The sequence below is a fragment of the Cygnus atratus genome, chromosome 1 (genome assembly GCF_013377495.2).
Source record: "Cygnus atratus isolate AKBS03 ecotype Queensland, Australia chromosome 1, CAtr_DNAZoo_HiC_assembly, whole genome shotgun sequence".
Classification (NCBI taxonomy): domain Eukaryota; kingdom Metazoa; phylum Chordata; class Aves; order Anseriformes; family Anatidae; genus Cygnus; species Cygnus atratus.
Window position 1 is genome coordinate 153,539,271 of NC_066362.1, and position 72,089 is coordinate 153,611,359.

The window sequence follows — 72,089 nt, forward strand, 5'->3', positions numbered from 1 at the left end:
AAAAAAAAAAATCCAAAAAAACAAACCCAACCAGGCACGGCAAAGCCAATACAAAAAAAAATTAAAAAAAAATCAGCCAGCAGGGGCTCGGTGGGTGAAGCTCCCAGGCAAAGACCCCCCCCCGGGCTGGTGGCACCTGGAGCCCACCAGCATTGGGGCCGCTGCTCCTTGGGGAGGTGGAGGGAGCAGCGCCTGCGTGGCCTTGCTCCCGTGGTTATTATTTATAGCCCTTCTCCAGCACAATAAGGAATCTACGGACAAGGAAAAAAATATAAAATAATAGGAAAGGTGCACCAATTCAGATTTTTAGTAATAATTTTCCAAAGATGTTTTTCCAGTGCTCCAGGCCCCCCTAGCACTTCATTAATAATGCAGTAAAATCCCAGCAACATTACATTAATCACGCTGGCGGGAACCCAGCCAGGCAGGCACCTCTTTTTCAGCCCTCCGTCCTCAGCCTTCTCTAAGCACTGTCTCAAACAGACGTCTTTCACTGCATGCTTGGAAAGTTGCCCAATTTGTGCTATTTTGGACTAACAAAGGGACAATTTCATCCAAAGACACAGAACCCCCACAGAGCTGCTGCCCTCCCCCTCTCCAGTGTAATGGGGGCTGGGTGTTTCTGCTGACCATAGCCTAGGCTGTAAAAAAAAAAAAAAAGAAAACATGAAAGGAGAGACTAAACTGGCCTACCCTTCCCTTTTAAGCCTACCTAGAGAGGGATGGGGAGCGAACACAGGTCTGTAAGTACCAGGAGCTGTAAACTCTTTGTAGAGTATCAAGTCCAGCAACCAAGCTGCTAGGTTCTGTCATGGGGTTTGCTTTTGTTTCTTCAACACAGAAAAATGCATTTGCTATTGGAAATGGCTGATCAAGCAAAAATCAAAATAGGCATGGGGAACTTGTCAGTGATGTCAAATGTCAGTGTTGACAAGTAGAAACTGGGCTGGAAGGCCGATCTGGGTGACAGAGTTTTATTCCAGCCAAGCAACCCCACCAGTGGCCCTGGTGAAGATGCTCCCTGAGCTGCCCCTGTGCAGTGGCCGGCCACCATGGCCAGTCCTGCCCTGATGCCCACCTGCTCCTTCGCACGGGCAGCCAGCTCCCTGTCCACATCCTCACTGCCTCTCCTGGCTGGACCAGTGGTTTTAGGGCTTATGATGTTACAGGATTTTGCGTTGGGTTTACCAAGGCCATTGTCTCCCCGGTAGATAATGCTGACTAAATTGATACTTTACAAAGACACAAAGGAGTCAGCTTGTGACTGATACACAATGCTGGTTAACAAGGCACACACAATGGTGGTATTAGTGGGAGGAAAGAAAAGCTCAACTTTCTGTCAGTCATAGGTTCATTAGAAAGTAAAGAGTTGCTAGCAGGCAGAAAAGGCCTTTAGATGCATAAAAAATGGTACCAGTTCTTAAAAAAAAAAAAAAAAAAAAGTAAAAATTAATCTTGCTTTAATGCTGATGGAATTAACTCCAACTGTCTTCCCTCAAGTAGCTTTTTTAATAGAATTCTGAAATACTTACATTAAAAAATGACATCTATGAAAATCCCCTTTTTCTTCATTAATAATGCCCTCAAAACATCTTACATACACTTTGGCCAGAGATTGATACTGTCAACCTGAAGCTTCCTGAGGAATTTCACACATTACTGTATAACACTAATGACCAATAAAAGCTTTTAGAATTATAAACAAGAAATAATGTGAAGGGTACATTATCTTTTCCTTTTGTCTCTTCCAATGCTTTTCTAGAGTTCAAGGAGGTCTTACAGTCATAGGATGTGAGAAGGGATATATACCCAGTCACACACACAGAAAACATACAGACGTGCCTTAACATATATGTAAATCCAACAAATAAAATGAAGGTGATTCAAAAGTAGTGGATAAGTATTCCAGATTGAGCCCAAGTATGAAAAGGTTTCAAATGAAAGAAATTGTGGCTAATTTTTGCAGACAGTCTGAAAATTTTTCTTCCAAAGAAGTTCAGTGATTCTTGGATTTAAAAGTCTGAGAGATGTGGTGGTGTGGCCAGCATGCCTAAATAGTGAGGTGTTTATTTAGTCCTTTTTTTTTTTTTCTTTTTTCATTCAGACAGCTTTGTGCTCATCTGATGAGCTGACAAAGCTTCCAGCACAGACTGGGAGGCTTGTTCCTTTATTGCTGTGTAGCATTTTTAGCTGAGAAGTTGTACAAACCTTCCTGCAGTTCTGTTTGTCTTGAAGTAGAATGGCAGAATGCAACCCATCTCCCTCACATGATCCTACAACTCAAATAGCCAAAGATTTTCACAGTCCTGTCCATGGAATAAAGTACTGCGCTCCACCTAGGATGTAAGAACTGTGGTATCACTAGAAACATGGAGATTTGCTCCTCTCTACACGCTCACTCACTCTTCCTCTTTAAAAAAAATCCCAAAGATATGGAAGTCTCAGTATTAAAAACATCTGTGTAAGACATATGAATGTTTTGAAATCATAGACACTATCATTTACTGGGCTGTTGGCTGCCAGTGACACCAGTAAACTACCAGGATTACTTTTGCCTTGATTTGGATGCCATATATTGCAGCAAGCAATGTATGTGTTGGTGAGGACAGGAAAATGAATTTAATTATCATGAAATGGCAACTCTGGGGAAGAAGGTAGTGATAAGGTCTAATTTTAACATAATTCTTACCATGTGTTTTCTGTAACAGTGTTCTGCATTACACATTCCCCTAGAGGAGAAAGGAAAAAAATATTGAAAAAAGAAACATGATACATGCAATTAAACATTGTCATAATAGATGTAACAGCAAGCTAAAATTGCTCAGGACACCTGTCTTCTGGCCCTTAATAAATTCTGAGTATTTCACCTTGAAAGCTTAATGGTCATTACCAGAAGTTTCTTGCACTTAGTAAAGCCTACTGATTTTACATGCAGGATATTATTATGGTTATCATCACTGGGAAAGCCTGCAAAGACAAATGTGTTGCCCTAGTACCATCTAGTGGAGGGAATGCATGAGTGAGATTAAATGAAGACGCTTGCCTGCAGGTGATGGAGTCCTGCACCCCCAGAGCACCCACACTGCTCCTTGGGCTTTCCCCGCCTTCCTCTGTGCCCACTTCACCAATGCCCTCTCTGTTGCTGCAGTCACATCCATTTCTGGGCACTCACCCTATAAACGAATGGAGGAGTTGCAGAAAGAAGAAATTACAGGAGGTGGGAGCCAAGCCCAGAAGGTCAGTGTCAGGTGCTTGGGGAAAGATCATGCAAGTCAGAAAAATAGTTGTCTTCAAGTTGCACACAGACTTCTTTAAGGCTTTCTCTCCCTGAGTCCCACAGAGATTAGTAAACTACCTACGATGAAGTGACTTTTAATAATACAGACCATCCAGCTTAAGAACATTTTGCAATTTTGCCTTGTTTTCTGAAGAAATTTATAGGCAAACCACACGTCAGTGCTGCCACCTGTTTCTTGTTTGACAGCAACCATCTGGACAGCAAATACTCTAAAGCCAAGAAAGTCGTTGCAGTCTGCAAGGCAAGACAGAGAGCTGTAATTTAGATGCCCAAATGTCAGCCACAATATGAAGAATTATGTGCAGCCCAAGGGAGGGATGCATAAAATGGAAAGCATGCCTATGGCAATAAGCCTTGCATTAGAGGAAATGGTGATTAAATATGCAATGTATGGGCTTGAATGACCTCCTATGCACCCTGTTTCTGTTTGGAGTGGTCTCTAGACAACAGAGAAATCCTTTCCAGAGATTCAACTGACTTCTTTCACAGCCCCCAGACAGCAGTGAAGTAAATAGTCCATGTACACAGCTTGACTTCAGCTGTATTCTGGCCCCTGTCTGCTAATCCTACTCTCTCCTTTCCCTAATCTTCCTCCTCAATGTCCCATTAGTCTTGCTTTTATCTTCTCCTCCTTATTCCCTTCTACCCACCTCTTAGTTTATTTGGTTCCCATTTTATTTTAGTACGAATGAAAAAAAAAAAAAAAGAAAAGAAACAACAAAACAAAACAGAAAGAGCACTAGGAGAATTAAGGCCTATATCTCATTGGAACAGTGCAATGATCTGTACAACTAAGAATAAAATTCAATAGACAGTACAGGGCAGTAAGGCAAGAATAGGGAAAACACTGGAAATTGAAGCATATAATTTGCTTTTGGAAGGTGGATCACTGAGACAGGCAGAATAAATAAGAAATGATTTTTAGTGCTGCTTGACTAGCTGGCAATCCTCCCATCTTCAGCCTGAGTGCTAATTTTTAAACTATGCAAAGTGTCTCCTGGGGCCACAGAGCTTATCTGGAAATGCGACCCAGGGGAGGGAGGACAGGCTTTAATGATGGGCAATAAGCACAAGAGAAGTGCCTCAAGGTAGCAGTGAGGCAAACAAACAAGCAACCCCTTATTAGCATTTCGTAAGTTCCTTATAATAGTAATGACCACATGGCTGCGATCAAGAGGACAATTACCGGTGACAAAAAGAGGAGAGAATTGCTATCAGACAACAAGGTAACTGTTCGCTATAGCCTTGGCCCATAGCCATAGCACACACAAATTATGATTAGGAAGACAGATCCAAGATATTTTGGAACCAAACTTGTGTATCTGGTTTCATCAAAATGGAGTAGAAGGTCTTATTTAATTCTCCCAATGGCCACTCCGCCTCATCCCTGCTCCAAGGCTGTCTGACACAGCCCCACATATCATGAAGGGCCCGAGAGGAACCCCACGACAGACAGCTGTGGACTAATAAAAGTTGAGAGAGGAGATCATCACAAACCAGCAATTTTAAGTACTGTTGTCCTTCTGCTGGGGTACATGGTAGTTCCAGGTAGAGAAGTTAACCTAGAGACTCTGCCCTGCAGATCTGAAGTAACTCTTACTCCCACCTGCCTCAGCTGAAGTGATCATGCCTGCGATGATGAAGTAGCAGGCCTTCCTCAGGGTCCTTCAGGTCCTATTCTCCTGTACCTCCAGGCTTGTTTTCTCCCTAGCTTCAGCCCCAGGAGTCTGTTCTCTGTCTCTGCTCAGCTAATTACCTTTGAACTGTCTCCACTGAGTTGGCTTACTTCACCTCAGGTTCTCCAAACTGAACCAAATCATGCTCTCTTTAGAGGAGGACAGGGTGTGGGGAGCCCCAGGCACAGCATAAATCATCAGGAACAGTCATAACAGAAGTTCCTTTGCTTTTTCGCTTTTTGTTGGCTACTGCTTTGTGCATTTTAGTAGACGTTAGTATCGTGAGAGTATTCTCTCCATAGCTGCGGCCTATACTCCATCCTGCTGAGACAGGCAGTCCTACCTGATAATTGGAATCCCTCAGAGGACTTTAATTGGGCCTCCACCTCCTTCAGCAACAATGGGCAGTATGCCTTCAGCAGCCACCCATGTGGTGGAGGACCTTCAGGGACGAGCCCAATGCCAGTGTCCCCTGTAATGTCTTGGTAGTCTGTGGAAACATTCAAAAACTGGTGTGGTTATCTAGACCCTCAAGCTGAGCCTGCAGGAGAAGGGGAGGAGGGCATTCAAGTAAGCACAGGCAAAGGGAGGAGGCATAGAGCAGGAAGAGCCCATCTGTCTCTGCCATGTGATGAGTCCAATGTCACTTCCCTGCTGTGTCGGTAGGCTGCACTGCCAAGTGAGTGGAGAGCCTTATGCTATTTCCAGTGCCTTGCTGGGAAAAGCAGAGGACATTTGAGATCAATAATAGAGCTTTGGCTTGGTTTGCTGAATGACTGCTGGTATGTGCCATGCTGCTCATTGGCAAGATCTGGGAATGCTACCAAATGAGCTCTGCTCACTAGGAGTCGCCTTTACTGGTCTGGAGCTGGCTGTACTGTCCTGCACAAGACGTTTGCTTTCATCTCCTAACATGGGTGACTGAATGCAGCAGGTGGAAAATGTAACGTTCCTGCAGGAGCCTCAAGTCAGGGAGCCCTGCACAGGTTTAGAATAAAGGTTTCTCCCCAGCCTTGGTATTTTCCCTGCCTCTGTCCATCTGTCCTGAGAGGGGCACAGTGCCTTTCTTGTCCCAGACTGCATGCAAGAGTCTCCTCAGTCAAACCAGTTTCCTTAGGATCCTGTCCTGCAAGCACCACATCTGACCAGAAAGGCTCCCTCTGTTTGCAAGTGCCGTGTTTGAAAGTGAAAGACTACATGTCATGCAATGTCATCCCCTTGCCCTATAGAGACTGCAGGGTATTTAGGCTTGCCCACATAGTTAGTGCTCTCAGCTAATTGTTCCCCAGTATTTGAAACACAGAGCTTCTGGGCTGGTTCCTCACTATGGTATTCCAGAAAAAAAAAGCAGTGGTAGAAATGGGGGAATGTTTTGCCCCTTCTTAAGCTCCTTGAACACCGAAATACAGACTAAGTCTGTAATAACATAATCCTACTATTCTTCATATAGCTCAAGCTTAGGAAATCATTGTCAAACTCAGCCATCTTTCACAGGCACACTTTCACACTCCCAGAAGAATAAGGTTCAGCATTTCTGAAGAATAACTTCATGTTGGTTTAGATCCATGACCTGCATCAATAAATATATTCAAGGCCAAGGAACACATGTATAGAGGTGCGGTTCTTATATCTTCAATTTTCTTTTATATTTGAGGAGACCTTAGGGTGGTTTTTTTTGTTTGTTTTCTATCTAGAAAAGTTATAATGTGGTGTGCATATAGCTATGATATAGATGGAGTATTAGGAATTACCAGATAGATCAAATTTACTAGGCATTTCAAGAGCTCTTAAAATGAAATAATAAATCGAACATCATGGTTCTCTGTATACCGTGAGAGCCAAAGTGAATACATGAAATTAATTCATAAGAGTAGATCCAGAGGAATTTGGCCAAACACCTATTTACCTTAAGGAAGAGTTAAAAAAATCAGTGGTGCTAAAGGAAGATATCAGATTGATCTCATGAAATGCTCATAGCCAATAGTAAAAATCTACTCAGTTAAATGGATGACATCTGTGTATTTTGCCATTTGGCAGCATCAGCAGTTTTTGATATATTTGGAGTCAGAAACAACATTTAAAAGTGCAAAGCTTCCAGAAATCACAAAAGGGAATAAAAGATAGTATGAGTTCACATGTTTCAGCAACTCATATTTCATACTTGCAACTCAAACTTGCTCTGACTTTATGACAGAAACAAGAAGAGTGACTACAGTTATGATGGATTTTTTTAATGACAGATTTTAAAATAGATTATTTATTTATTTATTTATTTACTTTGTCATTGACAAGGATTAGGGAAAGAAATAGGAGAAAATGGATGCAAGAGGTGCAGTGCCAGAATATAGCCCAACAGAGCATTGTGGTGTGCATCTGGCCTGCCACAGGTTTGCCTGAGTCTGGGTTATCTCTATTACAACTGTACAGCAGCATTGTAACATACAAAAAAAAAAATAAAAATCTTTCATCATAGTTGTTTGCTTTTGGAATGTGAACTTTTAGCAACTTGATTCACTCATGAATCTAATATGAGTTGGTCTGATCTATGTTATGGAACACTTGTCTAACTTACATGCCCACTTAAATGTGCTTTACCTTCCTTGAGGCAGGTTTAATTGACTTTCCTTAAGTCTTTTAAAATTCCTTTTGCTAAATGGAAACAAAGAAAAACTCTATTTTGAGGCAGATTTATTTGGAAAAAAATAATGAGCCAGTGGTATGGGGTATCATTTCTGTAACGAAGATCATATTGGAAGATGGTACTATTTACAGCCTTAACTAATGCAAAATGCTATTCCAAATACTGCTGAAGTGCAGTGGGTTTTCACAGAAAGTCTGGTAACTATTTATACAAAACTAGCAACAATATGTAATCGTTTTATACTTGTCAGAGAGCCAAGGGAATCCCACCAGTGTTTGAAACTGCAGGAGGAATATGCCTATTCCCTATCTCAACTGAATTTGATCCAGAACACTGAAGTCAATGCAGCTACTCCGGGAGGGAAAACCTAGGCTTTGAGATAAAGAGAAGTCAGGAATTTGAATTTTCTTGCTCTCCAGCTGATTGCTCTCCAAGAGCACTGTACCCTTTCTAAAATCCACATGTGGGACCCAAAAAGTGACAGTGCCTAAAACCTGCCTACATCTCGGTGCTGTCTGAGTTGCTAGATGCTTCTTTCCTGTGGGCTGGTAGTGGTTTTGTTGGCAATGCACAGCAGCAGGCCCAGCCGTGATCAAACGGGAGGTGCAGAGCACTGGAGATCGGGTTGCATTAAGTGATGAAAGCAGAGGCATGCTACATCAGCAGATACTAATGGAGAAGGGGCAAAGCCTTCTCACATCCCCCCATCCCCCTAACCTCCTGGGAACGTCAGTTGCTGGCCATGAGTTACTAATCATTTTCTAACCAACATTCAGTTTATGAAACAATTTCATACTGTTGCCAATACTGGCCTCTACGACATGTATCAGAAATTTTGGGGTTTTATTTTCAATGGTAGACAAAAAATATATATATATATATATATGTATATATATAACCACTAGGTATCTTTTTAGATAATTAAGAATTGCAAAAAGGGGTAATCTTCTGATAATGCTCAGCTAGCCCTTTCCAGACCATGAGTACAGTTTCAAAATGGTCTTGCTGGCTTTGGGGCTTGCTATTTGTCTTGGCTGTCAGCTGCATCCTGGTACCCGGGGTCCATTGGAAAGTGCTGCTTGCCCTAAGTGCTGGTCCCTGTCATTGTCTGCAATCCCAAGAAGTGGGCTGGCAAGCTGTGCATCTCTCATTTGGAGAGGAATTTGGCATGTCTGAACGAGGCTGACCCATCTGAACGCCTACCACTCTTCATGCAGCCAAAACGATTATTTTACATCCATCTCCTTTTCACTTAAAGCACAAGGTCAGCAGATCCCTATTTGTTTTAGAGGCAAGAGAGCTGGTGCAAGCAGCTGATCTTCCTGTATGGCTGGAAGCTGCCAGCTAGCTCCCTTTACCAGCTTTTTGCAAGGTATGCAATGAAGCCAAACAGCACAGACATCGTGTCTCTTCAAGTGTCCTTTTGCTACCCAGGTCCATCAAAGGGCTTTCAGCTGCAGACTTAGGTATCATCTTTAGATGATTTAAGTATTACGTTGGAATCCACAAGTGAGGAAAAATTGAATATGGCTTTCATAAGCAAAAACATAGGGACAATGGTTTTTGGCATGCAGATCTCTGTACTATCTCATTCTGGACTGTTTTACAAAGAATGACCACTGAAAAAAGCTACGTTGGCTAAAACTTTGCCAGTGAACACTCCTGTTGAATTTCTCCTACTACCCTTCACTGTTCATACTTAGCAAGGAGCAACCAAGTAACGTACAAGTACAAAGTGTCAGTTTTCAAGGTCCTAAAATGATTTGACCTGAAACGTAACAACTGAACTGGCAATTAACAATTGGATGAATAATGTCCATATGGCAACTAGCGATTTCTGTTCAACAGGAACCAAATTGCTACCCTGGTACCCACTAACAGTCCTGATACACGGGAACACCAAATGTCTTAAATCTTTCTGTCTGAGTTGGGAAAGTACCTCACTTTTTTTTTTTTTTTTCCTCCTGATTTCAAAGATTAATAGTTTTGACAACTTTGATTTTTCAAGGCCAGCATAGTATACTTTATTTCTCTTTTTGTGCAGCTTTTAAACTTAAAGAGAACATTTAAATAAGTGGATGGCTGACAATTGCACCCAGTCAGGGTTGCCTTAGAGGGATAAGACACATAGAGGAATCCAGGCAACGTCTGGTACCCATTTATTCCTTAATCCCACAATACAAGTCTGTCTCAGATAGGTACCTGGATGAACACAGATGCTTGTTGACAGCCACAAGCTGGTTGACAGTATTCAAAGCACCACAGAAAACTTTAAGAAAAATACAATACCGATTTTCAGTATTTTTTGAGGAAAAGACTGGATCTGCAGATGAAATTAGGCACTAGAGTGTTCTGTGTTCCTCTGAATACCTAACATAAAATGTTTTAATGTTCATTGCAGATGAAGTGGTATCCAGGCTGCTATTATACTATATAATCACCAAGGAAGCGACTGGCTTCATTTTACAAGGACTGTGTGTAAATTGTAACATCACAAATGACGCATCAAAAGAGCCTGCAATGAAAGCCTGATTAATGGCAACTCTTCGTTAATGGCAAAAAAATATCTTTCTGCTTTGCATTGGACAGTCATGCATGGACAATCTTTCCAAAAGTCTGCAGAGATTAGATATTTTAGGAAGCAAATTATAAAAAAGATTTTACAAACTACCATGTGAAAATATTGACTGCCATAAATCTCTTCCAACACCCAGTGTTGTATACCTGCAATGAATAAATTGCATAGTCATTCATGGGCTTGGAGCCGATGTTGTAAAAATGAGTAATGACATAGTAGCTGTGCTATACTTTATATACAATAATGAAACATTAATCTTGGGGAAAACAATCCTTCAAATCTGTAAGCTTTGAAGAAACCCTGCATGCATTGCATTTTTTTTTAATATTGAATTTACTAAAAAGTCCGTTGGACACTGCAATGGCACGGGGACAGACAAAACAATTTCCCTTCTGCCAGCTGAAAGGGTTTTATGGGGACATTGCATATATGAACTGCTTTGTTGAACTGTTAGCACTAATGCCAGTTTTAGGTGCACAGAGAGAGGGTGGCTGTTCTTTTTCATGATGTCTGGATAACTTTCATGAAAGAGACACTCCATAAATAACTATCACACACAGCATTTAGGATGTAAAATGCTATTTCAGCAGTTAATTTAAATGTGATGTGGTGTCCTACAAATTCAAATGGTTGATTCTGGTTTCCACAAAGGATCTTTGTCAGAATATAAATTATAATGTATCGTACAATATATTTTAATACAATAGTTGATATTCATTGTTCTTCTAAAAACTATCATGCCCCACCAACGTTGTCGCAGAAGCTGCATTACCTTTGAGGTTTGTCAGCCTTTTAAGGTCACCTCTCTTTAAATCTGAAAATGGTTGCTCACATTCAAGTCTTCCTGTCAGGAGGACTCCATTCATTAACTTGCACTTATATGGATGGCTATTTTACTGTTTCTTTAACTGAACTTTTATGTTGGCTGCCTGCTGCGTACTGAGTGCTGTGAGCGTTTCAGAAAGTAGATGCATGCTGTGAAGGCATCCCTCCCTGTAAATAATGTTCCAATTAATACGATAATTATACAGCACTGCAGTATTTTGTTGGTGTGCTCTGTTACTGCAGTGTTGGTCATAGCACAGTAGTTAAGATAGCATCAACGTTTGCTTATAAGCCATCGTCTCCATCTCCAGAAGCTCAGAAATTCATACCACTCTGAAAACTTGACATAGCAAAGAAGCAGAAAGGTTTTTTTTGTTGTTGTTTTTGTTTTTTTTTTTTTACAGTGCTCTTATAGAAAACGGTTTATAGATTATTTGAGTAAAATTAAAATGAGAAGAGGGGATTTGTTTTAGAGTCTTTTTATATGAAATGCTTTCTACTTTATGAGTAGTGAGAGTAAAACCAGAATGGGAATATATCTTCAGTTACATTTTAAAAGTTTACTATAACTCTCCAAAGGCGTTTTAAACTGAAATTTCAGAGGTCATTAGTCTGTTATATAAAAGGGGTCCTGGAACCACTGTAGAAGGAAGTGTGTAAGGTCCAGACACAACCCATAAAGACCTGGGCAGGATTTAGCTGCCTGACACAGAAGATCCTGCACACCCCCTGCTGCACTGTTATGTACCCCTGAGGTATAGGCACTTTAATTTTCTAGTTTAAAATTCCCCAAGAGCCTAGGTTTGTGCTTCTGGGCCCAGATATTGTTTCTGCCTCAACAACTTGGTACCTACCTCGTGTCTTATCCCAAAAGAGCTGCAGGAAGTGATGGGTCCTTTGCCCTCTGGGCCCTGACACTGTAAGGAAAGCTCAGACTGTGTTCTCCCATGTGATAGTGCACAAAGGGCTAACAAAATCTGCTTTGTTTTACAATATACGAGAAGAAGACAATGTCTGTTTCCAATAAGACAGCTTTCTACTAAAATCATTAGAAAGCTAATGGAAGAGGGAGGATATCCAGGGTGAGGCCAAGAAATAAATGGAAAAAGAAAGCAGAAAGGACAGACCTTACAACCCAGTGGCAAAACTTCTGTCACACGGAGGTGACAGTCCTGGGTCTCTGCATAAAATGCAGAGATGGTTTTCCATCCTATTTCTCTGTAAGTAAGCTAATACATGCATGTATATAGTTAATTAAAATGTTGTGAGAAGCCTACAATGTATATTTTAGATGTAATCAACATTAACATTACTATTTTAAATAGTATCAGCATCAGTTTTCCATGCTTCTGCTGCAATTTAACCATTCATTATGAATAGTTTCATTCTGTAGGACGCAGAATGTCTCTTTGCTGTATTTGCACAAATTCCAGAGCGATGGAGGTTTAATACTTGGTAGGGATCCTTCAGCTCTGTGACAATATTTAATAAGTATCAGTTTCGCTTGTCTTGTGCACATATGTGGTTATGCATTTTTCAGATTATCAGTTTCAAAATCCTGCTCCTTTGTGCTCTTATCAGCTCTCACAGAGTTATTGCAGGTTATTTACCATGGCTTAGTTTTTACAGTATGAAGTACAGAATACAAACTTCAGGGGCTTTTCTAATCTACTTGATGTAAAATCCACTGGAGAAAAAAAAACTGTCCTCAGCTGCATTTACCCGATAAGGTGAAGCTGTTTTTAAGCTGACCATCAGCTGAAGGACATGAATTTGTGCTACTGTTGCCAAAGGATGGGAAAGAAAAAAAAAAAAAATGTTCTTGTGCCTGCATTCATTTTTTAGGAGCACTCCAAGGGCAGTTACTAAAAACAAGCTACGACCTTCACTACAAATTCAATTGGCCTTACTTCACTTGTGTGAGCTTGGGGGTCCACACCCAAGCTGGGTATCCAGTCTCCCATTATAGCCCAAACTGGCCCAGTTAGTGGTGTTTTAAGCTCAAAATGAAATACTTACCTTAGGATGAGGTGACTGCATACTATATACCACTGACTGCATTGACCAGCTTTCCATTTCCCATAAGAACAACCTAGATTATCTGTTTAGCTGTACTGAGATGAAGTCAATCCTGACTTCAGCATTCTTGCTGATTCAGAGCAAGGGCAGAGTGGAAAGTCATCTTGTGATAGGTGTGTGTTTATGCATTATTTCTTTTTTAAATGGGATCACTATGATAAAATCCTAAGGGAAAAAAAAAAAAGCTCTACATTTATTGCAGATACAAAAAACAAACAAACGACCAAAACCAAACCAAAACAAACAAAAACAAAAACAGGGAAGTGGAAGTGTTTGGACAGCGCTCTCAGACATATTGCCTGATTTTGTGTGGTCCTGTGCAAACCCAGGAGTTGGACTCGATGATTCTTGTGGGTCCCTTCCCTTCTGGGATACTCTATTACTCTATGGACTAGCAAATGCAAAAAAAAAAAAATCCAGCTACAAACTCCTACTGGACTGTATGGCAAGGCAAGTCCAGAATAGTGAAAAACACCAACCATGCCTTCCCTGGTTCTTCATATCAGCCAGAGTGAATATCACTTGAGTTAGTCACCTTTCAGTATCTGGATGCCCAGCTCAGGATATCTGTGCTGCAGCACAGGCAGGCTGTGCTATACATACCTGCAGGTTCATAGCAGTACTTTGGTCTGAATAAGGAGTTTACATCACTCATCTTCCAGAGATGCCAGCACATGGTCCTGGCACAGCACAAATAAGAGTATAAGCAGAAACAGAAACCGTTTTCATTGTCTGTGCAGAACAGCAATGCTAAGCACACCACAGCTAATCTGCATGCAGGGTATTTCATGTGCTGCCTTTTGTCCCTCTGTTTTCACAGGGCTGTTGTCAGAGCAGCACAGAGCCCTCAGCTAGCAGTTATGTCCTTTCTCACTTTAATCTGGTTGACTCAACTGCAGAATAATGTCACATGCATGACGACAAATTCTGTCAGTTAAAACATTAATTTGCGGGGCTACATATGAAGATCTGTCAATGGAGAGTGGGAAACGCTAGCATGAGACTAAGAGAAATTAGGGACCATTTACAAATTGCTGATGATGAGTTTGGTGTACCAATGCATGCAAAATATAAACAAAGATTTTCGTTAGGCTTTTTCTGGGGGGGGGGGGGGGTGCAGATGTTCCCTCTGCTGGGCACCCAATGTAGTGCACTGGTCTCAGTGGTTTCACTAGGGCATGGACCAGAGGAAAGGCAATTGTGGGGTTAAGAAACAGAGGAAACATAATGCAGCAGGAGAAAAATAGACCTCAATGACACGATCTTCCTCCAGTGGAAACATTTCTCACCCTATTACATTGCCTCTTCTAATAACACTGCTGTTGGTGGTTCTGGCAGAAGCCGGGTTTCCCTTGATCACGGTTGTGAGAAGGTGTGGAGGAAAGGGAGTGGGAGCATTTCCACATGTGCATGGCCATGGGGAAGAGGGCAGTGGGGATGGAGCCAGGAGCCAGGGTGTCCTGCAGGCTGTTAGGAGAGACATATGTCCTTCCTCTGGCATTCAGGTGAAAAAATATTGCAACAGAGAAAATAGGGATGAATGAGCCAAGCTTCCAGCACCAACCAGGAGTCTGTGGAGAGCAAAGACTGCTCTGTCCTTGTCACACCAAAAACCCGGCTGTCCTGCAGTCAGGGCACTAATGACTAATAAGGTTTATCCCTGGCAGCCGGGACTCAAACACTATTTTGAGTGCCAACCAACCATCACATCATGAAACAATTTTACGGAGGGGTGTCACGCACAGATCCCAATGCCTGTTATGGAGATTGATGTGGCTGGGAGCATTGAGCAGAACGGCTATTTTTGTGCTGTTCCTCTTACACAGACGAACAGCTGGCTCTGCACTCTGACAACCACTGAGGAATTTCCCGCATGGTTTAAGAGCGAGGCATCATTTGCACAAGAGAAATGCTGCGTGGGTTATTGTGATGCCCTGATCAGGTTGTCAAGATCCATAAATTTATTTTGGTAGTGGAGAAGCAACAGCACCAGGAGAAACAGTAAGAGAACCAAGAGTTGTATATCTACTTTATAAATACATAGATATTAAATGTCATATTGTTAGGTTTCACCAAGCACCTTGCTTTGTCTGTTGCATTATTTTTCCATTTCAGTGTTACAACATTATTCTGGAAGCACTTACTACGAAATCTATATGCTCACAGTAAAGTTTTTAAGGAAATCCCAGTCTTCTGATGAGCTCTGTGAAGAGAAACTCTTCTGTTAGGTCATATATGGTTATTCTCCAGTGCTTTCCTTTGCACAGACTTTTCTGTGAGCAAAAGGCTTTCCCAAGAAAGTGGGCATAAATGAGAGTGAAGAGTGATCACCATAACGCTATTCATAATGACCATAAAATCAAGTCTTGTCAAGTGACAGCATGACCTCACAGTAAGACAAATTCTTTGTTCGGAAAAAAATAATTTGTGTATAAAAAATTGAGACTAACAACCGAAGCACAATGGCTGATAGGAAAGAGATGACTTGCTTTACAAGGTTTAGAGCATTTATCGCAGCTCTGAAAGCTCAGTAGGACCGTTTGTGTGCCTAACCAGTGGCCCAAAACATAAGATGTTTGCAAACCTCATAATGTTTTTAGCAGTTCCATTTCAGGCTGTTGAAAACCATTAGTAATGCACCACTATAACTAGTTAAAAGAAAAACATGCTGTTCAAACAAATCTCCATTAAACTGTCATCTTTATTTTTATACTTCTTTTATTGCTGTTATGGGGATTTGTGTGTGTTGTTTTTTTTTATTTTTTTTTCTCCATTTTCTCCATTAGCAAGAGGTAGAAAGTGACTGCACAAGTGGACTTTTTTCATGATCTGAATTGTGTACAAGTTGAGCACTGTGCACAGAACATGGAAATAATGCATAGCAGTGCCTTTTTTGTTTGCAATTAAGCAACACAGAGTTGTAAAGCAGTTTGGCTCCAGCTCATGCAACTATCAAAATGACAGCTTATGTCTGCTTCTTGCTTATAGGCAAGTAACCTTCACCTGGGCCAAATAAAGTACAGCGATTAAAGCCCATGCATTAACAGCAAATAAATGTCAAGGTGAAAGACTATGAAGTTTATTAGATTGAGATAATGAATGGCATCATAATGAAGCTTTTCATATTTAAACCATAAATGCAAACAAAACAACACAAAAATGCTGAGCAGGCTGCCAGAGCAGTAACTTTTTAAAAGTGGGGAAAGGAGACTTTACTTTCCTCCCCTGTGGTGATAACTTCCCTGGGGTCCCCAGACACCTCCTCTCCACAGGACAGGGGACGAGGTGTATGGGCTTCCCCACCGTAAAAAAAACAAGCAGGACGCACAGAAGGGATGACTGTGGGGTGAGGATGGCTTGGACTGTACTGCCCGGAGGGAAGGCAGTTTGGCAGGAGAGCGAGGGAGGAAATCCAACCCTTCTCCCAGATGCCCAGCAAAGGACAAGAAGTGACACAGCCACCAGTGGCTGTAAGGAAAAAAATCTTCTCCATAAAGGTGGCTAAGCATTGAAACCGCCTAGGGATGTGGTGGATCCCTGGAAATTTCCAAAATTAGATTTGGACTACAGTGGTGTACAGTATTCCAGTTTTCTCTACAAAGTAAGGGACACCAGCAGCACCTCGGCCTTTTGTGCTATGCTTGCATCTGGCAGTGCTAGTATGAAAAAGACGATGATTAAAAATACTGTGCCCCACAGCGACGTGACACTTGCAAATATTTCTGGTGCTGAGCTGGCCTCAGCTACCCAGTCCTCCACGGTGCCTACTGACAAGCTGGAGTATGAAGGTCAGAATATCCCATAATATCCCATGCACCACGCAGTATACACCCTGCATTTCAGCTTCTGCCAAGTCACTTGCTCGTGACTGCAGGGGGAAGCAAATGAGTGCCCTTGGCAGCTATTTGGCTTTTGCTGTGATGCAGTTCTTAATCACATGCTAGACATATCATCTGATACAACAAGCTTTTCTTAAGCCATTCTATTTTTTTTTTTTTTTTGGGGGGGGGTAGATTTCTATTTTGTGGTTCTCCCAGTCTTAACAGTCATTTCAGTGCTTATCTCACTTCAGGGAATCTTTAGCACAGCGTTAGCTCTACCTTTTGAATTTTTGCCTTAATACGATTGACTAAGTTTTTAACAGATAAATTATTTGTATAACAGTAACAGCTCGCAGTTACTTTTTTTAGTATGTCCTTTTCACAGGAGCAAAAACGTCTAGGACAGTTTTTCATCAGAAGCACCCTCCTGAAAAAGTTTCATGTGTAAGTCAGAGTTTGGCAAACAAGGCTAGTGATTAAAACCAATATTTTTGGATATAATCTGAAGATATCTTTTTGGTAAACACTGTTTTTACCTTGAAAATATTAAAGTTTAAGAAATCCACTGACAATTATTGTTAAGACATGATACTTAAAGCTCACACAGTATAAGAAAGAAATTAAACCCTTATGTCAGGAACATCAACTGCCATTGAAATGTATAAAGCTGGTCAACAATTTCATCAGTGATTTGAAAGCACTGTTTAAAAATAATCAATTTCAGCATTAAAAGATCATCTACTCCTTAAAAGAAAGCAAATAAACAAAGTACTTTCCATCTGTAATTGTGCAGGGGGAATACAGGACAAAATACCTTTCTGTCATAAATATATACTTACACATATATATGTACATACACACCTGGTTGACTTTTCTAAACTACCATTTAGGTAAAGTGATTGGGGAAAGATACAGAAATTTGGCCAGTCTATAGCCAAAGAGAGGTCCTTTTGGCATGCTGATGCATACTCTTTTACTTCATAGTTATGATCCTTTAAAAATTGTGTTATTTTCACTACAATACATAAATACGTATTGCTTTGTACAGTCTAGCCATGCATTGACCGTGAGGGGCTGAAGTGCACAGGCATGTAGCTAACAGTATAGTTTACTTCTCCCTCAGCTGTCACTCTCCCAGCAAGGTACAGAGCAGACTTGTGTAGATGACAGCAGGTAGGGCAAGACTGATGACAAACATAAGGGTAAGCATCCACATTCATATCTGTAGGAGCACAGGCAGCTGCAAAGAGAGGGGGGAAAAGACTCTTTTCAGCAGTGACTTTAATGCCCACATTTACAGTTTGGGAAGCTTTCTCTTTGAGGTTCTTGCAAGGAATGAAGATATGATGTGAATTATTATTTCTAGATTTGGGTAATATTTTCTGAGAAAACAGTTAACAAAAATAGTGGGTTTGTTATTCCAAAACCCAAACCAATTTTGCCCTGTTCTTCTGTCTGCAGTCAGAACCAGGGGTGGAACTGGGGGCTGTGTTCATAAAACCTGTGGATAATTTTTCGCCAGCCCCTGTCTTGGTGGCTCTCCCTTGGGAAGTGGGGAAGCTGGGTTTAACTTCTGGGTTTTAAACCTGAATATCCTGCACCTCGGGAGCATACTTTGCCAACCTTGTAATTAGGTACAGAGAACTGAGCAAGGGAAATGCTCTCAAACCCTTTGCTGATGGTCCTTGACCTCGAGTAATTGGGCATCCAGTGGAGCAAGGAAAAGACTCGATTACCCCTGTTCCCAGGTGAGCAGCCAGACCTCCCAAGCGAGCAGCTGCAATCATTCTTGTTTGGTTTCCCAAAGACTTTTTAACAACATGGAGCTGTGCCATGGGAGAGGCTGACAAACAGCCAACCTTAGAAAATCCCACGTTCTGCAGATTAGCGTCTGCCCTGAGCAGTGTGGTTTCAAATATTGTTCAGATAGCTGGGGGAAATGAATATAACTCTTCCTTGGGATGTGCAACTCTGCTGCATCAGCCATTGGGTAAAAGCTAGCAAGAGCAGGACAGCTTTTGGTGGGGGCTTTTGGTGCTATAACATTTACTTTTTTTCTGTTCAAGGGACTGATCTTGTTAGAAAGTTTTTAAAATATGTTTTATTAATGTATCTTATGTATTAATTAATTATACTATATATTAATTTTAACCACATCATTATTTTATATAATAATTCATTACATTATATATCATCTATTTTATTTGTATGTTAATATATTTTTATTAATGGTGAATTTTTTGTTTGGCTGTTTTTTTGTTGTTGTTTGGGTTTTGATGATGTTTAATCTGTTTTCTGTGTTCAGTGCTGAAGGCAAAGCGAAGACAAGAAGTGCCTGTTCTGGGATGGAGCTGGTGATACTAGAACCAGGTCTTCAGCAGGTTAATGGTAGGAGCTTTTCCAGGGGTGATGGAAGGGCCTGCAGTGTCCCATCTCCTCTCAGGAAAAGTCATGATCTTTACCTTAGTACCTCAGCCATTCAGCAGCTGAGGATGAGCTTCACTGGAGCATCCTGAAAGTAAGGACAGATGTTCTTACTGTGAACTGCTGTGGAGTGGAAAGTCATTGTAAATGGGAGATGGCAGGGCCAAGGAATTTGCAATAGTCTGAGGAGCTCCTTTATGCTCTATATTAACATCCTAAAAGGGAGCATGCATTTGTCAGGAATATTACCCTCTGGCATGATAAATATTACTGGATGGTGTTTATAGAGGCATTACACAGTGTAATGTAAAATACTTCACAAAATAAGAAATATAAAGGAAAAGCCTGGGATGATGTTTTATAATCAGATGTTTGATCCAAAGCATGCCTACAAAGACCAACCGTTAACCTAACAATGCCAAGCCCACCATTAAACCATGTCACTAAGCACTACATCTACACATTTTTTGAAGACCTCCAGGGATGGTGACTCAACTACTTCCCCAGGCAGCCTGTTCCAATACCTCACAACACAGTGAAGAAAGTTTTCCTAATATCCAACCTAAACCTCCCCAGCACAACTTGAGGCCATTTCCTCTTGTGCTATCACTTTTTGCTCGGGAGAAGAGACCGAGCAACCAACCTGACTTTGTGCTGGCCGTCCTGGGCCATCAATGACCTCCCTGCTAGGAAGGGATGGTGAGACCTTGTGACCATAGCACCCGGGGCAGCAAAGAAGTGGGTGCCTCAGATAATCACATAGGGCTAACCTGTCATCTTGCTGGTTCTTAAATAAACCTCTATAGTGCACTGTAGGCTGTTGTTTACTGTGTGTCACCTGTGACAGCTTCTTATTTTCACATAATAGTTTTCAGCCAAATAAAATTCCCAAATAACATAAGTGGATGGATCCATGAGGTTTCCCTTTGTGTTACTCGAGCCTCTTGGTTTAATTAGACTTGTACACTTGCCAACAATTTATTTTCTCCTGATGCACTACTGTCTTCTTGCAGAACCTCTGGGGTGGATGCGACTTGCTGTTATGAAAGAAGCTGTGCATTGAATTCCTCTGGAGAAATTACAGAACTGCCAAACTGACATACATCCTTACATCCTCTTCACTATGATTATTAATAATGCTGCCAATGTGATTAATCTTATATTTTCAAAGATCCTTTTAAAAACAAGCATTTAACGCTTGACTGAAATCAACAGAGACCTCAGAGTGGGTACAGGGTGGGATTCAGTATGTGCCAGATGTGCAATAGTGAAATGTCTTGCCTTCAGTATTTCCCTCAAGTGATGTCCCAGTTGTGTAACTCCCCCGTTCTGCCTCATTCTTGAAATTGTATATCCTCAGCAGACATTAATAATAATAATAATAAAAATGGTTTCTCTTTCTGTAAACACCTTCTGGTCCTGTACAGTTCAACTGAGCTTCTAGGGACCCAGACACAACTGGAAGAATGTACATAGCTGGTATATCAAAACATTTTTTGTCCTTTTTTTTTTTTTTCCCTGGGAAAATCCCTTATGCTATGTGAAAAGTCTTTAAAAATGGTCACTATTTAGGAGAGCATGATTTTTGTAAGAGACCACCAGCCCAAACTCCAACAGATGTCAGCTGTTACTGTGATTTCCACACATCTCTAAAAAGTGTTATTTTCTGTGAGGTACACCAAGAGCTGTGTCCCCTGTGAGAGCATCTGACATTTTTGTTCAAGGAACACAGCTTGTACTCACTTAGGAAAAAAAGAAAAAAAGACAAATAGCACACGTGCTCACATAGTTTACAACTTTACAGGCATTTTACTCCTGTCTGGGCACAGGTTTAGTCTCCCAGTACACTAAAGGGGACTCTGAACAAGTTATTCAAAAATAAGTCAGGCATAGCAACACACACGACTGTAGTATGAATTCCTCTGTAGCTTTTAAAAAGCTACAGACCTTGGTGCTTGGGAGATAAGTGCAATAAGTAGTTGCACAGCTGCCAGGTGAGTCTTGAGAGCTCCTGAGCAGAGAGGAGTGTGGAATTTGCCCTCACAGCCCAGGCTGGCAACCTTTCATTGCAAGACAATACACTGTCAAAGATAGCAGGGCAGTTTTGACTTGCTCTTCGTATGTAACAGGGATGGCAAAGAATTTCTCCTCCAGCCTTGCAGTACCCAAATTTATCAAGTTCTCACTGGCTTCTGCATCAAGACGGCAAGAAGAATAATTGTGGTTCTGCACAACTCAACAGTCCCCAAACACACATTTCAAAGATTGTGCTCAAGGAAAATAATAAATAAAAAAGTGTAACAACAACAAAAGACCCACATGAATATACCTTTCTTTAGAGATTCAGAACAAAGTGTGAGTACAACAGAAAACCATAGGGTTTTCTATGTAGATATCTTCTTACCTGAAAATAAAGCTTTCAGGCGCAGCTAAAGGTTTCAGCTTTATGAGCAGCAGGCACTTTTTCTTTTTTCCCTCCCCATACACACTTTCATAAAGGATTCTTTCTTCCAGCGGAGAAACAGATCTCTATATGTTAGGCAAGAGTGACATCTGCTGTTCATCACGAAGAGCAGAGCTGATGTACAGGTGTCCCACTGACCACCTCCTGGTTTTTAAGGATGAGTGCAAGTAGACTCTACATTTCTGCTCTCAGGTCTTCAGTCCACATTGCCAATTACGAGTGACAGTCAGTATTTTAGTAAATATCAATAAATCACCCACACTTCAGATTGTTGAACAGAAATGACATCTGGAGCTGTTAGTACCAAAGTTAGGAGATTTATGTATAAAGAACACTTCTAGCAACTCAAAATCAACAAAGCAAGAAGGCAGAAGCTCTCTGGAGCTGGGGATACATAACCAGCCAGCCCAATCCTCCTTCATTTTGAGAAGGAGTCCACAGAGGGTGGGAAACTGGGCTGAGAAATCAAGCTCAAGTCAAAAACACAATTTGCACAGTGAGGCATTTTGGTACTGAAGACAGAATATGACCTAATCTGTGAACACAGGTCTCAAAGCTCCCCCACCAGGACATTTGTGTGCTCCTAGCCTTGTGCCACAACGCAATACGAAAATGCAGGCCTCAAAGAAAGCATTCTTGGTGAACAGAAGCTTGATAAAAGTTTATCAGAAATTAAATGAAACATTAGAAAAATGTTTCAAACCACAAAGTCAAATGAATAATTTCTTGACACAAATTTCTGTTAAAATCCAGGCTGAGTTCCGCATGTGAATAGTAGGGGTATCCAAGTATGCATGTATGTACGCAGCCATACATGTCTAAGTCCTAAGTATAAAAAAGGACTATAAAGGTCTGCACTATCTTGAGAACTGACAAAACTGAAGAATTAAGCAATTTCACATAACTTCTTCTCTGCAGTCATGATGACTCCCAGCAAATAAGGATTGTACAGACGAACCTGGTTGGTAAACAGGGCTCCCTAGCTGTGGAAAAGGGTTGGCTAAGGTCTAGAATAGTTTTGCTGTATTGTGATTTGTCTTCCTTGCAACAACAAGAAACTGCTTGCTCTTGAAGTTTTGGGTCTTTGATCTTACCCTTGATTTTTACAGCTTGCAGTCTTCATAGGATTGTAAGATTCTAGAATCCATCATGTTGGAAGGGACTTCAGAAGGTCTCTAGTGCAATTCCCTGCCCAGAGAAGGGTCAGCACTGATTTCTGGCCAGGTTGCTCAGAGCTGTGTCAAGCCGTGACTTGAAAACGTCCAAGGATGGCACCTGCACATCCTTGCAGGGCAGACTCTCTAGTGCCTGTCTGTCTTTAAGGAGAAAAGGTTTCTCGTTATATTCTCTCACTGTGCTCTGCAAATTCTTCTTCCCACGGAGTTTGACTGGATGACATTTTTGGTTTTAAACTGCAAGAAGTCAGCAACAGAGGGAATAAGGGAAAACACAGCCCTTTGTGAACACCAGCAGCATGCCCGCGGGTCAGCCAAGCATGCAATCTGCAGATGCCAGCACACTGACTCAGGCACTAAGAAATGCTTGACAAGAGGTGACCACCACACCTAGACCTTTACGAACATTTGCTCTTTGCTTAGCATGCTTGATGTTTGGGTAATTGGTTTCTGTGCTGGACAAGTGCATCATATGCAAGAGTTTCATTCCTGTCCTCCTGCCAGAGGACATAAGGGCAAATGTGATCCATAGCAATATTGCCCTCCTTCCTGGAGCTAGTCTCACACAGCATGAGATTATGTGGGCTTCCTGAGCCTCATCTTCCTCACTTCCCAGCCAGCTCCATGCCTCAGTTCCCTGCCCCTCTACTGGCCACCACCCTCTCCTTCTTGCCCTGGTCTTGTTTTGCCTAAACAAGACTTCTGCAGCTAAAGAAAAGCAGCAGGGTGCTTCCCTAACTACCAAGCAACTCACACCACAACCCATTAAAGGGAAGGGTAATGAGGAAATAACTGCAGTGAGCTGCAGAATGATCTGCCAGTAACACCCACCCTGAAAGATAAGAGAAATCCTCAGCAGGGTGTAGCACAAACAATGAAGGAGAGGGAATTCCTCAATGCTATACCAGACATGGGTTGAACAAAAAAATAAAAATCAAACTCTTGAAAACTGAAATGAAAGAAGAGAATTAAACTCAGAAGCATGAACTTTTAGTTAAGACACACTCAGTGCCCAAGTGGGATATATGAGATAACCCATCCCTGAAATACGTTCTGCAGTAGTCGCCTAATTTGCCATAGCACTACAATCCCACTGAACTTAAATAAAGAAGAAGTGCTACAAATAAAACATACCAAAGACTAATGTACCAATTACTCATCCTGTCGTGCAAGCTTCCACAGGTATTTCTGGCATTTTATTTATTTTCACTCCAGTAAACAGCTACAAAACACACGGGAAAATTGTTTGAGAAGGGGCGTACATTTTTGGTGTACATGCCTGGCTTACAAAGCTGCTATGCCCAGGAAGGGTGTGGATCCATCCAGCATGCATCCATCTGCCCTGCTATGTCCTGCAGGCACACCACTTCTCCCGTGGGGGAAAACATGTCATACCAAGAGAAAAACAGAGGCGCTGGCATCAAATTTTGGCAGTCTGGTGTTCCACTGAGTGCAGGAGGGAAGTATTCAGTGGACGAAAGGGGAATGAATGGCCAGAAGAACGAGTGGTGTAGGTGCTGTAGTGGCAAAAGTTGCCCCAGAGCAGCTTGCAGCAGAGCTTTTACAAGAGAGATGAAATCTGGGAATTTTATGCAGAGCCAAAGGAAAAGGAACGTTTTTTCCCAAGGGAAAAGCTGTGGGTGTGAACGAAAATTTACAAGTGTGTTGGGCGTGTTTTTAAATCACCTTGATGACAAAATCAATAAACACATTTTAGTGGAAGGCCTTTAAAATGTCTCCAATGAAAGTATGAAAACTTTTTTGTTGGAAAAAGAGACAGAGGGGGACAACACAGGAGGAAGGAAGCATGCAGCCAGTGAAGCCAGGAGAAGAGATTTATTAGAGGAATCAAGGGCAATTACTAACCAACCCCTATTGACGTTCATAACACTTCTGAAAGTTTCCCTCTCAGTCAATCTGAAACCTGGCAAAGATAGTTAAATGACATCTGTGAAATCTTTAGATATAAGGACACCCTGCCCCACCCCCCCCCAAAATAAATAATCGTGGTTATTTCAAAGTAATTTAAAATTCTTATAACCACATAAAAATGGTTCATAACTGTATGTAGGGAAATTGTACATTGGATCATGTGAAACTCATGTAAAAATATATGCTAAAGAACACCTTAATTTAAGGAAAGGATCCAAGCTAACTAAATTTAAGAAAAACTTTTCACAGAGAAACAATTAGATTTTCCTGGGAGAGACAGCAGGGTGATCCCTGATATTTTATGGGAGTAGGAGGCAATGGATGATGACTGGATCACCTTAAGCTATTTCACCATGACATATTTTGGATGCAAGATGAAGACAATGTAGCTCAGCATACATACCTGAAAAGCAGGAGAGATACTTTGACAAGGCCTAGGTTATGGGGCCTTTCCTCACTGGCATTGCATGACAGGGGTTGCAATGCTACATGATTTCACTGCTCTGTAAGATAAAAGTGGGCAGAATAATTCATTCCTCGCTGTTGCTGATGCAGCGGCAGAATAATTTTTTTGATCCTTTCACTCCATTCATTGTGATCTGTCTTCCCTCTGCCTTTCTCACCCTTGGCAGTGGTTTCCTAACACAGGACAGCTATTTACATTCCTGTCTTTCCGCCATGGCATTGGACAGAAAGATTTTCTCCATTTCTGGGATTTTTGAGAGGACAGGCATACAATGATTGTCTCTCCTTTCCTCCCTCCCTCCGGCAGGATGCCTACAGTCACCACTTGGCGCTCTAGTCATAGAAAGAAGAAATATGTATGAGATCAGTGGATGAAAGGACAGAGAGCCCTCAAAACATGATTTCCTGACTGCTGCAGGAGCACACCAGGGCTTGTGGGGTCAAGAGAGCAGAAGAGGCCACCTCCGGCACCCCTCTGCAGTATCCTATGGGGTAGCTTGGGTAGAGCTGACTTGTGGTTGCACACCAGGAATGCCTGGGATTTCTGGAAGTCTGCTACCGCAGGCAGAGACATGGCTCCAACCACATTGTCCTGAATGCAGATGGAGGCCAGAGGACCTCATGTTCTACCTAACAAAACTGATGTGAAAAAAAAAAAAAAAAAGAGAATAGGCTGGAGAAGCTCAGGTGTATGGTGGGATGATCTAAAGCTATCTAATAAGGAAGATATATGAAAAGTGATTGGATTACAGTGTTTATATCCTTTAACAAAAACAATGCAGCCATTGCTAAATGGCCTACTTCTTGTAGCAGAGATAGGCATAAAGGTAAACGTCTGAAAGCAGAAGCTAGAGAGAGTCATAAAAATCTAAGCACTTGATTTCAGCTGTAGGCATGATCCACCTTTAGAACAATCTATCAAAAGAATAAGAGGATTTTCCTTCTCTCTCCAAATCAAGATTGCCTTTTATTGAAAATGAACAGATAAACAAAAATCAACAAAAAAGAAACAAGCAAACACCCACACTGCCAAACAGAAGTTACTGGGAATTCTGAGCAAAAACTCATGGCAATGGGTATATACAAGAATCAAATTGAGTTTTCTAGAGTTTATTCTGTCCTCTGAAACCTATGAAACTCTCCCATGAATTTGCATGATGGTATCATCTCACCCTGCTCTGCGACTGTACCAATATTTATGCAAAAAACTCTTGGTGTTGATTTAAAAATTATAATAGTTGAAGAATCTACCATATTACTAAGAGGATTTGTTTTGGTAGCTACCCACCCTCACGAAGAAATACTTGTGCTTTGCTGTCAGCCTGGATTGGCACTGCTCTAGCTATGCTGATGCCAGGAGTCTCTTCCCATGGATGTAAGCATGGCTGTCATCCATTCCTGTTTAAACCTGCTTTTGAATAAACCAACCAGAGCAAATCCCTAAAGCCTCAAAAGTCTCTCTAGATATGCCACATCTCCCACTCATTCCCGAAGCTCTTTTCCAGCTCCTCACAATTTTTCAAAATCTCTCTGAAGTACAAACACTAAGCTTGAAACACAGTATTCAAGAAATGATCTAGTTGAATATAGTTTGAAATGTAATGCTACAGCAATTCCCACTCTTACTCAAATATACCATACAAGAACAGACAAAATATCAAAAATCAGAATATCAAACAATTAATTAAAAAAATAAAAATACTGAGCAATGAACTTGACTTCCTTTACCTATCTATTACATAGATTAAAATACATATATAGATATACTTATAAAGCACTGAAAGTCCTTTATCTGTATGTGTGGGGATATAGACAGCATTCCTGGGAACATTCAGCTGCATGCCCCTGGTGTCTCCCTGAGTCCCCATGTGCCCTTTGCAAAGGGCATATTTGCATTTTGCAGAATAGTTTTCATGATGCATAGTAACGAAATTAGTACCATGGAGCAGCTAGTTATATAGTAAAAAGTGGTTTCAACTCTTTCTATAATAGAGGAACAATGGTGGTTCACACCAACTATTATTTAGAGATGTGTTGAAAGCTGACAGTTTATTTCTGAATGTTTGTTTTTAGGAATCCAAAATTAACATCCACATTCAGGACTGATGTGGCCAGACTTACACTAGAAAGAATAACGTAGAACAAGATATGTATGACCAGTAAGTTGAAAGTCATTCATGTGAATATATCGTATACTGAAAGCATTGTATAAAAGTAAAGAAACAGGACAATTATGCAACCATTCAAAATGTAGTATTTGCTAAGTAATTTGAGCCCTGATTCACCATTACATTATGCAGTACATAATTGCTTGTGCTTCCAAGTTCACATCTCTTATCATCATGAGAAAGTAAATAATAGCTTCAAATGAGCAATGCTTCCAGATCTGAAATTAAGCTCAGTGTTGAAAAACATTCAAGTTCTTTTCAGTCTCATCTAAACACTTCCCTCTCAAGATAATAACTTTCCTACCTGTTCACATAAGTTTGCAAATATTTAATTCAAAATCAAATCTGGAATGCTTAGGCTTTTGAAAGTGTTTTCTTCTTCATAGAAAGGGAAAAAGAGAGAGAGAAACTTGAAGCTAGAGCAATGATCACTGCTTTGAAACAAGATGACAGTCAATGGAGCCCAATTATCCCAAGTAACAAAAACAATTGTAAAGGAAGGGGAAAGAGACCAAGCAAAATGTGTAACTACTGACTCTGCAGGAAATGTCATAGTCTCAGGTAGCACCACACCAGAAAGCTAAGTCATCCCATAAAATCATTAACCATCTCCTCCCACACTGTAATTAACCTGGCACTTCTGGGCAAGCCCATGTTCCTTGCAATTCAACGTGCAAGGGAAGTAAAACATTTGTCCTTGGGTGCCCTAGAAGTTGTCTTTGCTCTTCCTCCCTCTTGAAAGTAAGAGTATATTTCTGCTAGCCCCTTCTTGAGGGCTGGCCACTATGTTAAAAGAAATACACATCTTTCTTCTGCTTTATTGCCTGGATAGTTGGGACCTTTAAAATGCTCCAGATCTCACAGCAGGCCGGGTATTTTTGCAAACAATATGAGACTTTGACTTCCTTCCTACGCTTCTTCATTCCTCTGACAATCCTCTGGACAAGTCCTGCCAGCAGAAACGTCTATTACCCCTGTGGCATGGTTCTGGCAGGACAGTTGTCTGCCAGTCCTGCAATCCCTTTCTCCAGCAAAGCCCTCCTCCAGCTGGGTTGCCCCCACAAGCACACCTGGAGCAACTGCATGTGGTCTTGGACACCTCTCCCAGCTGCAAGATCCTGCTTGTGCCCAGCTTGCAGAATCCCTGCCATCTCTCAGGTCCCTCCCTGCAGGAGAGGCAGTTGATCCCACTGAACTCCCGGTTTGGGGAGCAAGGGCAGCTTCACCCTTTTTGAAAGGCCAGGGCTTGGTTCTGCTCTCAGCATCCACCAAAACCTCTGTAGGGCAGCTCCTGCCAGCTCAACCCCCTGCTCTCACTCCTTCTCCCCCCACACCTTCCACCTCCCCTATTCTGGGACCAGGGGAGCAGGTACTCCTTCATGTGGGCTTAGCAGTGACGTTCCTTCTCTCCACCCAGACTGCCTCACTCCAAGAGGTCTGGAAGCACCCGAAACAAACCGCTCCAGCCACACCGGACAGGTTACAGGCAGTCCCAGCTGATGTGATCATAGGCTCCCTGCATCCTGTGCAGGCAGCAGAGGACAGTCGACATGGGGATGTGACAGCCAGCCTGCAAATAGGCGTGAGGGGTCAGAGCTGCCTATGCTACCTTCACCCAGCAGAGACCTGGGAACAGAGGCAGAGCCTCCCCACAACCCACCCCTTAGCCAGGGGGATTTACTGCAGCCCTGCAGTCAGCCCCACTGCACCAGACCGATGCATTTACAGGCATTCTCTGCCAGCTGGAGTAGGATATTTAAGGATCCAGCTATGAAGAGAAGAAGAGATCGTACCAAGGATTTACAGGTAAAACATGTATTTTGATTTAAAAGTGTGAACTTGGACAGAGGGCAGAGCAGGGGGAGACAAGCAAAGGGTTAGAGGGTGATGAAAGCATGGAACAAACTAAACTTATCTGGAATGCATCCAAAGCTCAAGTAAAATCCACATACTCTTTCCATATGGAGATACCTCACTGAATTATACAGACTAAGGGAAGGAGGACTCACATCTTCATCCTTAAATATGTAATTTGTGACTTTTAGATCCCAGCCGGTAGAAGAATCAATCAGTGTGAGCCAAATCCCATTTAATTTATTCAGCAACACATCTGTGTGAAATATAGTCCAATTACAGGCATTAGGTTACTTTGCCATGGCTGCAGCCATTTGGCTTTTATTTCCAGCAGGCTCTAATTAAATTATCACAATGCAGGAGCAGACAAGTTTCCCTTATACGTGACTGCAATTAAAGACATGCAATCACAACATTTTTTAAAGTGACTCCAATCAATTGGTTACAGTAAAGAGTACTATGTAATGGAGCAGTGGCTCCACTGTTAAGACTGAGAGAGTTTCTATTTCAATAATCTAGTTCCCTTTTATTTTGAGTTCTGCTCTTGGATAATTTATTTAAAGTTCATTATGTGTCTACAGCATATATCATTTGCCCTCAGCTTAGGCTGCAGAAGTCCCATTACAGCCAATTACTTAGTGTGATAAAATCTGCCACAGCACAAACTGCTGCTTAATTAGATTTAAGTTTTGTCTAAATTCTATTTGTAATTCAGACAGCGAAACAATAAGGCCAACAGCAAAGACTCACTGTCTCCTCTCACTGGTCACTAGCAACCTGTTGTGTTGGGCGTAATCTCAGCACAGTTCGGAAATGATCTCCTGCAGTGCTTTTCTTGTAATATTTGTCCCCACCTTGGGTGTCCCTAGCCAGCCTGGGGGTGGCCTGGACTGTGACCCAAACCTTTTCCTGTCAGATACCTCAGCCATAGCGAAAGGGATGGCTCTGAAAACTTCTGGGAAAGTGGTCATTAGGGACTGCAGCAGCTGAGTGCTGCGATTGTGCCCTTTGGTGGTCGTAGGTATTTGCTCTACGGTCCCTATGCATTTGCAGCAGCAGCACACTGGTAGGCAGGGGAAAAAGCTGCTGACAAAATGTTAATCCTACAAGTCCACAAAGAAAGCACAATGTTGAATGTTGCAGGGAGCAGCACCCGGCCATGCCCTTCAGCTCGGTTAATAGCTGTGCACTGTAAACACCGCATGGTGTACAGGGCTCATGCTTCCTGGGGAGACAGCACGCCACAGCCTGCTGCTGCTGCGGGATGGGGCCTTTACTGCTAATCTGGTTAAACATTAGCCATACCAGCTTCAGGCTGGTTTGGGGACAATGGTGTCACTGCATTTCTTCTAACTGGCTTTCTTTTACACATCACCCTCGCCTTCCCCTAGACAAAGTGCATCTCTCTACTCAGGGTGTAACAGGGGCTCACAGACAGCACTGGCTTTGCTCAGGCTGTCTTGTTCTTCTCACATGGCTGGATGGGACTGGGATGCCAGCCTGGAAAGCGCTAGCGTGGAAATTGCTGCAAACCTGAATTTGAGCCACAAATTTACCCAAACCTTCCCCTGCACTATCCCCTGCCATGAAAGGAGGTTTGAAGCTGCTTTGTTCTTTATAAACAAATGCCAATGTTCGGCATGCATCTCCTCAAGCCCCAGCTTCAGTTTTTAAAGAATTTTAAATGCATTTGAACCAAATGTTCCACACAAATTTGAATTAAAATCCTGCAATCTGTCTCTGTGAGATCTCACAAATGAATGAGGGTAGAAGTCACATAAAGAAAATTCAGAGTGGAACCAGAAATGGAAGTTATGATTAAGTAGGATCCTTTTTAATAGACAAAAGCCAGAGTAATTTTAGAATGGGCACCATCCCGTAAGAGGTTGACTACCTCAGGAAATAATTACAGTAAAGATTTATTCAATTTTCTCCCATCTAAACAGCTTTACAAGAAAACAGGCATTCACACAAGTACATTTACTGGGCACAGTATTAGCAGTTATTTCCTAGGTGCTTCAGTGGCCCTGTATTTTCTACTGGACTGATAATATGTACTGGACTATCGTTACATCCCTTGAATCCTGCACAGGTCCCAGAATGTATCTTGAGAATGGCTGCTTTGCAAGGTTGGATGTGTTTATTCTGATGTTTCAGAAAAATACTAAGACTACCGTCTAAGAAACACACCATTTATTTTTTTTTAATTGCTTTTTTTTAGGAATAGACATAGCAGCTAATGAAAAGCCTAAGAATATTGCAATTTCTTTGAGATATTAATCTTGTTAATGAAATAATAATAATAATAATAATAAAAAGAAATATTTCTGTATCAGTTATTTTCAAGAGGTGGAAAGAAAAACGTTACCTAATTACAGAGTCAAAAAAAAATATGCAAACACTTCAACATCTGCTCTGTTTTCCAGTTAATTAGCAAGGATGTGAACAGCTTTTATGGAGCAGTAACATTCTGGACATTCCTCTCTATACTTCTGGTCAGTGGTGCACCACAAGCAGTCTTTCCTTCTGCTGCACTTGACCCCAAATAAGAACAGAAGTTGAACTGAGTGTACTGGGGAACACAAGTCACACACTGTGGTGCTGGGAGTCCCTTACACTATAGCTATATTGTGCTTTTGCAGAGCCTACCCTGAGAATACATATTTTAAAATCAAAATTTTATCTATCTCTAAATAGCAAGGAATAAAAGGCCTATATATAAAGATCATTTCTCACCAAAGAAGCAAGACCATTCTATATTCAATAAAGGTGCTTGAACAGTGGCAGTGATGGCAACTTGAAAGGAAAGACCTGGCTATTTGTTGGTTTTAACAGGCTGGTAGAGGGTATTATCCATCAGTGAACACTAACCATTTCTCTCTTCTTTAAGCATTAAGAAAAAAACATGAACACAACGGGTGAAAATATAGCCATCCCTACCTCCTGGCAGCCCACTAAAGGTGATTTTCCCAACTGCACTGATGTGGAAGCTAGTCTGAAGACTTTGTACCTCCCCATTATGTACAGCATCATCTTCCTGGTGGGCTTCCCAGGAAATGTCATTGCCATCTGTGTTTACAGCTTCAAGATGAGGCCTTGGAAGAGCAGCACCATCATCATGTTGAACCTGGCACTCACAGACCTGCTGTACCTAACCAGCCTCCCCTTCCTCATACACTACTACGCCAGCGGGGAGCACTGGATCTTTGGTGAATTCATGTGCAAGTTCATCCGCTTTGGCTTCCACTTCAACCTGTACAGCAGCATCCTCTTCCTCACATGCTTCAGCATCTTCCGCTACATGGTGATTGTCCACCCGATGAAGTTCTTCCACGTCCAAAGGAAGCGTTGGACAGCGGTGGCTTGTGCAGCCATTTGGATGATCTCACTGGCAGCTGTGAGCCCCGTCAACTTCTTGATCTCCTCTAAAGAGGAGGAAAACAGGTCCTTATGCCTTGACCTCACCAGCTCTGAAAACCTGGGCACAATCCGGTGGTATAACTGGCTGCTGACCAGCCTAGCCTTCTTCTTGCCGCTGCTGACGGTGACTCTGTGCTATGTGTTCATTATTTGCACCTTGGCCACCGGGCTCCAGGCACAGACTGGCTACAAACAGAAGGCTCGCAGACTCACCATCGTCCTCTTGGTGGTCTTCTACGTGTGCTTCCTCCCCTTCCATGTTTTTCGGATAGCTCGGCTTGAACTGCGGTTGTGTACAACCAACTGCCACGTGGAGAAGCAAATCCACGCCGCCTATATCATCTCCCGGCCACTGGCTGCACTCAACACATGTGGTAACCTTCTCCTTTACATCATGATCGGAGGTGCCTTCCAGCAGGCCGTCCTCTCCCTCTCAAGGTGCAAGTGGAGCAAATACATCCAGCGGCCCAGGAGCAACAATTACACGAACAAGTCGGAAATCAACTTAAGGTTATGAAAGAGTCCCTTGGTGAGAATTCCAGCAAACATGGGATTGCTTTGGTGCTGTAATGCCCTGCATAGGCAGGTGTGCTGATTAGGCAGTGAGAATTGCAGCTGGCTTCTCATTCCCTCTGCAGTAGAGTGCTTGCCAAAAAAAAGGTGTCTCAGGAGCAGGTTGATACTTACCTCTCTTAGCAACCAGAGAAAAGGGAGTGAAAAGATCTTAAGACTCCTCAAAGGTAGAATTTTAAATTACCCCACAGGACTGTTTCTATAGTTATTTGGGAAATGCAGGATTCTCTTGCTTCAGGCTTTGTGGCTGGTTAGAGAAACACGGGGAGCTTAGTTTGGACAAGAGAACAACTTCCACTGATGTCAGTGCCGTCACTGATGTGGTGTTTGCTTTGTTTATTAGAGCTGGAGTGAGATGCAGCGAATTGTCACGGTTGTTGAAACCACTGAATTACATAGTTAGAAAGCACCTAGATAATCATATGTTTTCAAATTAGATGGACCTGATGAACTTCAGCACGGGCCACTGAAGAACTGAATTGCAAAATCTCAGTTGGCCCAGGGAAGGATGAGAGAGAAGTACCAAAGGAGGAAACATGGTGAATATCAGAAAAGATATACAAGGAGACACATATATGGAGAAAATGGAGGAACAAGGAACTAAAAAAAAAAAAACTCGGTCATGTTAATATCCACCTCAGAATAATACTAGAACAAACGATCAGATGATAAGTCTACAGAAGATGAGTACATTTGACTACCAGCCAGTATGAGTCTATCAGGTATGTACAAAACCATATTACTCTGATTTCCTACTACAATACATTAGGAAAAGAAACGTGTCATAAATCTTGACTCCAGAAAGAGTTTTGACATTGTCTGAGGTGATACTCCTCTGTGCAAGCTAAGGAAAACAGTCTAGAGGATATTAGTAACTACTTTTGCTGGTTACAGAGCTGTGCTCAGAGTGGTTTACTACCAAAGTAGAGGGAGCCACTTGGTGGGGATTTGACCAGTCTGTCCTAGGTTTAGGGATATTTAGTGTTTTCATTAGCAAGTTGGATGATGAAATAAGGTCTGTTTATCATATTTGCAGATGACATGAAGCTGAGCGGACAAAATTATGTTGACAAATTGCAACTATGGTCTGGAAAAGCGCTACAAGGCAGTGACAGGTGCAATGTACTGCATTTAAGTAGAAATAATGAATTGTACAAACAGAAAAGGAGTAAAACCTATTTAGGTAACGGTTTGGTAGAGAAAGTCCAACTGTTGCAGAGAATCCCAGGAGCTGACAGTTTCAGTGGGCTGACAGTGTTTTGCTGTTTTTCTGTTCTAAAAGAGGCAGATGCCATGCTGGGATGCATAAATAAGAATATAACGTGCAAGACATGTGAAGCAGCCCTTACGCCCTCCTCAGCATTGTTAACCTCTCAGCTGGAGCACTGTGTCTGGCCTTGGAGGCTGCCCTTCAGGGAAGACCAGATGAGCGGCGCATGGTAAGGGCACCGAGAGGAATGACCAAAGAGGAAAGGAACTGGACAGAAAAACAAACGGTCTGAAAACAACCCCAAGGGGGGAATATCAGGAAGGGCTTTCTCTTGGGGAGGTTGATGAAGAGCTAGAAAGGACAAAAGGAGCCTGTGCTGCCAGGTGTCTGAAGGATCAGGCTATCAAGGCATTTAGCAAGAGGAACACAAAACCACCTGACCTCTGGATGTCCCTTTTGGTCTCTAAGCTCTGCAATTAGGCATACATTACTGGTAGCATCAGTGCTAGTGAAACAAGTCAAGCCAGGGGACATCCCTGGCACTGAAGGTTGTCCCACAACCCTACCATGGCATGGGGGAGCCTGGGGCATGTGTCTGGCCAGCAGCAGCCACCACACTCCCTGGCAAAGCCTGGTACCCACCGTGGGTTAGTACCATTCCCTACAGGCAGCCTGCACACAGCGCTGTGTGGGTACCACATGTAAGTAGGTCAAAAAATGGCATTGTAATGTTTTTACATGCCTTGTGGATATTTAAAACACTTGATTTGGTAAAGACACGACCATCAGATACATCTTTTAGAAACAGTGCAACAGGCCTTTTGACATGTTTTCTGTTTTGGATTGTCCTTTTCCCTTCTCGGAAATGTTGTCAGTCTGATTTTTACAGGTTGCCACTAGGTGGTGATCATTCACGGTCAAGCTACCTGGTTTCACACATGCATGTCTGATTCAAAACCACAGCTTACACAAATACACAAGATGATTCACATGAGATAAGTCTTTTTTGACATAGATTCGTAACATCCTACCTCTCCAGCATGGACAAAAAGTACAAACACACTGCATTAATTCTCTTCTCTTTCACATAAGTGAAAGCACAAGATGTGTCTGCTACTTACACATACACATCTGAAGCCTCTAAATGGGTTAAAAATATCTTTATTCATCTCCAAGCAAGGACCATCATTGTATTTTTTGTTTTTGTTCTCAGAAGCTCTTCCTTCTCAAGCCCAAGATGAGCTTATCACACATGGACAGAAGATTTTAAGTAAAATTACACATTCAACATAAAACAGGGTGGCTAAAGGTAAAAAGTGTGAAATGGAAGTGTTCAAGGCTTTTCATCTCTGCCAGCAACAAGAATGACAGTCCTCCAGTTTCAGTGGCTTAGAGAGGAGCTGCTTCTCCACCTCCTCCTCATCTCTTTCCTTAACGTTGCTTTAAGTTGGTTGCCTTTTACCTGTCACACCTGCTCACCCACTGCCTCTCTTCATTTAATTTGGGCTAAACTACCTGATTTTAAAGTGCTGAAGCAGATTAGGGAATGCTCCTGGGAGCCATGGTTCATCGGTGGGGCAATAATATCCACTAGGAGAGCAGCTTGGCTCCATTACCTTGGCTGAATTTAAAAAAGGACAAAAGCTAAACCTTAATGCAGGCATTTTTAGTAAATTCAAGGTCTGCTCAGGTGCTCTGTGGGACTGAGAGATCATTATCTCATGTGACTCATTCATTTTTCTTACTGTGGAGGATGAGATCTCAATAGCTTCTAATTTTAGTAGCTGTAAGTTTACTGCTGAAACAAGGATAAGTGCTTCAATTGCAGTAAACAGGAGACACTTTCCAAACTCTGTATGCAGTGTGACAACAAAGCTACATAAATTAATATGCTATTGCATGCTAATTCACAGTATAGTTATGCTCTAGTAACCAGGTTTCTGTTAGAAATCTGTAGCATGTTTGTCTGCAAAGACAGTCGTGTCAACTCAAGTACGTGCCAGCCAGCTACCCTCTGCCTGGGACTGCAGAGTCCAAAAAAGAAACTTTGCAAGGTAAACTAGGTTCACACCTCTCAAAGAGATGTCAGCTCTGATGATGCTAACGAAGAAGTTATGGAATTGCTGACTGCTTTTGTAGACATGTCAAACCTTATTCTTCACAGTGACTCATTTAGTGTCAGAGACTGAAGCAGAGTAATTTTCTACCGTTAATTGCCAGGAAAGGCAAACAGCATTTTTTACCTTTTCTGCCCACATATTGTGTTCCCGTAAGAAGTGGAAGCAAAACTTAAACTCAGCTCATACTCAGACCTCCAAGATAGAAAAAATACTGACTGGAACATTCTACATAACAAACAAACAAAACAATAACTTGCAAAACATGTCTGTGTCTTAATCCAGCTGCTTTTCAAGCAATTCCAGTGCTCTGTGTCTGACTGAATGCCTAAAAAGAGGGTAGAGTATACTGCATATGTTATCAGAATGAATAACCTGGTTAACAGCTAGTAGAGCAAAAAGCTACCGTAACTTGATAATGGTTGACTATTGCAAGGTCTGTGTTGGATGTTGATGTGAGACAAGGCTGCTGTTTTATCCCCATGTAATGGTATGTGCAGTTGGGCTGCTGTGATGGCAGCTGTACAGTTTAACTCTACAGCAGCGATCCACCCTGTGAAGGGAGGGTAGTGCCAGCCCCACCACTGCGTCATTTAGACCTCAGACAGATGTTGTCATTTTGCTGATGAGGCTAAGCTGGCAGAATAAACTTGGAATGACTGCTTCCTTCTGTCACTGTTTTGTACTCTGACAATGCAGGTTGAATGAACCTAAACTTTGAAACCACAAACAAGAGATTGTATTCAGTTGCTACCAGCCCCAAAATGCATTTGCCTTTCCCTGCCAGCAGAATATGAGAAGAGATGTAAAAAAAATGCTTGTTCTGTTCCCTTATCTTTCCTTCTTTCCTTGTGAAAGTAGAGGCATTTGGTGGCGTCAGCAAATGCCACTTTGATGCAAAGGCCACACAGTTAAGTCTAGGAGGAACAGAAGTTTGCCCTAAAGAAGGTGTATTGCAATGCTTTTTATCTGACTGGTGACTGGAAAAGATCAGTGTTTTTAACTAATATATCTTTCTTGGTGCTCAAGACTCTTGTGTGCTGTAGTAGAGAGCAGAGCCAGTGAGACAACTTCTAACCCAGGAGAAAAAATGCATTCCTGCTTTAAGTCAGAGCTGTACTCTGGGACTCAGAGGGAGAAGAAGGAAAGTCAGTAAACACTGTGCTGACTGTCTTCCCAAAATAAAATTTAAAACTCAAATGCTAATTTTTTAAAACACACAGAGGGAACATGATTTTTCTGGGTTGCTGCAGGCAAGTATAATGCAGAGTATATTTAGTTCATCATTTCTAGAATCGTAGAAGGTATTTGAACTAAAAGGTATTTTATCTCCTAAGATCTCTCCTCAGTTTCTCTGCTCCCACAACGGATGGTATCACTGATATCTAAACCAAAAGGGAGGTGATTGTCTGGAAGCTTCGGTAACAGTGATGCTCTCCGCTTTTACAAGTAAAACCCAACCTTTGCAGGTGGACCTGTGGCAACATATTTTGTTATTACCACAAGAGCACCCCGTGATATACTCAACACTTTCCCCCTCTTTTCAGAGTCTTTCATGTCTTTTCACCACCACGCAAAGTGATGCCCTGGACCTGCAGCTGACAGGGCTCAAAAACACCTCGCGAGGGCCTTCAAAGGGCATCCAAGGTACCTTGACAAACAGCACTTACACATCCTGTACTGGGGCTATATCGGTAAACTAAGCTGGGCAAGAAGGAGGTGGTTTGGCACAAAGCAGGGAAGTGTTATGGGTGGATTTATTTCCAGCCCCAAATGGTCCCGAAGGGGCAATTTTCCACTGAGTGAACCAGGCTGGTCCAATTGTTTATGGTCTCAGCAATAATAAAGAAGACCTAGGGGATAGAGAGATACAAATATACTGTGCAACAATTTAAAGCAATAAATCTTTTTGAAAGTTCCCTTTTCCCTTTGCTTCATAAGGCTTTTTAGCAATAGGAAGTTATCTCAACAGACAAGGCAGCAGCAGCTGCCCACAGGAGTTTTCTCACACTTACTTGTCTGTTAGTAAGCTGCACTAAGATATTTATACATCACCCCTATTTTACAGGTGATGAAACTGAGGCACAGTGGAGTTAAAGCAACTCACCTCTGGTCACAAAGCAAATTAGCAGCCAGGCAGTGAAGAGATCAGTTCCCAGCCCAGAGCTTTTACAAAGTGCATTAAAGGCTTAGGGTAAGGTTTTTAAAGGAGTCTTGATTACTCAGTTGTGGCATGTCAGGAATAAGAGCTGAGTTAGACTAGCATCTGCTTTACTCGGCCCCTAGTTCACCCTAAGTGCCGCACTCTGCATCTGTGAAAGGAGCTTCCCTCACTTCTGTTTTCCCTCAGAGAAGGTTTTGGGAATCTAGCTCACCAGAAGTATTTGGCTACCACTGTGTGTGATCTCAGCCAGGAGCCAGTAGTTAGCTGTGTTCATCCCATTCACCAGTTTGTATCAAGGAGGTCTTAATTTGAGGGTTAACGTGAAACATTAGCAGCAGTATAGGGGACCCTTTCACAGTGACATGTGCATGTCACACCACAGGCCAGGAAGTTTTTTGCCCCTTGGTGCAAAAGTCGGTGATAAACAGCATAAATATTGAGCTGCCTTCACCCAAGGAGCAGGGTCCCACTGCTCACCCTGTGCATGCACTGATGCCAGGAGAGCACATGGGTTCGGGTAGCACAGCCCAGAGCTGAGCAGAGCTGGGTCCAGGACCCTACCCAGCACACCCTGATTCACATCTCTCTGCTGTGTTCTGCCTTCAGATACTGGTGACAGCACTCTCCTTGTTCTTGAAGAAGAGCAAATGGGGTTAAGATGAAGCTTTTTCATACATCTTCTAAATATCCCTTCTCATTACCTCTCAATATGATTAATACCACAATACTTATCCTAGCTAAGTATGTGGCTGACAAATATCAGTGAAAACCCTCTCTACCAGAACAAAATCCTGCCAAGCATGTCCCTTGCGCTTTTTCCGAAAATGTAAACCTGAATTCCACTGAGGAACAGCGAGAACAGGAACGGGGCATCGTATTGTGCTGGATGCACCATGAAAACCAGTTACTGCAGTAATTCCTGGGTCTGCATTAGGGGCTCCAGCCTCCTGTCCTCCATCAGCGAGGCTCTGCTGGTGCTATAATTCAAATTCCCACTAGAGGGTAGACAAAACATTTCTAGTAAAAGGATCACCTTGGGGGGAAAAAAAAAAAATAGTATGCGGGAAACCAGCGTGTGATTTGGAAAAGGAGGTCTGGGCTGGAGAAGCAGCAGGGCACAGAAAAAGGAAGACCAAAATGCTGCTTACACCATTCACAAGAGCAAGGTGGGAGCATTGTTCCAGCTTTTTCCAAAGAAACACGATCTGTGGCTTATACTTTTAAATCAAGTACAGCTAGCGTGGCTATGTGGTTATAAACATGTAAATTACCATAGATCAAATACAGCTGATATTGTCCCCATGGATGTTATCTTACAAGCAGTGATAGGGACCATTTAAGCACAGCAAATTGTTAGAAAGGATAAATACAGGGAGTTAGCTTATCCACTTCAGGGCAGCAGTGAATGCATCCCCTCCTGACTGCCGAGCCAAACACAACAAATGGTGGATTTCTCTCTTTCTCCCTTATTAGTGGTCACTCTAGAGTTGCAGGTAATAACAGCTTGTGTTTTCTCCTCACACATCTCTCCACCACTGAAATGCAGGCAGGCAGGCTTCTCTGAAGCTGGCTGCAGGAGGGGAAAGTGTGGCATCAGCACATCTTTCTCTTCTTGCTCTCCCCAGAAGAGCAGATCTCTCCCCAGGTGGTCTCAGGGTCTTCATCGAAGATAAGGGCACTGAGAACAGATCTTTCTCACTGCACACCCTGCACCTCTGAAGCAGGCTTTCACACTGATTCACTATGTCCCAAGCCAGGGAAAGCAAATTAATTCAGAGTTTATTTTCTAATTTAGTCCCAGATCTATAAAGATGGCATAAGACCCAGAAGCACCACCTAAGTGAGCTTAATGACATTTGTGAATGCTGAGCAGCTATTTGATTTGAACTTCTTAAATGTAACTTGTTTAGCCATCCCGTTTTCCCAGAAAATGCCTGGTGTTCGAACAGAGGGGCTCAAATCCAGCCCTGCTTCCCTCTGGGTGCAGAGTCAGAGCTCCTGGGGACAGGCACCAAGAAAAGGCCTCCTTCCCTGAAGGTCCTGTGGCTGGGACAGCTCTCACACTGGGATGTGGATTACTTTCATCTCCCCGATGTTAGAGGCCGAATTAATGTCACCTTGGGACAGGCATGGCGGTGTTTCCTACTGCAAGAGCTGCACTCTCATGTCTCATCCCAAAATAAATGCGGGTTTTTGAATTCAAGGGGTGTTGCCCCTCCATTCTGGATGGGCCACACCTGCTGGCGCAGTCTTATGGGTGGCCACGACTCTCCCTCCGGTCAAACAGGTTGACGAAATTGGGAGAGACGTGGCACTACGGGCAGTAGTCTCCACAGTCATCACATCAAAGCTAAATAGGAGGTGTGCCTGGAGATGGGTTACATTGGTGGCCCTAATGAGCCACGGAGAGGAGCCCTTCAGGCAGCAGCATGCGTTTTCACTGCACTGAGACACGTGAATCCATTGCAACGAGGTTTTCACAGCACATCATTGGGAGGGGAGGAATAAGCAGTAATCCTGAAATGCAGTCCTGACAAACGACGTTAAATTATATATTCTCTGTCTGACTTTTGGTGTAAGGTTTGGATGGTAGTTCTGCTTGATACCAGCAATGGCTAGGGAGAGGTATCTGGAATTCAGCACAGGGCTGTATCTGGTGTCCACTAGACCATTTCAAGAGATCCGATTTCTCTACTCTGAGGTTATCAATGCCTCTTACCACCTGTCCTTGCCGTGATAACTGTGAGAACTACTTCAAGTGAGGTAGTTCCCATGCAAAAATCTCCTTCTTCATCATTCCTAAGGAAAAGTTATGTATTACTGAAGAAAAAGTTTTTGTTCTACAAAAGTCTGTGCCAGTGGTTGGAAACTAGCAAATTTCTCTTGCAGGGAGTCAAGAAAGTGACTTTGGTAAGGACCAGATGGATCTCAGCAGGTGTTCTTTCACCACGTTTTTGCCTCAGGGGAGCATTTTATTTTAAATTTTATACAAATTTTCCTTTTCTTGCATTATCTAAAAAATATTGTAATACAAAGAGATGACCTTTAGTCTGGACACTTTTATGTATTCGTTTTTGAGGCCTCCTGCAGAAATTCAAGGCTGGTCCACTGGTTTAACAAAGCTTAAACCACGCGTCTGGCTTCAGCTGTACAGTAGGTCCTACTTGTTGCTGTCTTTCTGTGGTTGATGAAATGTATCAATCATCTCTTCCACACAAGTTTCCACTCTAAACCTTTCTGCTCCTAGGATCGTGGAGGTTTTTGTACTTCTGCTTTGTGAGCCAGAGATACTGTAGGGAGAAAAGCCACATTAAGCAGCTTCTGAACCGGGTCTTCGAAGAAATAATAAACTGTATCACTGCTGAACCTCTCTTTCTATTGCTTGCACAGACCTCTATATTAGACAGTTTATTTTCCCCCACCCTTGCATTCAGAGCCCATGTGGTATTCTACTGCCTTGCAAAGACATCAGCAATTTACCCTTGCTGTCCAGGAGACATCAGCTCAATCCAGCTGCTACCATGTTAATGGAGAGGGTTATCTGTGCACACCAACCATTGAAGGTGAGAATTAGGAAAAAAATTACCCTGTCCAAGATAAGTGATCCATTTTCTCTCAGAATTAGGGCTGGCTTCTCTGTACTTAGTTTATTTGGGAAGAAATCAGACATTCTGATTTCAGATGATAAAAAAAATTCCAGCAGAATGCCTTGCCCTCAGGAAATGCTGAGTCAACAGAATCAAAACGCTTCACGTGAATGTCTTGACTCTATCAAAAATGTTGACATAAAGCAGGTAGGCAGCATCCAGGATAGCTACCCAGCCAGAGAAGCAGTCCCACGTGGAGAATGGGAGAGATGACAATGGTGGGATGGAGAAGGCTGCTGGCCACAGGAGCTGCTTAGTCCAGCATGGTCCAGCTCCTCTCATGGGGCAGAACAGGTTTCTCTCTGAAGTGCTCCATCAGCATGGGAGGGGGACACAAGAAATACAAAATATAATAATTTTCCGCTTCTCTCAGATTTTACACAAAAGCCTGTGCTGCTGGGCTCTGTGGTTGAGCTGCTACTCCAGACATAAATAACGCTGTCAGGAGTTTCTAGGGGAGAGGTGCAAGGCCCAGCTCCAGGATGTTTAGCATCACAAAAATTTCCATCCAAGCCCAGATTATGCAGTGAGCTCACCCTTATTATATTCACTAGTGATTTGAGCAATGGAGTAGAAAGTATACCCTTTAAGCATGCAGATGACAAGATGACTGCCGGCATGCTGGAGTACAGCATTCGATTCAAAGCAATTTACAGAAATTGGAGAAATGGTCTGAAAAAACAGGATGCAATTCAGTGAGGACAAATGAAAAATTTATGTTTGTGGGAAAATAACCAAAACTGCACAAATCAGGACTATCTGCTTAGGCAGCAGTACTGCGGTAAAGAATCGAAGGTCTATGCAGATCACAAGCTGAATATGAGTCAAATATGCTGCGAAAAGGGCAAACAGCAGAGTGGGATGTAGAAATAAGAGTATAGAGTGCAGGACAGGACGAGTAACCCTTCTGCTTTGGTAACATGTCTTGTGCGGTGGTGCACATGGTCTGACTCTGCACTTCAAGAAGGGAGGGGATGGGGTGGACAGAGGTTCAAAGCAAAGCCAAAAAAAAGGAAAAGTTTGTGGGACTGGGATTTGTTCAATGTAGAAGAAGCAGCACTGGAGGAAAGAAGACAGAAACCTTCATAATTGTAGCCAGAGAGCAGAATGCCCCTGACTGGGACTAGCTTGGGAAGATGTCAGACATGAGGCAACACGTGCTGTGGGCACAGGAGTGGTTTGGTAGAGAGAAGATTTGAGAAGAGGTTGGAAAAAACATCTGATGGGACTGCCAAGGATACAACCTTATCTGGGGCAGCAGACAGGCTCCTGAGGAGTTTCCTTCCACCCCACATCCTGCAATGCCAGCAGGCAAAACCCCTTTGAATCGGGACACAGGATTTCAGGAGAGACAGGCAACTCGCTGCACGCACAAAGATAATCCTGCAGAGGGGAGGTGTCTGCGCTTGGCTTGCTGCACTGACAGCGCCATGAAAGCCAGTGGATTACAGGGCCAGATGCTCTGCTGATGTGAATTAACTTGGCTCCAAAGATGGTGGCAATACACCAGTTTACACCTCCTTAGAAAATTATGTGCAAAATCTGATGCAGAGGCCCCGTTAGCTATTCCCTCGTCAGGTTCTAGCAGGCCATCAGTCATGCCAATATGCAGCAGGAGGATTGTATGTTAGGAAAATGCAGTATAGTAGCTACAACACTTCCCCTGACCCCGAGCAGCCTGAATATGCAGGGCATGATATTTCTGATATCCTTCAGCATATTATATCATTCATTTTAATGACAACAATCAAACAGTGCCTTTTGAAAAAGAAAGAAAAAAGAAAGAAAAAAAGTTAGGGTCAAGCACACAGAGCTTCTTCTAATTGTCTTTTATTTTCTATTTTCTTACTTTTCCTGAGAAGTGAAATCTGTCATATGGTGCTGTGATTTCTTTGCTGTCTCCCTACTATGGCAAACATTAATAGGTACCTTCACAGTATTTATAATAGGCAGTGCCAGCTTTGAGAGCAATGACAAAAATACACTGCATAATTATTCTGTACCATGGAGTACACACAGAGCTTGCTTGTGAAGTTACGCAGGGGAACTGTTTTCTGCCAACTCTCTGCTTGGGCTGAGACAGCAAGGTGCACACCCTCATCTATTTGCTAGGTACTTTCTTTCAAAGATTCTGCTCCAGCAGGAACCAGTCCCACCGCAGACCGGCAGCAAAGTGTAACTTTCTGAGTTACATGATGCTGATTGTCCTGTGCTCCACGATTTTTGCATTTGGCCTATGTAAACCAGCACAGCTGGTCTACTGTTCTTGTCTTCAAAAGGACAGACTGACACTCATGTGTGCTGAAGTGCTGGTGTTTTAGCTGAAACTTTTTCCCTGATGGAGACAAATAGAATACATCGGCTTATGGCAGAGATCTCCAGCTGACCAGGCATGGCAGATAAGCCTGGTGCTTTGTTTGTTCAAGTCCTGCAAATCTCAAGAGTAGGAGTAGGAGATCTGACCAAAGCCCAGGAGTGGCCCCAAAGCTCTGGGTGAAAGCTAACATGGAAAGGCAAAGCAAGAGACAGCTTCTGCAGGAAAAAAAAAAAAAAAAAAAGGACCTCCCTTTTGTTTATTTGATTTAGATGAACCCAAAAGAGTCAGAGGAAAAAGGCTAGATTTAAAATAAAAATGAAAAAATGAAAGCATTAATTCCACAGGCTCAGCTTGTAGGAATTATCTCCTTGAAGGCTATTTCAACAATCCATGCCTCCACCCAGTCTGAATTGTTGGAGAGCCATTTATTTGCTCAAGGATAATAATGCTTAGCACTTAAGCATCATTTAAAGAGCATTTAAAGAGCATTTAAGAGACTCTTCCAAAGGCAGGGCAGATTCTTGTTGAGTGACTCTCAGGGGGACACCAGCAGAGCACCCTGAAAGCAGAGGAGCAAAGGGAGCTGCCTTCAGAAATGGCATGTGAGGGTGCACAGGGTGTGGTCCATGGTGGGCTGAGGGCAAGAAGGTCCCCAGCACTTGGTTTATCAGCCTTAGGGGCAACAGAAGGCTCTGAGAAGGTAAGCATCTTCAGCAGCTTTGGGTTGCCTTGCTCTAACTGGTACAGTGATGGTCTGAGAAGCCACCGCAATCAGAAATCCAAAGAAAAGGATCAAATATTATCTTCAGAGAGGTGGTGGGTGCAGGAAGGAGCAAGCTGAGGTATGTTGGTAGCAGGGCTGCAGAGACCAGCATGGGAACACGGTAATGCAGGGGTCTTCTGCACAGCTAAGGGCTTGTGTTAACTGAGGGATGAGCACCTGGCTAATTGCAAAACTGATTTCTGTGTACATTAAATTCACATGTAGATGGCTGTGATGGTGCAAGTCATCTGAAGACAAAGTTTTATTAGAGTGGCATAAAGCGAAGGGCAGACTTCCCTTCACTTGCCATAGCACCCTGCGAACAAATTACAGCAGCAATGGCAAGAGAATACATCTTCAATGACTACAAACTTGCTTGGACACTGGAGGCCACATTGCTAGCACCCTTTGCTGAATCCTGTACTGACATGACACTGGAAGTCAAATATGCACATCTCATCTCATAAGAGTTTATAGACTGCTCTGTCTTTGAATTAAAAACCAGAATAACAAGGCAGCAAATCGGTCCTCTCTGTTTTCAGACCAGCTAGGCTGGGTCATTTTCAGGAAATGCCCCATTACCTAAAACAATTACAACCCTTGACATGTTTTCGATGAATTTAGTTTGTGTTTTAACGTCTGCTGGGAAAACTTTACCCAGCACAGCTGCTATGTAAGACTGCTTCATAGCTGGGTGCTCCCACAGCATTTTTTATTCACGAGTTTATGGTCTTGCCCAAGCTGTATCAAGGTACCTGAGCACATACTGGCTTTAAGCAAACAAATTGTCCCATTGCCTTTCTTCTCTCTGTTCCCCATGGCTCAACTCATCACCTGAAAGTTCAGTGCTCATCTAAGGGCTTCAGTGGATTTTGTCTTCTTCTGTGCCCTGTAGTCAATGAGTACCAATTCACTTCAAGGACTAGCGTTAGCCATAAAATTGTGCCTCAGATCCATATAGGCTATTTTTGGAACTGTATTGAGCTACTTCTGTTCAGCTGATGTGGCAGCACTGCTTATATTCCAGATTATACATGCAATTTTCTGAAGGTAAAATATTCTTTTCCAGAAGTTTTCATTAGCAGTCTCTATTACCTACATAATTGGATGGCAGCATTTAGAAGTGATTAATTTAGACTTAACATGCATTTAGGGATTAAAAAATGCTGCCCTTACCAGTCTGTCTCAGGGGAGAAATGTGAAGGGAGAGCTGGAGTTCGTTTTCCTGTGTGATGAAGATGCACAGTATCATTCTCAACAGAACTGAGCATCTCTTGATGGTGGTCTGATACCAACTGTAATTAGGCATTCAATCACATACAGAGTAAGATCAGCCAAACATATGCGTCTCTGCTAAGGGAAATAGCCCGTGGAAAGATTATACATTTGCTGAACCAAAAGTAAAATGTATAATGAAAGCTCATAACGCTCCGGAGCCTAGCACTTGCCCAACAAACTGTCTATTTTCCTACATTGCAATTAATCAGAGTTATCCTTGCTATTCCCACTGCGCTACACTGTGTGCTGCCACGTCTGAAGGTCTGACCCAAAGCCCAGGGTCACCGTCAGGAGCCTTTCACTTACACCCGTTGATTTTAGATCAGATTTTTTTGAGATGAGAATGGCCCCTGAGGTGAAGGAGTAGCTTGTCAGCCCTCACACCTGCAAGTCCTAATTACAGCCAAGTCCAGCAGTGATGTTGAGATATCACAAAAAGCCCTGCTATGACCTCTTCTGCCCCAATGCCTGCAGAAGCTAACAGCCAGCCCATGCAGAGGAAAGAGTCATTGTTTGCAACCAGCCACGTGTGATTTAACAGAACAAAGCAAAATAAAGGCATTGGACTTTGTTCTCCACTTCTGTATTCTAGACCGCAAGTTTTTGAAGCAGACTGTGTGCTCCCGATACTTGAACTCATCTCTTGCCCTGTGTGTCCTCTTCAGCCTGCCATCACAGAAGGAAAAATACAACGTGTTGTACTCTCTCTGATAGCTGACCCAGCCTATAGTGTAACGTTTTAGGAGGAAATATCTACTTAATAATCCTGCTACCAAATCATTCCTTTTTCCTTTCTATACAGTGACCAAGGGCAACAGTTACATACGCATGTGAACTCTGCAGGATTTTGTAATGGTTGTTTCAGGGAAGGTGCAAATAGCTTCCTTGTTGCTGTTGGCTGGTCTTTGCAATTCTTTTCAGTGGTCATCAAGTTTGGGAAAATGACAGCACATCTGACAAATCGACCTTCCATGCAACCTCACTGCCAGCACTAGCTGGTCTGCTCCTGCTGTCCTCCTCTTGTCCCTGGCCAGTCCCCATTGCTGGAGCCGAAGTGTTCACAGGAGAAGCCACAGCCACTCACCAACACACCAGAAAGGTAACCCAGGAATAAGAAAACTGTTTTGTTTTCCTTCAGCTCACTGAGCCAACACATCCCATGATTGCACCACTGAATTTTTTTTTTATTTTTTTTTTTTAAGACAAGAGGAGAGAGGTAGTGCTGCCAATGTTTTTGACAGCAGCCTGAAATTAGGGCCACTGAAGCCAGCTGTGAAACTACAGGGTGTAGTTTCTCTCCGTTGCTTGGACAGGGGAGTTGGGCAAGGATAGCCTTAAAGCATGAAAAGGTCCTTGCTTTTGGTAAGAATCAGACTGATCTACCTATAGGCAGACTTAAAAGATCCATGAAAATGAGGTGGGGAGACTACTGGTAAGGAAGAAAGACCCCAGGCTGAAGAGCTGAAAGTCACGTTGGAGTGTCAGCCTTCATTCACAGAGATCCTGCACAACACCAGGCAGGTGATGTTCAGACATTCACAAGTGGATGTGAATTGTTTGTTTGTACAAAGCTTCCCAAGTGCCTGACACAAGGGTCTGGCCCAATCAACGGCTGCAAATCAAGCCAATGTTTCCGAAGGTCCATGCTCAGTGAGGAGATGATGAAGCTCTGGGGAAGGGTCAAGCGAGGTCTGGGGCAGGTAGGAGGCAACACAGTCCCTTTAGGCATGAATGAGAGAAGATTTGGGTAGGCTAAAGTGCACAGCTTGGTCTCCATGCAGAGCTGCTCTGAATGACCTCACGGTAGTGCCCCTTTCTTGGAGCTGGTCTGAAAATAGAGGTTTTTTTCTCTTTTCCTACCCATGGAGGTGACCCCAGAGCCTGTTCAAAACCCCATTGCCCTGGATCCCTGGCAGTTATGGCCATAGTGCTGGGAAAGCCCACTTCCGTTTCATGTCCACCGCCACCACCAAGGTGGGATAAATACCAGCCCCTGCTGCACAGGGGTATAATAGATTAAGTATGGACACATTAAATGATCCCTAGCTATAATTAGCTCCCTCTGTGCTTATTAGGCCACAGCCTCATACCAATGATTTCTAATGACACATGCAGTGTCTAGGAACAGGGTAATAGCTATTTAAACAGTTGCTGATCCCTGAGCTGGTACATGACAATGTATTTTACAATTATGGAGAAAATTCAGACATTTTTTTAAAGCACTCTAGGCATTGACCTAGAGAAAAGCTTGGTCAAATGAGAACAGAATAATAGTAACAGATAGATAATGTTCTAGCTGTCAGATTGCTGCTCCACTCTTAATTGTGCCCACTACTGCTCTTTCAATATGACTAGCAATATGACTAGCAAAACAAATAATATTCTCCCAACTCAGGCTGATGGTGCAGGCATGCAAGAGTGTCAAGATGGCCTTCCTAAAAATATTCTTATCTATATGGTTCCCCATAACTGCACTAACAAGCCTACTCTTTAGAGGTGAAATCTGGATCATACACCTCATCACTGAGTAGGACCTATAAGATGTACCAGGGCTACCAGGCTGCACAAGGATGGGCAGCTGGAGCCTTTTTGTAAGTACCAGTCTGCAAGGACAGGGATTGAACCTACAGTTTCAAAATGCAAGATACTACGATTTTTCTTTTCTTTTTGTCTTTTTTTTTTTTTTAATAATCTCTTTTGATCTTGTTCCTCAAGCTAAGGATGGTAATGAGATTTTTATTCAAGAAGAGTCTTTTGGTTCAAGAAACATGGATGATTGCAGCTCTTGAGAATCATGAAGCCCAAAAGCAAAGGCTCAAAAGAAAATAAGTTTGCAACTTCAGACATCTCAGTAGTAACTGGTCAGCATTAACTGTATATAATCTATTCACCAAAAACAAGCAGAAAGTATGACACACTTCCTGAAAAGCACATCATGCCAAAACTTCATTTCTTGCATGAGGTGAAAATTGGACTTTGTTAGACATTTGTTTTTAATGCAGAAACAGTATGTCATAATATTTTTCACCTAACCTTGAAATGGCAACACGCCTTATTCAGTTTGGTGATCAGGTTTCACTTCACAGGAACCAGAGAATAAATTTAATTTTCTCATTTACAAACACATGGACGCATGCATACACGCTAATTTAAATGTGATCTGCTGCTGTTTGAATACTACAGGGCTACCTCAGCACACAGAACTGCTGCCAGAAAAGCGTGATCTGTCCTCAGAAGGCAAGACAGCATGAGGGGCAGAGGGCAAAAGATATCTCCTGCAACCACCCAGGTCTAAAAGCTGATATCTAAGCCAGTGGCTGATGTTTTATACCATTCTCCTAATTTACTGCCACACGGAGTCTCGGTCTGCCAGGGAGCGAGTGTATATGATTGCAAAGCCATGCTAAGTCCTGTTTCACTGTAAGGAAGACATAAATACATTTCATTTGTAGTGCTCTTTGCTCACAGCAATGAAAGAGAGAAGCAGAATTGCAGGTTTTCAGGTAAGCAATATTTCTCCATTTTCAGTTTGGAGGGTTCAAGGTTGCAGAGAAGAACAGATCAGCAGTACAAGGAAACTAAACTGGGGATGAATCAAACATTATAGAAGATTTTGTCTAGCTTTATTTAAAATATATCAGTTAAAGATATAAATGTGGGTGACAGTGGTGTCACCAAGCAGCAGAAAAGAGATAAAAATGTGTATATCCCTAGCTTTTGTCTGAACATTAATCTGAATTTGTTTAGAGCAAGCCTAAGCTTTTACCAAATACATCTTAAAGCAAAGCTGCTATACCTGAGCTAATGTTTGTGTTAAAAAGTATTACTCTGTTAACTAAGTTATGGGGACACTGTTCAAATTTCTCCCAGCAGTGGTCCTGAATAACAAAATGATATCCATCTTTCTGACTGGTTAGGATGGGATCGTTCCTGTTGTGTTACAGCCTTAATGACTAGCTTTGTCAGAGAAAATCTGTATGTTCTATCAGTCTTTGGGATAATGCAGAAACTGCCATAGAGGCAATACGGTAAATGCTGCTAAATGAATCACGTCAAAAGCTAATTCTATACAGAGGACTTCCAGGACAGCAATAAGGTACAATTCTGATTTTTTAAAATTAGTTTTTTAAATTCAATGTCTTCATCATGGTTGTTCAGTGTGATACTGATTTAACATAAAGGCTGTCTTTCTGAGACAAGAGAGGGAAATTTGGGCTTGATAGTACCCTGTCTTGCACTTTATTAAGTCACTTAAAACTGTTTTCTCAGACGGACTAGTTCAGGTTCTGCAGGAGTGCTTCTCACCTGAGATGCTGAAGACCCATGCTTTTGCCTCACTTGAGATATGTAAAGGCTAGACATCCAATTCCGTCTCCTTGGGCTGCTTTTGTCATCAGTGGAGACAAATATGTATACCAAAAGAGTAAATCATTTATCTTAGAAACTTCTCTTATGGGAAGATATATTATGCCCTGGAGGAACCTAGATCTCTCTCTCTCGATGATAAAGGGGGACTTAGGATGACTGGCTCCAGTTTAAATGTCTAACTTTTACAAGTCTGAAGTTAGATGAGATAATTTCATCCTTGGTTACCATTCCCTCAGGTTAAAACAGTACCCAGAGAGGTTATGTCCTGAACTCACTGTGGAGAGATCCAAATTGGCCATGGCAGATCAGAAACCATTTCAGAGACAAGTCTATCTAGTTGCAATTCACATGAAATGGGAGGCTAGCAATGCCTTTAGTCAGTATGTGTGCTTTCCACCTTTCTTCTGCTCTTTGAGAAACACTTTTAGTCATTAAAGTCAGTTTTATGCCACTATACCACTAACAAGTTTTTTTTTTTTTCTTTTTCCCATGAAATACACTTCTATCAGTTTGATACTCTGATGACTCCATGAGAATAAGATCATATTCAGGGGACAAGTCGTTACTGTCTGGTTGTGGGAGAATCAGATCCTGAGATCTGTGTCTGAGCCCAACATCTTTTGATCTTCATGAAACTAGAATACCATCTCTGATTTCATGAGTACAGACCACTGATTAGCTCAGTTTAATGAAGATAAGATGTGGGTACAGTTTTGCTTTCTGAAAGGCTAAGGCTAATTCAAAGTTTTGTAAAATCTGAGCCCAAACTTTCTCTAGTTTCCTAAAAGTCTTCTTTCTGCTCTTGTAGGTTTGTGGATAAGCAGCATCTTCAGTTGTCACCTTCCTTGCAGGAGATTAAATAAAGCAAAGGTAAAATTAATCATCATCAAAATTAAAGGAGGGGTGGAGGGGGAGGAGGGTGAAATTAAATTTGGAGTGGGGGGATCTAGGTAAAAGCTGTGTATGTTAACATATCCCTGTTCTTTCCCCCTACTATACTTTGTTTAACATATGACATTTGCTCCAACAACAGAAGATTTAATTGAATTCATTTGTCCTAACAAATCAGCTAAAATTATATGTCTGATTATATGTCTGATTTCTTCCACTTTACGAAGATTTCTTCAAACATGGCACCTGAAGGCACAGACAATTTTACTGCTCTGCCAGGCCACACAGACCCTTTGACAAGTTGCAAGGATGAAGATTTCTTACAGGTGAAATCATACCTCTCTGTCCTTTACAGCCTAATCTTCCTGGTGTGCTTCCCAGGGAACATTGTGGCCATTTTTGTTTATTTTGTCAAGATGAGGCCCTGGAAAAGCAGCACCATCATTATGCTAAACCTGGCCATCACTGACCTACTGTATGTAGCTACTCTTCCTTTCTTTATACACTACTCTGCTAATGGAAATAACTGGATTTTTGGAGACTTCATGTGCAAGTTTATTCACTTTGGTTTCTACTTCAACATGTACAGTGGTATTATCTTCCTTAGCTGCTTCAGCATCTTCCGCTTTTTTGTAGTCGTCCACCCAATTAGATGCGTTTTTGTTCAAAAACGGAGGTGGGCAGTGGTGACTTGCATAGTAGTTTGGATGATTTCCCTGGCAGCCATCAGCCCCTTGGGCATCTTGATCGCCACGAAGCACATGGAGAACAGGACCATCTGCCCAGACCTGTCTTCTGCTGAGGACTTTGACACTAGTCGGTGGTATAACTGGCTGCTGACGATGTTTGGTTTCTTCTTGCCCCTGCTGACAGTGACTCTGTGCTATGTGCTCATTATTTACACCTTGGCTACGGGGCCCCACACACAGACTTGCTACAAACAGAAGGCTCGCAGACTCGCTATCGTCCTCTTGGTGGTCTTCTACGTGTGTTTCCTCCCCTTCCACATCTTTCGGGGGATTCGAATAGAGCTCCGAGTACAAGCAGCTAGCTGCCACTTCAAGAACATGATCCTTTTTATGCTCATTCTAGCTAAACCTTTAGCAGCACTAAATACGTTTGGAAACTTACTGCTCTATGTAGTGACAGGAGACAACTTCCAGCAGGCAATCCTCTCACTCCTCAAGTTTTGGACACACAAGAACCTGAAATAGAAGAAACTGATGCCATAAAAGGCATGGCATAAAAAGTTATGGAGGAAAGGTCCAAAGCTGCCCATAACCATCTCTCTGCCGTCACAGCACACAACTTAACTTTGCTGATGCCAAAACAGAATTTATCCGCACTGTGTTTTACATTTTCACATTTATTGTCATCAAAACCAACCAACCAACCAAACAAACAAACAAAAAACACTTCAAATGTAAAATAAAACTTTAAATAAAACAGTACAGAAAAAAAATAAAATTCAACAAAAATTTCACTGGATTTATTTCTTGAATTCTTGGTGTTTCTTTCGGAGAATCCTAAAATCATAGAATGGCCAACAGTTTCAGCAAAACATAAAAATTAAAAAGAAAAAAAGTTGCTTATTAGTGGCAGATTCACATTCAGGATAGGATTAATTTAATTTAATTTTCGTAACTCAGACATTAAGTGTCCCATTTAAGCTAGGTGCCTGCCTTTGACTTTCACTACTAGGTTAAAGGTTGGAGTAGATGATATTAGAGGTTTTTTTCAACCTAAACCATAGAATCATAGAATCATAGAATCATTAAGGTTGGAATGATTCTACTATTCTATGACTTCTTTTCCAATCAAAGAAGAAGGGTAAGATGCTCCAGCAGGCAATTCATCACACCAGTCTTAGACCTGCAGGAGTGTTCGTCTCACATCCCTGGAGACCTTGACAGGATAGGTGTCTATATATAAGCTAATCACCTTGGCCTCCATTTATAATTTTCCACTATAGAGGAGAGAAATGAGCAGTTTTAGAGTGTGATTCACCTAATTATTCTTGATGCGTGCATTTAGACAAGATGAATCATGACCTAGAGTGCCTGTTTCTCAATGTTGGCCATAAAAGGTAAGCAATCAGACACAGACTCAAATGTAGATGGGTTACTTTTATATAGTACAGAGTGGGATGTATTACTCTCCAGAGGTGGCTAAGAGGGGAGCTTACACAAGACCCTATTCAGTGCCTTCAGAGATCTCTTGAAGATTAATGGTGCAATAATACAAGACTGTTTAGATTAGGATTTAGATTTGGTTTAGATCAGACATTAGGAAGAAGTTCTTTACTATGAGGGTGGTAAGGCCCTGGCACAGGTTGCCCACAGAAGCTGTGGATGCCCCATCCCTGGAGGTGTTCAAGGCCAGGCTGGATGGGGCTTTGGGCAACCTGGTCTGGTGGGAGGTGTCCCTGCCCATGGCAGGGGGGGTGGAACTGGATGGTCTTTAAGGTCCCTTCCAACCCAAATCATTCTGTGATTCTATGATAAGTGGATGGATGCATAAATGGCCCGAATCCATGGACCTTTGCCTGTTTCTTTACTCAGTGGATCTCTGCTTCATCACACCAGACAGTTGAACTTGATGATCCTGAAGGTCTTTCCCAATCTAGATGATTCTATGATTCTAAGGAACAGCTTTGGGTAATAATATACCTGATGAGCAAAATGGGCCATTTCACAGGAAAAAAAAAAAAAAAAAGACTCACAGGAAAATACAAGTCTAATACTTGCAGGCACCAGCTGAGGAACCCCAGACAACAGCAGTACAAAGCTGTTATCAGCATAATATTTAGAGCCCAAAAGTATGACAACAGAGTGATTCATCTATCAAGTTTTTTAACACCCATATTTCAAGTTTCATTACTTTTGCTCTTCACTCCAAAATGTTCATTAATCAACGGCAACCCACACTGCTGCAAGGTTTTCATGAGACCCTTCTGGTTGTGCAGTCCTTCTATGTGTGGCCTTGTCTTTAAGCGACCACCAGACCATTTTTCCCATTACGTGCGTGCCCGAGTGACTGGCAAATAGTCTGTGACTCATCTGTGGCATGGGGAGCCCATGCATTGCTCCTCTCAGTGCCAGCAGCATCAGCACCTAGGGGAGAACAGCAAGCAACAGACACAGCAGGGAAAGGAAAGAATATGAGAAACCATCCCTGGCATGCTAAGAGAGATGGGGAAAGGAAGAACAGTGTTCATCCAGGTTAGAGTAGAAAATGGGCTGTGAAGGAAGGGTTCTGTCAGGAAATGGAGGAGGAAGCCACTTCTGCAGAAATAGCCCCTATGACTTTCATCCACCCCCAGCTATTAGTCAAGGCAAATTTTAAAATGTCTGCAGGGTGCAGCATGCCTGTGACCACTACCCATTCTCAAACTGTAGATAAGAACCTTAAGTGAAGAGGGTAAATCACCTAACGCAGGCCTGAAGAGATGTTACATGTGGCAAACATCTGCTGAACATGGCATCTTACCTGCTTTTTTTTTCAGTTTACAGTATCTTATGCAAAATATATATATAGAGAGAGAGAGAGAGAAAGAACAAGATGATACATTATGTTTTAAGCCTCTGTTTCATATAAATTGAAGTGTTTTTATTAACTCAATTGCACCTTACTTAAAAATCTACATTGTGTAGATTGGTTCTTCTGAAGTCTGAGGTAGAAAAGGAACTGCCTCTGTTTTTGCAGGAATGATAGGAGCAGTTTTTGCTTTTAACTTTAAATGAAGCTCTGCATTAGTACCTTTCAGCTCTACTTGATATTTCCCAGAAAAAAAATATTCAGCACACTCATTTGTTCTTACATCCAGGCTATGCACTCTTTTTAAATGTAAAATGCCTGGAACATCTTCAGTACTAGCATCATTGCCTGGAATGATTTGGGCAGATATCATCCTGAGCTGGCAAGGGGATGAACCAAATCTTGTTTTCTGTACAGTCAGTGAAGAACAGATATATAAACTAATTGATTGAATATGGTACTTTTACAATTTCAGTAGTAGTCACAAAAAAAAAAAAAAAGAGAGAGAGAAAAGGAGATCTATTCGAGAGCCCTGCCTGCCCCCTGCCCCACCAGTCAGTTCTGGCCTTCAGCTTCTAGGAAGAAAAGGGAAAGACTAAAGCAATGCTATCAAGAAACTGCTAGCAGCTGACATGAATATCAGGTCCAATAGCAGAACATAATCCCAATATTTTAAGATTTTCATCACCACTGATAGGGAGAACAGTTTAGCCATATTAATATTTTATTAATTTCTGATTTGACATCTGTATGGATTTCATGTTCTTTTAGCTTTAATTTTTAACATTCTTATAATTTGTCAGAATTGCTACAATGAAAAGGCTTGAGATTTCTTCTAACAACCTCTAATACTTTTGCAGTGGGGGAGAAGAAGATTTCAGTTAACCAAGTTCAAGAAATAAAAGGCAGGCCTGTAAACTCAGTCTGCTAAGGACTGGGTAACAGTCCTTAAATAAGTATCATACTACAGTCATTTACTGCTTATGTTTGTGATGCTCTCACAAGTCTGGAGCATAACTACATTCACATAGTAAACCACAGAGATACAGAATCAAAATAAATATATTTCTGTCCTCAACAAAGGCCCAGATCCAGACTTTCTAACCTGCTTGTGAAAATGTGCAGGGGGAAGCAAGGTACCAGAAGAGGACAAGGCTGACTTTTTTTACAGTAAGTACAGAGTTTCTATGTTGTCTGATTCCCAGAAATAATTAAAACAGAAATGGTAGCTTATAATATGATTCCTTACGTAACCAGCAGCAATCACTCTTGTAAAGCAAATGATAAGTCTTGGGAATATCACTGTGTGTATACCACGTTGGCCATTTTGTTCTGCTCTCATGTTTGGGCTGACCTTGGGGATGTTTGCAGGGCCCTGCTCCCCTGGGGATTTTCCGCTGGCCTGTTTAAGGCAACAGATCCACCTCTGGAAGTGCAGGAGGTAGCATTTTAACCCCTTGGGCAGATCCACCAGCCCCATCTCCATTAAAAGGCCTAACTACCAGAAAGCAGGAGCAGAGGGAGGAGGCTGTAGCCTCAAGGAAACATCAGAGAGCAAAACACGTTCTCCACCTGTCTCTACCAAGTCACTTTCCACTGGGAAGGAAAACAGTGAGAAATCTTTTTACACAGGCATAGGAGAAACCCAGCTGGTGCCAGCAGCACAACAGTGGCAGATTGTCAAGCCTCTCCCCCACAGCTGCCTGTTAGCAACGTGGGACTCGGGGACTCAGCCACCATGCCAATGAAGGAGGGGACAAGGCGAGTCTCACCAGGTGTATGACATATGCACCTCATTTGTCCCCTATCTCTAAGGAAATAGTAATATCTCTATTTTTAGGATGCTTAAAGAGCCCAGCAGACTGTCCAACCCTACCCCAGCAAGTGCCCTGGACTGACTCCAGACCCATAAAAGTGCCATGCATGGGAGTGTCTGAGGGACAGTGAAATGGGGAGGGGAGAAAAACCTGTCTCCACTCTGCTGAGACTCTAACCTTCTCCGAATGAATATGACCCCCTTCCCTTTTCCTTTTCTAATGCTGTTTTCTCTCTTCTCTGGCAGCCCATGCTCTGGGATATCTCTGCAGACCCCACAGGGAGCAGGAGGTATGGCTCCACATGCCCAGCACAGCTGTGAGGAGGGAAGGCACTGCACACACAAGTGTCTGATTTGGGATAGCAGCCCACAAACCCACCAAGTAAGCTGATCATGTGGTTTAAGTGTAACCACACAAGGATGGACATATAAAATGATCTTTGCTCTTGCAGCAGCAGCGGGAGAGAAGAAGCTTCTGCTAATTCATCAACTCTCTCTATTCCCAAGGAGTAAACCTAAGCCTCAATTAAACATATTATTTAAGCACTGTATTTAAAAACTATGACTGTCAGTAACCTTTCTTTTGGTACATGTACAAATCCTATGCAAATAGCCATTAAGCATATCCCAACAGATCCCTCTGCAGATTTCCACTTCATGAAACCACCTACCCAAACATTAACCTCAGTGGCTGTTCATCAGTTTGCATATGCAAACCCTGAGGAACAGTGGCAAGGATTACTTAACTTAAAGACACATGCACTAGTCTGAGAGCCTGAAACAGGAGTTCGGGCACTAGCCATAAATTATGGTGAAGAGTTGAACCTGTTCTATAAAACCTTCCTGAACTCCCGTGGCATCTTGGGCCAGCATCACAGGGATGATGGCAACAGCAAAATAAATCATGGGGTTGTACAGTGGAAGGAAATGAAAGCATTAGGAGGGTATGAATTTCACCTAGATCTGCCAATGGAAGGGTAATGGGAAACCACAGATCTTTGCAGCCTTTGTTCTCATTCCTGCCTACCACAACCACTGCAGAAATTTTAGCTCCTGCAGCTCTTCACCTGTGTCTGGGGTGTGATTTCTAGCAAGTGTGCACGCAGAAACCCAGGGCTGATTTATGCCACTGGGGGTTTTCTCTGGGAAGGGAACAATGCCATGGTATGGCTTGGCCAAGTCATCTACCAGCAGAAGAGCGAGGATCAGTCTGGCCAGGAGCACAACATTAAGCCGAGCTGGTGTGACTGACTCATGGGTAAATCAGCGCCGGGTGAGCTTGAAAGCTGTCTGGTCCTAGAGCTGACCGACCCTCCTGTCTACCAGCAGAGAGTCACTTTATCTCCCCTTAATTATTTCCCCTGCCACATTTTATCCGCTTAGAGTTATAAGCTCTTTGGGGCAGATGTCTTAGAGAGCATTTGCACAGCAGGATCAGAATTCCAAATGGGCCCTCCTGGCATTATGAAAATTCAATCAAGGGCTTATGCCATAAAAATGTAAACGATGTAGCTACTTATCATTTGTGCGTATAGAGACACATAAACACACATGCAGATACAGATACACGGGGAAGGAGCACCTGATGCAAAAATATAATTCTTTTAAAATAACATTGCTATGTTATGCTTAAGCTCCTTCCTTTAGATATGAATACACGTTTTACTTGTGCCTTTTCTCTCCTGTACAAAACCAGCATGGCACTGGGGACAGAGGTTGCCTGAACAGAAATTACCTTTCAGGACAAAAACCAATTACGACAAAATAATTGTAGCAATGGGCAAAATCTTCTGAAGCAGTTTTCAAAACAATATGGTGACGTACTGGGTTAAACAAACATTAACAGTTCCCAGATATAATTTTCTGTCATCTACAAATTAATGAGGTTTTACTACTGATTCTAAGACCAAACTCTAACTATTCTGTCTTGTTTACATTTAATATTGGTAGCACCTGGCCATTTAGCTTCTTTTTTGTGCCATGGAAACAAGCAGTATTTGCCCATGTGATAAATGATAATGTTCTGTACTAAAATGGATTTGGCTGTGTATCCAGGGGGAGGTCATTCAAGTGTGGGGTATTTGCTTGTGTAAATTTTGATGTAAATTTTGCTGTTGAGATGTTGATATTTCAAGACGATTGTGTGGCTCATTTCTGCACTGCAAAATAGAGTGTGTCTCACTGTCCAAGCAGTTTAGGTTTACTCATGTACTTAGAATACAAAGAGCATCCTTATCTGACCTGTTTCAAATGCACAACTTACATTACATCACCCTCTTAGGGTGACTATTTTTGCTTTCTGTAAAGGAGCTATTTCTTTCTCCTCTGAAGAAAATGGAAGTGTCCCTATGACATCCCTTTTTGTTCTAATTTAACTTTCCTTTTTTTTTTTTTTCTTAGTAGTCATCCTAGGTAAAATTCCATCAACTGACTTAGATAAGATGTGGGCCTAGTTTGAGGTAGCTGTCATAGGTGGTTTTACAGTCAGCAGGAAGATGTGGCAGCTTGGGGAGTCCAGTCCACCCCTCCTACAGTGGACCTGATGAAATGTGCCTCCAAAATGCCTGCACAGGCAGTTAGTGGTGTCCATGTTTCTGACTTCAGTGCCCAGACTTTGACATGATGAATCTGGTCCACTGTGTCTGTGGAAATACAGGCACAGATTCCGATGTTATGACAATTTTTAAAGTATATCATGAATTTTTACAATGCCTTCTGGGTAATCAGTACCTTCAGGTAAACTAGTTTAGGAGGTCTGTTTTATATCAGTTTGCCTTACAAAAGGAGAGGCTGCAGTTATGTGAAAAAGAATATAGAATGTCCTATGTGCATTCTGTGTGTGTGTTCTACAGAGAAAAAGAGTATATAAAGGAACATGTGGAATTGTGAAAAAAAAAAAAAAAGGAATACAAGCATTTAAAGACAACAGCCAGCTCAAACATTTAGTTTGTGAGAGTCAGGGCAACCCAGGCTCTTCCCCTATGCCCAGTCCTCCCATCAAGCAGCGTCCCAACCTCCCTGCACACACCTGAGGGGGAATACACCCAATTTAAGAGGTTTATTCATTGTGCTAGCTATTCATCTGTGTGAATGGGACCCTGCTGTGTGGGAGACTGCAGGGCAAGATAAGGCAGGGAGGGAGGGTGTTGACTACTGCGCAGATTTGTGCTTAGATTTGGGTTTGGGCTTTGGAAAGTAGTGGGAAGGGAATAGAAAATGATGGCAGAAGCCCTCTGTAGCATTAGAAAGAGCCTGTGAGTTGCAAGAAAAAGCAAAAACTAAGAGAGAATTTGAGCTTTCAGGATTAAGAAAAGGCATGAAAAGCTATGAGCAAAACACAAATAAAATAAACTGTAAGCGAGCCATCTCAAGGGAAGAAGGACCTCAGGGTAAACACAGGTGCAGGTACACACACACATGGGGTTAAGAGCCCAAAAAGCTGTTCAGAAGGGTTGCTTATTATGTCCAAGTCCTAGCTCTGCACATTTGAAATATCACCGCTCTGCACCTCTGCAAACTCCCTAACTTTGCAGGAGAGCTTTTCTGAATGGTCCTAAGAGGAGCTTGTGAGAAAGGGACTTTTCATTAGACCCCTTTAATTTGGCATAGCACTGAGATGGGACACGCTCTGACTGACACCCTAGATGGGGTATAAAACATATTAAGGAAATTCAGAGGTATAATTTATGGGAAATTCCTTTCTGTAATGTAACTGAACTATTAAATTTCTTCATGAGACTTCTGAAGCACATAATTGTCAGCAGCAAAATCGAGGGGCTGCCAAGTGCCTGAGAAATATAGGTGCCGGGGAGATTAAAATGAGTGGCAGCCTGCAGGGTGACAGCTGCTGGAGAGATATCTTCACCACCTGTGGAACCTGCTCGTGAACTGACAAACGTTAATGCTCATTCCTAATACTTGGTAATCTCTGAGCTACACGTCTAGTTAAAAACTGACACAGCTGAAAATTTGTCTCAGTTGCACCCAAGCAACACCCACATCAGAGGATGCAATACAAAAATAGCTCCCATTTACACAAAGGTAGTGCAACATAATGGCTGAGACAAACACTGTACGAACACAGAGGAGAGAGCTGCAGAGGCATGTATGTGACTTATTCCTCATGTTATACAGCCTTTGCTGTGTTGTGTTGATCCAGCTGTTTTTACACTGTCCATCCAATATTAACCTCCAATATTAACAATATAGACCTTGTGCTCATCCCAGACTCATTGTTCAGCCTCATGGGGCCACGTGCACTTCAGCCTGAATATCCCTTGCAAACAGCATAGCTCACAGTCCAGGCAGGAGGACAGGGTCTGCAGCATCACCCTGACGTTCCCAGCTGCTGTGACACCCACCAGCCAGCCCTCCATTGCCTCTCCACCTCTCCAGAATTCACACGGGGGACCTCTTCTTTTTTCCTGGAGCCCCTCATTTTCTGGTTTACCTTTATGGTTCTCTTGCATACCCATGTGATCCCCTTAACTTCTATTTTAAGATGAAGATTTGCTTATTATTCAGCTCTCATTTCTGAGGCAGCACTCATTTGTCACAAAGTATGTATCTCTATAAATATTACTGCATGGCTGTCACCCTGACTTGTCTGGTAGAGAGTTTTCTGGCACAGACTAACCACACCGGGGCTAGCTAGGGCCACCACTGCCAGCTCTTGCCTTGCCTCTTAGGCAGCACATCTGAGCAAAAGTACTGATTCAGTGGCAAGGTCAGTGGAAAAAGGACCAGCATAGTGACAAATACCATATCAGGACAAGTCCCAGCTCATGCAAACGTCTTTTGTCCCTTTAAACAGCTTGATGAGGTCTTTCTCCTCACACATGCTTTGCAGTCATCAGCAGTACCCGTTATCAGATGTGCTTCTCAGACTTGTGAAAGCCAAAAGCACCCCTTGGAGAGGGAGAAAATATTTCTATTATTCTAGGTGGAAAAATGTTTTGTTAAATCTGGCTGCAGCTGTCATAGAATAATGAAGATATGTACCTTCTGTCCATGACCATTATTTGAATAAGCACCTGTGTCTGCACCCAAAACTGCACATCAGTTGCATAGATTTGTCACCAAGAGAGAAATGAAAGAGAAATGAATTCTATCTTTAAAATAATGTTTAAAATCATGATTCATGTGCTACCTTGGAAAACCAACTGTTAAGTTCAGTTAGCTCCTGGTTTAATTGCTTAATTTCAAAAAAAAATAATAACAAAAAAAAGCCAAAATTCCTCTGAAGTGTTCCTAGCCAAGCATTTGGAAGAGTGCTGCTTGGCTGAAAGGTCCTAGTGAGCCACCAGCAGAAGATGCAGTTGGCAGCAGACCTGGTGCCCATGCACGCAGTCTCTCTCCCACACAAAGCCAAAGCACCATGGCCAGGCTGGGCTGTTTGCTGCTGCAGGGACACCAAAAAGTTCTTCTTTCAATAAGAAACTGAATTTAGGGATTGACACAGAGGGTCACAACAAACACATGAGGACAAACTAATATTCAGTTTGCTGGTAGGGACTGAAACATTTAGGCAAGTATGAGTGAGCAGAGTAATACTGCCCAAACAAGAAAATCTGTTGTCTAAACAGAGTCCACAACTAATCTGAAATAAATATGGAAGGCAGCTGATATTTAAGCCTGTTTTTATTCCCACTGTCAGTGAGATTTATTTAAATGCTTTACAGGACTGGGATTTAGGTAAGTACCTCCATATATAATACAGAGGTAAGAATTTTAATGTGGAGCTTTTTCAGGCAGTAATGTTTTTCAGATTGATAAATCTGATAAATACTATTAAATAATGACTAAAAAATAAAGACAGTATATTTATTGAATGCTTTTTTTTTCAGATCATCCCCAACAGGACCTAAGAACTGTCAGGGCTTAGTGAGCCTGAACACTTTAATAGTCCAAGGAAAAAGGAGGCCAAATTCATGTCTGCATGCTCTAACCAGGAGTGGGTATCTAAGTGCACTTGAAGATGCAATATTTATCAATTATTGTAGTTAATTGTAATTTTACATAGTATTTCAGTGTTTTGCAAACTCACTAAATGGAGTCCTGCTCACTGCATGCACTTTTTGAGGAGTTGGGAATCTCAGGTGACAGATGCAGATTTTCTTCCTTCTGACCTCAGCCTTCCTTTGGGCTAAAATGTTAGCAGTGTCTCTCTTTGCAGTGGCTAGAGGGGACACACACACACATACACACACAGTCAGAACCCACCTGACTCCAGGAGACAGGGCTGAGAAGCCACCAACCAACTTTGGCTTCCCACCATCTGCAGGCTCTTCCAGGGCTACCACAAACATTGCCAATGGAGATGTGCAAAGCCTCATATTGAGACAAGAAGCGTAACAGTTCTCGGTGGTGCATTTCTTGCAGTCTATGACATTCATTAACAGACAGAGAGAGTCAGTGAATGCACATGTACACTGCGAAGTGTGCAAATTGAACTTTACAGACCTGAACATGATTGGGTTGCATAGGGTGCAAGTACCACCCCAGTCCTGAGCTGCTCCCTATGCACCCCAACAGTATGGAGGTCTGCACAGTTCACCTTGCACACACAACCTCTAGGTGGGCACTTTCTTTCTGCATGTTGTGTAGTGTACAACGTGTGTGTTTAGACCAAAACCTTATGCAAAACAATAAAATCCATTCTAGATCCCTTTCAACTCCAAGCATGAAGCAAAGCACAGCAGAGAAAAATGCAGAGCTGCACTGTCCCACACTGTGTGCAAGGAGCCCTGAGCCTGCTCAGTGCAAGAGCTGTGGATATTTGTATTCCACGGGGATGTTCAGCTGCAGATTGGACTCTGAAAGTTGTGAATAACCTTCACCTCTCAGCTCTTCGGGACCGTGCAAATTATTTAGCTGGCATCTCACCTAGGTCTTTAGCTCAAGGTGCAGTCCTTGTCTGAAAGATGGGAAATATCCTCAAGGAATTACTGAAATAATTAAGAAGCAAACAGTGAAATATCCCAGCTTCAGCCCCTTCTGCCAGACTGTTCCTTGTGGTCATCCCCATCCTCTCCCTGTGCTCTTCCTTGTCGTTTCTTTCTTTGAATACTTTGAACATTTATTTAGCACAAATACCGAAGAATTGGAGCATAACTACATGAGCAGGAACACCACCATTTTTCTGGTCAATAATTCAGTTCCTTGGATTGTCAGGATAAACTGCGTGGCCTTGGAGAGTATTCATCCACTTGGGAATTGGATTACAGCCTCATAAAGCAGCACAGCACTCCTATTATCGCCTGAATAAAGCTGCCATCATGCTGGAACAAATAGGTGGAAGTAGGCAGCCACCGAGTAGCCGCGGCTGAAGCGAGGAATAATAAACTGACATACAGTTCTCAAGAAATTCTTCACAAGGAGGCAGATTTAGTGCCCTGAAAGCTTACGCACACAAAAACACACACTCATCTTTTTTTATCGCCGCCTTATCTAAAGCACCGGGCGCTCTGTAAAGGCAGGATCCAGGTGCAATGCTCTCTGAATAGCTGGTGATTACAGCACGTACACAACATTATCCTCTGTTACAAGAGGATGCCCAAGAAGTTTCTCAGCGCTCACAAGCCAGAAAAGAAGCTGGTTTTGTTGTAGCTGCCCACGGTTGTACCTGGCTCAGTGTAAAATCCTGGCTGAATAAAAACAGCTCACTGCAGGTTTCTGCTACTCCCAAGCCTGTATCTCCAGCATCTAAGAGCCTAGAAAGGGGTAGACTTCCCTCACAAGGACAAGCCTAGCCCATGGACAGGCACCAAGAGAGAGCACGTCTGCTCCTGCCTCTCCTCTTGCCTCTCTCTGCCCCCAACCCTTTGCTCCTACTGCTTGCCTTGTGCCAGTGAGCGTAGGACCCTCTGCCAGCAACTTTCCTGCACATAATTGCAGCAAACAAACTGAGAAGAAGTCTCAGCCTCTGCAGTTTTCTGCTGTTGTAGTCAATTGTAGCAGCTCAGCCAGGAGTCTGAAAAAGAGCTGAGCCTGCACAAGCTGGTAGGGAGCACAGAGACAGGAGGGGAAGGAGGGAAATGTCTGAAGCCTCCTCGCATCAGCATCAAAAAGCAACGAGGATGCATGAAATCAGGCCGTCTGCCTGCAGAGCGGGATGGGAGGGAGCTTGGACAGTCCCTGGGCAAAGAATGGGAATCTGTGCAGCACACAAAAAGGTGCTGTCACTCCTGCAAAAGTGTTGTTGGGATTGGTACCAGACAGGGATATCCACTTGAGATGCTCACACTTCACACGAGTGTTTAGTGCAGGCTGCAAAACATGGTTACAGGAGTGAGCACACTGAGAAGCCCCTGAAGTTCAACCTGTTTGGCTTAACAGAGGAGAGGTTGGGTTGGGTTTGTCCCATTTTAGGTGTAACTTCCCAAAGAAATCACTGCTAATAGAAATTTATTTAATCCGGAAAACAAATGCATAACAAGCACAGCCTCTGGGCAGGAAACAGAAGCCAAAGTAATCGAGATTCAAAATGAGGTGCGGCCAATTCCCCAGTACTGGGAGGGCTTAAATCAAGGAGGGATGTCTTTGTACAGGCTATGCAGCAGCTTGCTAGGAAGTTACAGGTGTGATGCAGCAATCTCTTGGTACAACTTCATGCACTGTAATGCACAGTCCCTCCTTGCCTTTAAAATCTTGTGAGGATGAAAATCTGCAACAAAATGTGGGTCATGTTATAGCATTGGTGTTTCCCTTGCATTGCACTGGGCTCCTACAAGCCAGCCACGCTAGTGCCGCTGTGCGCTCAGCTATGTTCTGCAGCAGGGTGAGGGAATTAAATACTCTTTAAGCTGCTAAAGCTAAGGGGCTGCCAGGAGAGCCATGGGTGCTGGTGCTGCAATGTTTAACACAGGCACAGTGCGGGCCAGACCTGGCTGCCCTGGTCTCAGTGGGCATTGCGTGCCCCAGGCCAGCACCCTGCTCCTCCCTCTTCCCTGCACCCCTACCTCTTGTTGGTTTTGCTGCCCTCACTTAGGGCCTTCTTGGTTTTCAGCTACAAAAGAAATCACTGCCTATAGTCTGGACTGTCTGGTTGGCATACGTGAGGTTGGAACCTATTCTTTTTGACGTTAAAGAGATATTTTATGTGCTTGAGCAAGCATATGAGGTTAGCAGGGCAGGAGGACATGGCTGCCACATGCTGTAAGGTGTAAGTGGCATCTTGGTACAAGTCACTGGCTGCCTGTCCCCATATGCCAGAGGGGACACAGGAGAGATGCAGCAGTCTTGGGGAGCAGCCGACAGATCCCAATGGGGTGCCCCATTCAACACGCAGCTTCCTCATCCCCATGGCAAATGGGGGTCCACAGCAGGTACCCCACAAAAGAAGAGCCCACATGGATTTTTTTTTATATTATTCCAGACCTCTAATCACACTTCTCTAGGCTTATTGCCACCCTATTTCTGCAGCAAAGCACCAATGTGCCCTGCAAATGCATGGGTGCACAGCAGCCTGCTCAGCCACCCCAGGACTCAACCTCAAGGCACCCGGTCCCAGGCAGCATCAGCAAAGCAGGAACCAGTGCAGCTCCCTGATGGAACACCTGGAGCAACCGGCCTCATCAGCTTGCACTGTGAATTCTGGGGAAGGCACCAATGCTTTACTGAGCATAAATGCAAGGAGCGCAATTAAAGAGCTAATTCAGGAGCAATGACAGAGCCGATCGGGATATATTTCATTTTCCCCAAGGACAGCTACTGATATAACCACAATTATTACTCACTCTCTTTTCCTGGGTGAACTGTTCTTTCAGAGCCTGCGAGGTGGTGGTTGCTTTCTTGAGCACTGAATTCACTCCACTCCCACTCATGTCAGCAGCCTCACTTGCAGCTGATTCGAAGTGTTTTAGCCAAAATTGCCTTTTTTTTTTCACCTCACAAGTGCTCTCACTAGGGAGCCTTCCTGAAAAACACAGCAAGAACGGGATTGCTCAGGTCTACACAAACTGGGGGAAAAATGGACTAGGAGCAACAAGGCAGCTGCTCCCGGTCGAGTATCACAGTGAGGACGTGCCTGCCCCGAGACCTGACTTTCTCGACTCCTTGAGATAATGGGATCTTCAAAAGCCTCTTCCTGGAACTGAAATAATAATTCTGCAGTCATCAGCCTCAGAGTATGGTCTTTGGTTTTTACATGTGTTTCATTAAAAGACAGATACTGACGAACAATGTAATTTTACAAGGAGCTGACAAAATACCCAAAGACAAATCTTTAGTTTAAATAGAAGTCCCAAATTTTGGCACAAAGCTAGTACTCCTCTGTGCTACCAGAACAGTGCTATGAAGTTATCACTTCTGTATGTCCATATAACACATGTCTGTATGGCTCATCACTGAGCCCAGGCTATAGTTTTCTTTTTTAATCTCACTGGCTGTGTCTACTTGACCCTCACCGACTCAGAGATGATCCTGGAGAAAGGCACAGCTCTGAGGGTCAGCACTGGATCCTTTGGGATCTGATCTTCTTACAGGGGTTCCCTTAGCCTGGTGTGCCCAGCTGCTTCCCCAGTGGCTCAGCAGCAGCCACATCAAGGAGCCAGAGGATGACGGGAATGTAAGAGGACTGGAAACAGCTTCTACTTTCCCATTTTAATCTGTGATTGCAAAGCTGTCAGGCTCTAATCCCAACGTAGGTGGCCTGGCTCCCACCTTTAACAAGAGGAGGCGAGGAATGCCTTCCTAAACTGCCTCGCGTCTCTGTCTGACTGCAGGCGCTGCGCTGCAAAGTCAGATGCTAACAGCGATTCATGCTGATGGCATGGATACTGCCCTGTGAAATCTGGGATCAGGAGCTGGACCATGGAAAGCCGAGGGACCCGAGAGGCTGTCCAGGTATATTTACCCCTTCCTCCTGTTGCTGCAAGGACCCACCTTCTTCTTCAGCCCAACAAACGTGCTCCTTCAGGCTCCGTGGTGCAGCCCAGGGAGCAGCCTTTGCACAATTAGGCACAGCTCAGAGGAGCTTTAAGTGCTTCTGTGCCCCTCTGCCACCAGCGGCTGCCTCCAAGCTGGGGCATGGGGCCTGGCTGGCTGCTAATGTGGGTACAGCAATTAGAGGCTGAGAGCTCTTCTGAGCCAGCTTCCAGCCACAATGTGCAGTGGGGGCACAGCTAGAGCTGCCTTCCTGGCACTTGGGGTGAAAAAAAAGGCATTTGCCCGTGAAAACACCTGATTAAATTTTATAATCTTGATTTCCATCAAGGAAATGGCCCTTGCTTGGGGTACCACAGCGGTACGGCCCCAGAGCTGTGCCCGGCCCCTGGTGCACCAGAAATACAGCATGAACAACTGCGAGTCACCTCCCCTGCAGCCAGCGCCTGAGCATCTCTGGGTGAAGCCCCAGGAGCATGGCAGGGGAGCAGCTCAGGATGGGCAGGGACCTCGGGGTCCCCTCCTTGCAGGCAGCAGCATCCCCTCCATGCGGGTGTGCTTAGAAGATATCTCTTGAGCTAATTTGCTTCTGGCATATTATCTTCCCCTATAATGACATGCCTGTTTATCAAAAACATAAACTGTTTTCTAAATCCTTCCTAGCTCACTGCAAACAGCTTCACCTGATGTTTCAGCTCTTCACCCACCAGCTGCATGCGATTTTTTCTCAGCTTCTAGCCAGCTCCCCCAGAGGATATAAGGGCTTGGTTTTTTTTCTTTTTTATTTTTTCCATTTAAGCAAGCTTTTGCTGAGAAGAGGTATCTGAAGCATGCATATACTGTTCTTTAATCCCTTACCTCCCACACTTCCCTCTTTTCTTAAACCAAGCTGTTAATAAGAATGCAGATTACTGTAGCCAGAATTTATAGCAAAAATTTGCAGTAGCCAGATATAAATTTAAAGAAAAAATGGTAGCAGCATGATCAAACCACAGCTCTGCTCATAAACATTTCTACAGTATATATTTTCCACAGTTTACCTATCACAGGTTATAGCCAAAGATACACCTTTAAATGAATAGAGCTGTTCTGAAGGATTTCCTTTGTTGCAGGCATCAGAGGCAGCATCTCAGTGTCTTTAAATCTATTCTAACTGAGAGGTCCCAATGTGATTATCAAATGTAAAAGGCAAAAAAAGTGTGAATTGCCCCACAAGTCACACTGAAACTGGAGAACGCAAGTTCATCTGTGTATAGCTGCAGCTTGGGGAGGAACTGAGCAGCTGTGCGTCCCCCTGAAATGGCAAGCACGATATGGAGAGGCAGAAGAACGGCCTTTTCTTCTCCCACACTTTCTTGTGTCCCTTCTTGCTCCTGACACCTCTGTCAGCTGCAGCCCTCTCTGCAGGCTTTCCTGTGTGTAATGCACAGCCCTCCCTCATCCTCACAGGCACCACACTCCCTAGAGGGAAAGCAGTCAAGAAGAAAAGTTTGGTCCAGGTTTGGAAAACGTGCTCTAATTGCCTTTGCCTGGCTGGGGTGCCCAGCACATTTCTGGCAGCTGGGAAATTGGTGGTTTCCCCTTTGAAGATGATGCTGTTGTCATAATTTCAGCAGACCAAGAAGCTGGGAAACAGTTGTGTGTTGAGGTGGGGAGAGCCTTGTTTGTGCGCACAGTACAGGTACCGAGCTCTGTAGACAGCATGAGGCCACATCACATTTAGGGGACGGAGCTGGTAGCAGGACAAGCCTTTTTTTACCTATGTGTGACATAAGGACCGAACTACCTTTTCTCCCTGTGACAAAGCTGCCTCCCAGCTGCAGGTTTTTAGCAGCTGCTGCTGGATCTCTTCATGGCTCAGCCAAAAGGGTGCGTCTGTGTCTTCTCTTGTATGAAGCTGTACTGAAGGTTTGTGTGCATTTTTCATAGAATCTCAGAATGGTTTGGGTTGGAAGGGACCTTAAAGCCCATCCAGTCCCAACCCCCTGCCATGGGTAGGGACACCTCCCACCAGACCAACTTGCCCAAAGCCCCATCCAGCCTGGCCTTGAACACCTTCAGGGATGGGGCACCCACAGCTTCTCTGGGCAGCCTGTGCCAGTGCCTCACCACACTCTGAGTGAAGAATTTATTCTTAAACCTCTTTTAGTTTTCTAAAACATTTTTCTTTCTTTCTTTCTTTTTCTTTCTTTCTTTCTTTCCTTGCAAATATTTTGTGGTTTGGACCCAGTGTAAAAACGCACAATTAGAAACACTTTAAAGGCATAGTTGAGCCTAAGTGCATTTGTCTCGGTTGAGTGCAATGCCACTTCTTCAAAAAGCAGTAACCCATCACTGAAAAGGCTTCTCCATTAGTAGCACTTATGTTACTTGTGCATATGTAACACAAAATTGCCAGCAAGTAAAATGGCCATTACAACTCTCAATTAAATTGACATATGCACATTATGCAGCTCTCACATCACCTCTGTGCCCTCCTTCACTGCTCACTCTAAACCTCAGCAGCACAGAGCTTCTCCCAGCAGCTTTCCCTGCAAGAGATGACGGGGAAGGACACCCTAATACCCCCCAGCACCAAGAGTGCATTTTTGTGGCATTTAGCATGTATGCCCCTGCTCGGACTGGGAGAGTCGTGGCCAATGGAAGTGACATCAAATGAAAGTAAAAGCTTATTAGCCATGTTTCTGAGTTTTATATTGTTACATTCTCACACTTCATAGCTAAAAAAGCACAAGACGTGACCGTGCATTCATTATTTAAAGACCCACTTCAGTGAGAGGATGAAAAAGCCTGTAAAGGCATGGAAGATAAAGCACGTTACATTTTTTTAGTTCACTGCCAGGAGCACAGATCACAATATTTAGACAGCCCATGACAGGAAAAATCAATAGCCTGCCAATGGCTTTTCTGATGCACCCTCCAGCTTCTCTGGATGGGGTACAGGGGAGATAGGTCTTAGCAGGAAGGTCCTCAGACAGCATGTGTGGGTGGGAGGGTGAGTCTCTTGAGAGCAGAAGAAGAGAGTGTCCAACAAGAGAAAAACAGTTCTGCTGAGGGTCTTGCGACCACAAACTCTTTTCAGCTTTTCTGCTTTTTCAATTCGCTCTAAGAAAATGTGAACTGCTGAAACGCAGCATCCCTGGTATGTTGTAGGCAAACTAATTTTGCTGCTTGTCAGAGAAATATCTGGCAGCTGAAGGCATCTGGCTGCACTCTCTTGTTCCTTATCAAACTCTTTTAGGAGGCTCTGACCCGGACTCCTCAATAACTGAAGCTCTTTGTGTCTGTTGATAGGGTATAACTCCAGAAACTCCAGGACAGAATGGACATCTTTGCCCTCAAACGCTGACCTCAGCAGAACAGGCAGCTGCTAGATGTGATGAACAGCCCCAGGTGCTGCTCCCAGGCACAGGTCAGACCCCTCTGACCTCCTGTCTCCCAGACCCTGCCTGGGGGCTTCTTGAGGGCTGGCAAAATCCAGGGACAGAGACTGAAAAGCTGCACAGGCAAAGCCAGTGTGGTGGGAACTGTGTCTGACCATGTCCTGCTGCAAGGGAGTCCCAACCAGCAGAGCTGGGGCCTACCTTTACCAAACTGCGCCTGCCCTTCCCATGTTTAATGGTGGTGGCAATTCCTGGTCACACTGTAAATTTGGGCAGCAGCCAGGGCTTTGCAGGACAAATTTCAGCGCACTCCCACAGAGT

At 43.0% G+C, this 72,089-nt stretch overlaps 2 protein-coding genes across 2 annotated transcripts; both read left to right on the forward strand.

Moving 5' to 3' along the window:
• The first annotated feature begins 32,305 nt into the window (after window positions 1–32,305).
• On the forward strand, window positions 32,306–33,337 carry LOC118253083 (2-oxoglutarate receptor 1-like). The gene has a single exon (XM_035557092.1). The coding sequence runs from the start codon at window positions 32,306–32,308 to the stop codon at window positions 33,335–33,337; it is 1,032 nt and encodes a 343-aa protein (XP_035412985.1).
• Window positions 33,338–52,387: 19,050 nt separating this feature from the next.
• LOC118253082 (2-oxoglutarate receptor 1-like) lies at window positions 52,388–53,362 on the forward strand. The gene has a single exon (XM_035557090.1). The coding sequence runs from the start codon at window positions 52,388–52,390 to the stop codon at window positions 53,360–53,362; it is 975 nt and encodes a 324-aa protein (XP_035412983.1).
• Window positions 53,363–72,089: the final 18,727 nt, after the last annotated feature.

What these genes read in the sequence shown, in the direction of transcription:
- LOC118253083 (XM_035557092.1), top strand. Translation starts at nt 32,306, where the DNA reads ATGAACACAACGGGTGAAAATATAGCCATCCCTACCTCCTGGCAGCCC.
- LOC118253082 (XM_035557090.1), top strand. Translation starts at nt 52,388, where the DNA reads ATGGCACCTGAAGGCACAGACAATTTTACTGCTCTGCCAGGCCACACA.